At 34.3% G+C, this 54,039-nt stretch overlaps 6 protein-coding genes across 18 annotated transcripts; 4 read left to right on the top strand and 2 right to left on the bottom strand.

The window, feature by feature from the left end:
- The first annotated feature begins 7,521 nt into the window (after positions 1-7,521).
- LOC102618050 (transcriptional corepressor LEUNIG_HOMOLOG-like) lies at positions 7,522-14,155 on the top strand. 9 transcript variants are annotated; one of them, XM_052436402.1, is made up of 18 exons: positions 7,522-7,712; positions 8,193-8,253; positions 8,394-8,455; positions 8,652-8,761; positions 8,899-9,191; positions 9,298-9,373; positions 9,488-9,599; positions 9,793-9,842; positions 9,936-10,205; positions 10,712-10,798; positions 10,973-11,191; positions 11,511-11,649; positions 11,732-11,841; positions 12,148-12,297; positions 12,489-12,644; positions 12,745-12,861; positions 12,968-13,165; positions 13,728-14,155. In XM_052436402.1, the coding sequence occupies exons 2-18, from the start codon at positions 8,222-8,224 to the stop codon at positions 13,869-13,871; spliced, it is 2,325 nt and encodes a 774-aa protein (XP_052292362.1). In that variant the 5' UTR covers positions 7,522-7,712; positions 8,193-8,221; the 3' UTR covers positions 13,872-14,155. The 9 variants fall into 9 exon arrangements, with proteins under 9 accessions (XP_052292362.1, XP_024953826.2, XP_024953824.2 ...); XM_025098058.2 differs by having other exon boundaries at positions 8,358-8,455; XM_025098056.2 differs by having other exon boundaries at positions 7,522-7,786.
- A 140-nt stretch (positions 14,156-14,295) lies between these two features.
- On the top strand, positions 14,296-18,414 carry LOC102619512 (E3 ubiquitin-protein ligase PRT1). 4 transcript variants are annotated; one of them, XM_006479231.4, is made up of 7 exons: positions 14,296-14,698; positions 14,842-14,870; positions 15,001-15,143; positions 15,548-15,901; positions 16,023-16,208; positions 16,368-16,489; positions 17,609-18,414. In XM_006479231.4, the coding sequence occupies exons 3-7, from the start codon at positions 15,005-15,007 to the stop codon at positions 17,975-17,977; spliced, it is 1,170 nt and encodes a 389-aa protein (XP_006479294.2). In that variant the 5' UTR covers positions 14,296-14,698; positions 14,842-14,870; positions 15,001-15,004; the 3' UTR covers positions 17,978-18,414. The 4 variants fall into 4 exon arrangements, with proteins under 4 accessions (XP_006479294.2, XP_006479293.2, XP_015386152.2 ...); XM_006479230.4 differs by having other exon boundaries at positions 14,964-15,143; XM_015530666.3 differs by having other exon boundaries at positions 14,964-15,143; positions 17,583-17,933.
- A 13,936-nt stretch (positions 18,415-32,350) lies between these two features.
- On the top strand, positions 32,351-34,993 carry LOC102617771 (cyclin-dependent kinase inhibitor 3-like). The gene is made up of 3 exons (XM_006479222.4): positions 32,351-32,956; positions 34,201-34,407; positions 34,522-34,993. The coding sequence occupies exons 1-3, from the start codon at positions 32,577-32,579 to the stop codon at positions 34,589-34,591; spliced, it is 657 nt and encodes a 218-aa protein (XP_006479285.2). The 5' UTR covers positions 32,351-32,576; the 3' UTR covers positions 34,592-34,993.
- Positions 34,994-36,361: 1,368 nt separating this feature from the next.
- LOC102617290 (uncharacterized) lies at positions 36,362-40,474 on the bottom strand. 2 transcript variants are annotated; one of them, XM_006479221.4, is made up of 5 exons: positions 40,234-40,474; positions 39,869-39,984; positions 38,555-38,652; positions 36,738-36,913; positions 36,362-36,566 (listed from the first exon to the last, which is right to left on the bottom strand). In XM_006479221.4, the coding sequence occupies exons 1-4, from the start codon at positions 40,409-40,411 to the stop codon at positions 36,775-36,777; spliced, it is 531 nt and encodes a 176-aa protein (XP_006479284.2). In that variant the 5' UTR covers positions 40,412-40,474; the 3' UTR covers positions 36,362-36,566; positions 36,738-36,774. The 2 variants fall into 2 exon arrangements, with proteins under 2 accessions (XP_006479284.2, XP_006479283.2); XM_006479220.4 differs by having other exon boundaries at positions 36,544-36,913; positions 40,234-40,473.
- Positions 40,475-45,440: 4,966 nt separating this feature from the next.
- Positions 45,441-48,668, top strand: LOC102616983 (BTB/POZ domain-containing protein At5g48800). The gene is made up of 4 exons (XM_006479219.4): positions 45,441-45,738; positions 45,895-45,961; positions 46,396-47,568; positions 47,956-48,668. Exons 1-4 carry the CDS (start codon positions 45,659-45,661, stop codon positions 48,487-48,489), a joined length of 1,854 nt encoding a protein of 617 aa, XP_006479282.2. The 5' UTR covers positions 45,441-45,658; the 3' UTR covers positions 48,490-48,668.
- Positions 48,669-51,472: 2,804 nt separating this feature from the next.
- Positions 51,473-53,768, bottom strand: LOC102616688 (cytochrome b5). The gene is made up of 3 exons (XM_006479218.3): positions 53,531-53,768; positions 52,050-52,116; positions 51,473-51,926 (listed from the first exon to the last, which is right to left on the bottom strand). Exons 1-3 carry the CDS (start codon positions 53,615-53,617, stop codon positions 51,676-51,678), a joined length of 405 nt encoding a protein of 134 aa, XP_006479281.1. The 5' UTR covers positions 53,618-53,768; the 3' UTR covers positions 51,473-51,675.
- Between the last annotated feature and the right edge of the window lie 271 nt (positions 53,769-54,039).

The following is a 54,039-nucleotide window of genomic DNA, read 5'->3' as shown; positions in this document are numbered from 1 at the left end:
AGGCTCTGACGTTCAATGTCCCTAAAGAAGAAGAAGAAGCATTGAAGCAACAAATTAAATGAACACGAGGCCGTACCATGTGAGCTACGATACACATTCACACACGCAAACAAAATCAAATCCAACACCACCAACAACAACTCACCCATGTTTCCAATTTTTTTAATACAATATTTTCAATTATTTATCTTTGAAAATACAATGCTAACACTGTCAACAACAACTCACCCATGTTTCCAATTTTTTTAATACAATGCTAACACTGTCAATCTCAAAATTTCATCATCCACAACATAAAAAAATTAAAAAAAATAAAAAGAAATGCTTACGGATGCAGCAAGCAACAACTACAAGTCTCCAAAGCAGCGACGTCGTAGTAGATCTGGGCTGGGCAATCGTGTCCGTTCTAGATCTGGGGCTGGGCGAGAAAAAAACAAAAGGGCTGGTAACGAACGAAGCCTGCTCAATGGAGGGGTCTGTTCTAGATCTGCGGCTGGGCGAGAAAAAAAAAAGGGCTAGTAACGAACGAAACTTGCTCAATGGAGGGGAGTCTGGTAATGACTCAAACTCAATGGAGGGGGAGTAAAATGAGTAGTTGGGGAGTGTGTGTAAAAGTGGGAGTAAAACGAAGCAAACTCATGTCTGGTAATGAAGCAAACTCAATAGAGGGGGAGTAAAATGAGTGGTTAGGGAGTGTGTGTAAAAGGGGGAGTAAAACGAAGCAAACTCTTTTTTTTTTTATTTCTTGTGGGTCCATGCAATATTAAAAGAAGAAGAAATCAACGCTTGAAACGAGTCAAAACGGCAATTTAAACTTGCATTTCTGTCGTCCATTTGTCTTCGTTGAGTTCGTTTATCATTTTCCTACATTAAAATTTATGAAATACATGCCCAGACGAAATAATCCTCACAAAAAAATGATGTTTCTGCTCCACTTGCATTTAACAAGGGAGAAGAGTTTTATAAATATTTAGCCCTACAATACTTTTGTGGGGGCTTGTCGGCTTGAACAGGAGCCCAACCACTTCGACTAAGAGCCTAGTGACAAATGTATTTAGTAAATATGAGTGAGTTTTATAATGATAACAAAGATATAAATATTTACATGTTGAAGGTTACAACTAAGTTGTAATTTAGGACTGGACATGGGTTGCGTTAGATAGAGTTTCTAAAAATACAATCCAATTAACTATTGAATGAGTTTAGATAAAATTAACCCCTATTATTGAATGTGTTGAAATAAAATCAACTAAACTCAATTAAATAAACGTTTTTACAAATATATCCCATTATTGAATGGGTTGAGATAAAATCAACCCAACTCAATTAGTTAACCAGTCTAACCCAATGCAACCCGACACTTAAATTATCAGTTTGAGTTGGGTTGATCGGGTTGAATGTCAAATTAAAATTAAAAATCAAATAAAGAAAATTTATGAAACTTATTAAAATTAAATATAAATATATTATAACATAAAAATTTCATTCATTGTCTAGTGTTTGATAAAGAAAATTAAAAAAAACAACTATTTTAAAATTAAGAAAATCTCAATAATGAGCTTCTAGACTTTATTCTCAGCTTCTCTCATCTCTTTTTCGAATTTCAAATTCAGACATTTTAGATCATTAATCAGCATCATATTCACTAATAAAATGAAAGTGATATATATATAATTATGTTCTATTAAGTGTTTAATAAAATATAAAGAGAAATTAAAACCAACTTTCATTCAAATTAAACTTATAACATAATAAATTTATTTATATGAGAGTGGTTTTAGTTTTGAGATTAGATTTTTCAGCAGTAGATACGAGAATAAACTCGATCGTCTCTTATACATAAAATAAAAACTAAAAAATAAAAAGAGTTAAAAATTTAAGTTAGCCATTTAGGTTTTTAGGATTTTATAGGTGAGGATTAACATATCATTATTATTATTATTATTTACGTGGGTTAGATTGGATTGAGTTAAATAGGTTTATCATAATTAACACATTCCAACCCAATTATTAATTGGGTCAAAAAAATGACTCAATTAACCCATAATGACCAAATCAAACTATCAAAATTAGATTAGGTTTGCCCACCCCTAAGCTGTAAGATATAAGCGATTAAATTCACATGCCAACTTTTGATAAATGGAGATTAGGTTGAATCATTGCAGCTAATAAAATAAAGGGAAAATGATTGATATACTCCCAACGTTTAGGAAAAGAGACACAAAACCATCCAATGTTTTTAAAAAAGACATTTACAACTCTATTTGTTAACGAAATATATTTTTTAACAGAAATTATATTTTCAAATTGTAATTCCCATTATCACCCTCTAATGTATAAGTCAACATATTGATTTGGACATGTGATAAAAAATTAATTGTTGATTGCGCAATTTGCCCATACATTTTTAATATGATTAAAAACATGCCCTTACTCAGAGATCCAATTTAATTTCCCATTTTTCCAGTTTAACTATTGATTTTTAATCAAATTACAAGAATACCCTTAGTTTCTCCTAAAACCAAATAAATTTAATCCATTATTCAAGAATAATCCTAATTCATTATCTTGTGCATTATTTGTACTAAAAATTTAATCAAACTTCATTTCATTTCATGCTACAAAGATTGTTGATGCCATATCAATAACACAATTCTTTACTGACATGTTAACCATTTAAATTTTCATGATCAAAAGGGGAAAAAAAAGGACTATCAAAACTGATTATAACAACAATCACTAAATCTTAATAGTACTAATTAGCATGAAGTGAAATAAATTACAATTATAACCATAATATTTAAAAAAAGAATCTATTCACAAATTTGAATGACAACTCTGACTACTAGCTTGTTTAGAGCTTCCTCTCATATATAGTTTGTGTGGTTATTGTTGCATTATCGATCATGCATGATTAGTAAATAAATATAACAACCATAAAGAAGACAAAAACACTTTTAGGCTAACCTGATGGGTGTTAAGTGGCATCAACTGGCATATTTTTGCATGCTATTTTGTTGTGGTCGAAAATGATGTTATTACTACATTTTTGCTCGGTGCTAGTGGAGAGGTGTTGTTTGATGGTGGTGGTGTTCGCGAACACATAGTGGAATCCGATGAATGGATAGCGATGATGTCGCACAATTTTTAGTATTTTTCGACGATTTTAGTAGCGAAATGGGGGTGATCTTGGCTGGATTTTGTCGGCTGGCTCCTGTTAACCCCGATGAAGTCTTGATCGACGAAGGAAATAGTGGTGGTCTCAATATGGTGGTCTCGACTAGATTTTGCAGCGATGGTCTCCATTTGACTTGGTGGTGGTTTCACTCTTACAGTAGCGTCGATGAGGCATGAGCAGTGGCACCAGCAGCGTAGGGCGGCAACATAAGGACAAGAGAGTGCTAAGAAATAGTGTGTGTTAAGGGTTTGTGAATTCGTTTTAGGTTCGTGATATTTCAAAAGGGTATAAGGGGGTTTATGTAAATTTACTTGTTATTAGTACGCAATTACAATATTAAGCTTGTAATGGTTTAAAGAAATGGATTATGTTAACAAATGGGGGTGTAAATGTTAAAAAGATTGGCGAGTTTTGTGTTCCTTTGACTAAACATTTAGGGTGTATCAGTCTTTTTTCCTATAATTAAATTTTTAATTATTATATTCAAAGATAAATGATTGTGTTTTCATAAACACAAACAAATATGCATATTCCATTATCTTTTATATTTAGATGAGAAAAAAAAAATAGATTGGCAGTTTCTTCATATAAAATTCAATATATGTTATTTATTTTCCCATTATTTTCATACTATCCAGTTACCCATTTTACCCCTCTTTTCTTTTAAATATTTTGTGCCAAATGAGTTATTCGATATTATGAAAATAGTATGAGAGTAAGAAATATAGATTAATTTTAGTAGCAAGAAGTTTGTAATCTCCCCAAAAAAAAACTAATAAAGAAAACACTCTTGCTAAGAATAACAACTGTAATTTCAGCCTTTAGACTTATAATTATCACATTACTCAGTTATTAATATTTCTCCCACTATTAATGTTGGTATAGTAATTGGAATAATTAGTATTGAATAAACTATTTCATACAAGGAATTTCTTGATTGATTAGATGATTTTCCTCTTTGTCTATAAGAAATGTGAAACTATTTCTACCTAAAAAAGTACTCACGCATATTCTTTTTAAAAATTTTATGTTACTAAAACATCCAAGTTAAATTTACAAAAAATGACAAACAATCTCATATTTAACTCTAAGAATTGTGAATATTTTGGTCAGCAGCAAACCATCTTTATTAGTTTGGTCAGCATTTCCTTACTTAACTCTAAGGTTGGGGGGGGGGAGTCTCTCGAAGAATTGTGAATATTTTCTTTAATTTCTTAAACTGGACTTCAGATGTATACTTGAGACATTAGAGTTTAATTTTATATTTATATTATGTTAGATATATTTATTTATACTATATTTGACTTTGGTTGTATTGTATAAAGAATTGATAGAGTACAAATTTATGTGCAAACTTCCTTTATACGAATTAATATAACATAATTTATTGGTTGGATAAAAATATAAAATAATAAAAATAAATTAAGTACATTAAAAGGTACTTAATTCAATCAATTGAATTATTTCACGTCAATTTATATAATAATTTGTAGCTATATTTTTTTCTCTTGTGTAAATTTTTTTTTTTTAAGATACTATTACCATCAGACACCAAAAAGATGCCTAGCTGCATTGAAAACTTTTAATTATGAGATAAATTGAACGCACGAGATGCTAACAGAGGGTTGCATTAAGAAGTTGAAAAATTGGGAATAAAACTAGAGACATGATGGAGACATTTATGCGAATCAACGACCATCTTTGCCTCCCCCAAGAAATCTTAGTCATATAGAGTAAAAAAGCTTGATAAGTTTATGAAGCATAACCACCAATTCACATGTTAGAGAAGTTAGGCAGTAACGATGACTTTACTTGTTTTAATTGGAAAAGTTAGCCACTTGCTCAAAAGGTCAAGTGGTGAACTACTACCTTTAAAATTATGATTCTGAAAGTAGTGTTTTGAGTCCACGTATGGCTACGAGAGTGATGCTTTGAATTCACATACATTCAACCTTTCTCTTTCTCAATTAAGTATAATTGTGTGGAGTTTATTTGTAAGTTTTTCTTTCTTACGAAATACAAGTGGAACAGAGACATTACTCGTCTGTGAAAATTATTTGCCTGAGTATGTACTTCATAAAATTTAATGTAATAATATAAGTCTCAGTTATATATATGATTATAAATATCAGTGTCATTATATGTTGTTATAATATTTGTAAATATATGTGTAATACAATAATATAATGTGTAATCAGTATTTAAAAAGAAAAAAAAAGTTAGGTTTGACAATTTTTGCGGAAAGCGCCTTTCCAATAACATTTTATAGGCAGATCAGATTATTTTAACTTTAATTAGTTATTTGGGAATAAAATTGATTTTTCTGAGCATAGCGAGAAAATAAATATATTATGAAAATGGGGCTTAATTAATGATTTCATTTTGCTTTTTTTATGGGAGGAAATTGTAAAGTGAGTTGAGGAAAAGTTTGTTTTCAGTTTCATTTTCATATATTATTATGCCGAAAGTTTTATTGTATTTTTCTATCAAGCCTATCCAAACAATTTGTAATATAGTCGCCAATCTGGCAATCTCAAGAGAAAAAAAAGGTAACGAATAAAGGTAAAGAAAGCGGTGGGCGATATTTTTTAAAATTTGATTGGGATATATTAAACAAGTTCTGTTTGGCAAATGCGTCAAAGCATTAAACAGGCCCACGCAACGACACAACAGTGCCTTATCCGGTAATTCCTAATTTCCTATCACTTCCGCCTAGAGATGGCAATTTAACCCAATCTGGATGAGATTTTGCCAACCCGGACGTCTTCGGGTCCGATTCCAGGTTCGCATAAACCCGCATATGCGAAACCCGGACCGGATGTCCTTATTTTAGCATTATATTTAAATTATTTTTTTAATATAAAAAGGGGAGATAAAGTCAATGCCCTAGTTCACACTTTCACTTCACAGCCGCCCAATTCATTCTTCTCCTATCTCTTCATCGTTTCTCTTCTCTTCTCTTCTCTTCATCAAATCATCCTTTTCGTCTCTCTTCAGTTCTTCTCTTCATCAAATCATCATCATTACTTGTCATCACTTCGCAACGCTGTGTTCCCGCTCATCATCATCATCAGCCTTTGTTTGGCAGCCATTTGTCCATCACGATCTTGATTTTGGCTGCCGTTCATCTGCCTTTTACGAATAACGCTTGCAGCTGTGACGTGTTCATCATCATCATATCATCAACAGCCGTTGTTCGTTGCTTTACCAGACGCCGATTGTTGAAGTTTGTGAACTAAATCCCTGAATCGCGGCTGTGACATGAATTGGAGATATGGATTTGTATTTTGTGAATGTTATATCATAGATCTATGGTTTATTGCTTTGAAATTTAAAATTTGTAAATTTAAAATGGTTTGTTGCTTTGTATTTGATTTGGGTAGAATCTGGATTTGTAAATTTATGAAGTGAATTTGATTTTTTTTTTATTTGTATGTGATCCGGGTTGAAAACCCGCAATCCAGAAACCTGGATTATTCCGGGTTTAACCCGTACCGGACCCGGTGTCATAAAAACTGGGTTTAAATCCGGATCCGGTACAATATTTTAGTGTCTGGGTCCGGAACCGGGAAGGCCAAACCCGGACCCGGATCCAATTTTTGCCATCCCTACTTCCACCCATCTTGATGAATTGTCTTAATTAATATTTCATGCACAATTGAAAATTTCGAATCAAATTAGTCCCTAGAAGTTGTAAAATGCAGCAATGCACCCATAAGCTATCCATTAACATTAATAATTATGTCATGCAGTGTGCACTTTTGTCAAATTGAATACAGTAAGGATGGTAGATCTATAAATTCTTTATACAAATTAATTAATGTAGTATAATAATAATAATAATATTGGTTGTTTATAAGAATTAAAATAAAAAATAAATCATCGAGGAGTGGACAACGCTTAGAACTGTTTGGGTGGATTTGGATACCTTTGTTTGATTGGACCTCTAATTAAAATATCGGAAAATTATAATTGCCGCAAAAAAAAAAAAAAAAAAAAGTAACTTACGACGTTGAGGTTGAATTGAACTCGACTAATCCCTCGACTTTGTCGTGCCTGTCAGTTCCGCGACACAAACAATACCCACCGAAGTTCCCAAATTTTACAATCACAGCCACTTGTTAAGCATCTAACACGTCTCTCATAACCTCCACTCCACGTCAGCGTCCGCTTTCCACGAGGCTCGAGCATGTGCATGACACTAAACCTTATGTACGAGCAAAGCTGCTCGACATATAAGCCCACGACCGAACCACATCGCAATCAGTAAACGGCTGTCGCTTTCACAGCGAACCGAGCTCCGAACCAGCCACCTATTTAATCACAGCTCGAGTACGACTCATCCCGGACCGCAGGTTTGGTCCACCGTGACTAGCTTTTCGTCAATAAGAAAATATATGCAATGAGAGAAAAGAAAAGTCCTCCTCGCTGCCGATTCTGCTCCATGCTTTTCATTTAGTTTCTCTTTCTTTCAGTGTTGGAAGTTCTACTTCAGTGACACTGTCAACAGAGCCGCAACAATTTTAACTGAATTGTAATTCACCAAGTGACATTAACGCTTCATGCGTGGCCATACATCACAATCACTCTACGGATTAATAGTTTCATGTTGTTTTTTGTTGTTCCATTTCTTTTTTGTTCTTTTTTTTTTCATTTCCTTTTTAATTTGGTTTGATAGAGAGTCTTGGAGATCTTATGTGTCAGTTTTGCAAGCATTGACTTTCAATTTTGAAATTTGAATTCCGATGGAAACGGTTGAATTGCATGGTTTTTGTTTGAAGTTTAGTCTGTTTGGTCGCCGAGAAATCCGAGGAAAATGAGGAAGGAAATAATTTAAAAGTTTTAGTTGTCAAGAGAGTCAGAAACTTGTTACAGTTTAAACACACTTTATGAGTTACTTGTGTTTCTTTTTTCGACACAGAGGCAACACTGTTAGTTGCAAGTGAGTTCATAATTTAGTCAAAATTGAGTTTTTACCCGTGAGAGATCTGAAGTAATGATGGTTTTGTCGCAGATAAGAACGGCAATCGATCAGTTTTAGTGATGGCGCAGGGTAATTGGGAAGCTGATAAGATGTAAGCACAGCAGTAATTTACATATATGCGTGCGTGTGTGTGTTTTTTCTTTCGTTTCTTGAATTTTTATTATTTCACGGTGTATGATCATAACTTAATTACAGGCTTGATGTTTATATTCACGATTATTTTTTGAAAAGAAAATTGCATGCTTCTGCAAAAGCTTTTATGACTGAAGGGAAGGTTGCCACAGACCCAGTAGGTAATGTTGTTTTTATTTTTTATTTATTTATTAATTTATCTTGATAAAACTTTAAATTTAATTGTTTGCCTTCTTTGTTAGTAGACATGTGTTCATTGTAAAATTTGTTGCTCCGGTTTTTCTCCCATAAATGGTTTAATTAATTAATTAGTTAGAATAATTATAGGTAGAGTGTAATTATGGTTTGCTTGTGCAGCAATTGATGCACCTGGAGGATTTCTCTTTGAATGGTGGTCTGTCTTCTGGGACATATTTATTTCAAGGACGAATGACAAACATTCCGAGAATGCAGCGGCTTACATAGAGGTATCTCCACCTGCCATGATTAGATTCAATCCCTAAGGTGTCTTTGTTCGTATTATGTTAATTGTCGTTTACTTTGTTTGTTTTTTAGTGGTTTGTCCATCCTTTTACATGAAATGGTTTGTTTTCATGAAAATTAGACGCAGCAGATTAAAACAAGGGAGCAACAACAGCTACAAATGCAGCAGCTGCAATTCATGCAACACCGTAATGCTCAACTGCAACGGAGGGATCCTAATCATCCTTCTCTTGGTGGTTCTGTGAGTGCATTAAATTCTGAAGGAATGATGGGGCAACCATCAGCCAGCGTCTTGGCCATGAAAATGTATGAAGAACGTACAAAACACCCTCATTCCATGGATTTAGATACATCACCTGCTCTAATGGATGCCAATAAGATGGCTCTTCTCAAAGCAACTACCAATCCTCAAGGGTAAAATTTACTTGGCTCTATCTGAACTTGTGCTTCAGTTTCCTATTTAACCTGGTTGGAGACAAGTGTAAATTATTCACTTCTGTGGTTCATATTGTTAATTCAGCCAGTTGGCACAAGGTAGTTCTGGGAACATTTCTGCAGCTATGCAGCGAATCCAAGGACGGACAACTTTAACCTCTGTAATTACTTGCCCTAAATGCGCAGCTTATTTTTCCACTTACTATTTTTGTTTTCCCAATATTTAGTGCTTCTTCCTTAGTTATGCTTAAATGAAGAATGTTTTGAGTTTGTAGGATATCAAAAGTGAAGCTAACTTGGGAGCAACACAAAAAAGTTTGCCTATGGATCCTTCATCTATGTATGGACAGGCAATGTTCCAGCCGAAATCTGTACTAGGCAGTTCAGGTAAAATGACACGACCCTACGGTTGGAATCAGAACCAGTGCTTTGTTTTTGGGTAAATACATGGTTCATTTTCCGGTCATTGACTCATTTCTTTGGTATTCATTTTAGAAACAGTTATTGTTAAATGCTGTCTAATTATTTATGAAACATTTATTGTTTTTGCTGTTAAAATTGTTAAATGCTCTCCTGTCAGGATTGAATCAAGGTGTCGCTGGTCTTCCTTTGAAGGGTTGGCCTCTAATTGTAAGTTGTACATCACTTGCACCATCTTTAATATTGATTCTTATATTTGGCTTCTTGTGAGTGCTTGACTACGGATTTTACCCAATTGTATAGGGACCTGATCAGTTAAGACCAGGATTGGGTATGCAAGTACAGAAACCTAATATGCAGATGCATAATCAATTTCTTCTAGCATCACAACAGCCACAGCAGGTCTTGGCACAGGGACAACCACAAAATAACCTTCGAAATTCTACTAGCTATGGAGATATGGATCCTCGTAATTTTTGCCAGTTGACTAGGGGAAACATGAACGTGAAAGATGGTCAATCTACCAGAAATGATGGATCAATATGCTCCCCAGTCCAATCAAGTTCACCGAAGGTTTGGATGTTATATTAGCCCACAATCTCACAAAGAATAGTTGTTCTACATATAGAACACACACTTAATATGGTTGATGCCAAAGGTTTAAGACTCTTGGTAAACTAGGGGTTCGGAAAATGAAGGCTGAAATTTGAAGTAATAGTATATTGAAACAGCTAAAAAGATAGCGGAGAAAGAGGTTTGGAAAGGAAAACCTAACCTTACACCGAATTCGCTAATATGCTCATGCCTTTGCATGCTTGTATACTGCTACCCCAACTTTTGTATGGACCTGCTCAACTGCTGGAATGACCTTTTATAACTTGTGTGTAAATGTGTCCTCGGATCCCTGCTTTATTTTTCCTAATGGTGTCTTTTATGAATTTGAGTCCAGCATCAATTATTATTGTTGTCATGTTGCTCGGGGCGTCTCCTGTCTTTCTGTGCAACTAGTGATTGGGGATTTACTAATCTTTTACTGGTTGAAACCTTTACCTCTTACTTTTTGTTGGTTGTTAAAACAGATGAAGGTGGCTCAGATGCAACATTCTTCCTCTCAACACCAGGATCAATTGCAGCAACAGCAGCCGCAACAACTGCCACAAGTTGTAGTTATTAACAATTTAATTACTTTTAGCTGAAATGCAAGCTGCTTAAGGGCAAACTGCTTTTACTATTGTAGAACTGTTATTGCCATCATTTTTTATTTTATACTTAAAAGTAAGTATACTATTTTGGACATTTGGGATTGAACTAATCAACTTAAATGATTGCTTGTGCTGCAGGGTAACAGAAAAAGAAAAAACTCTTCTTCAGGAGCTGCCAATAGTACTGGCACTGGAAATACAGTGGGTCCTTCACCTAATTCTCCTCCATCAACACACACTCCAGGCGATGGAATAACTACTCCAACCAGCATGCAGCATGTTAACAACATGCACAAAACCATGATGATGAATGGTTCAGAGGGAACAGGAAGTCTTGCGTCAGCTTCCAATCTGTTGGTGCGCCTTTTAGATTTTATATTTGGCCTAGTTTCATACCCTTTATTTATTCATGTAGAAAGTGTGGAAAAATATTGATTAAGTGCCCAAATATGAAATTAAGGGATATAATTTTCAATCTTTTATTAAAGTATACGACCTTTTTAATGTATATGCTAATAGTATTCATAGTTGTGGTAAAGAGCTTACCTTTTCATTGAGTTATCAGTTAAAAGGACATGTTTGAGTTATTAAATTTGTCAAAATATATTTGTTTGTTGTTACTTCAAAGTAGAACTTACAAAACTAAGATTCTAACAATGTCAATTTTTTGTGCCAGGAAGACATAGACCGATTTGCAGATGTGGGTTCTATAGATGAAAATATGGAATCTTTACTCTCACATGATGGAGGTGATGGGAGAGAATTGTATGGAACACTAAAACACAGTCCTGAGCACCAAAAGCAGCCCTCTAAAGGTGCCATAATAGCATTGTAATTGGGCGGAGTTGATATGACTGTTTGCATAATATTGTAGCTAGATCATTTTCTCTTTTCCAGGTTTTACTTTTTGTGAGGTGGGCTGCATACGGTCGAGAAATAGCAAGGTTACTTGCTGTCATTTTTCTTCAGATGGAAAGTTGCTGGCCAGTTCTGGACATGACAGGAAGGTAAAGTGTCATAAAGATTATACACCATGCCTCAGGAAAATATCACAGCAAGGTGAACATGATGGATGATGGATCCTCCTTCCCGTCATTCTGTTCCCTTTTGGTTTTACATGATACATACACTGCTTTTACCTTCTCCCCCCCCCCCCCCCCCCCCCAAAATCAAACATGTGAACTAGCATGATCGGCTGTTGCTTCTTACTTCTGGTTCTCTTCTTTTTCTCAAACCAGAACTGGAATTGAATTTAAGTTAGATTATAGCCACCCGTACCTAAGATGATTTTGACTTGCTCCTTTACGCTATAGGTTGTCCTTTGGAACATGGATACATTGCAAACAGAGAGCACTCCTGAAGACCATAAATCAGTTGTCACAGATGTTCGCTTTAGGCCGAATTCATCTCAGCTGGCAACAGCTTCAGTTGATAAATCTGTACGACTTTGGGACGCAGCCAATGTAAGTTTCTTTGCCTCCTCCTGCTAGAAGCTTTTGTCTTTCTTAGCTATTTGTACTGTAGACCAGAGTAATGATCTTTTCAGCTAACATGTTTCATTGGCAGTTGTTTGTCCATTATATGATATTACTTCATGCTGTATTTGTTCTTTCTGTACTGCTATGTGGTGAAGTCATAAAGTGTGTTTTGGCAGCCGAACTTTTGTTCGCAAGCATATACGGGGCACAGTTCGCCAATTATGTCCCTTGACTTCCACCCTAAGAAAACCGATCTTTTTTGTTTTTGCGATAATGACAATGAAATTCAATACTGGAGTATCAACCCATTCTTGTGCACTCATATCACCAAGGTTGGCTACACTATTTTTTTTTTCCTTCCCTAACTGTCTAAGCTAAGCTGGATGGATTTTCTTTAAATAAAAACTATCAACCCCGCATTGATCGATCCAGGGAGGCACTGCTCAAGTGAGGTTTCAACCAAGAATTGGACAATTGTTGGCAGCAGCATCAGATAAAGTAGTTTCCATCTTTGATATTGAAACTGACAGGCAAACACACTCATTGCAGGTATCGGTTGTTTTAAATAGTAATTTGGTCATGATTGTGTGATAAGATAAAGCAATACCATTGTATTTGATAGTTTTCTTCATTAAAACTGTCTACTTATTTTCAGGGACACGCTGAATTGGTAAACTACATATGCTGGGATACAAATGGAGATTATTTGGCATCTGTCAGTCAAAACTTGGTAAAAGTTTGGTCAATGGCCTCAGGGGAGTGCATTCAAGAGCTCAGCTCGAATGGGAACCAGTTTCATTCTTGTGTTTTTCACCCAAGTTATTCTACTCTTTTGGTTGTTGGAGGAATCTCGGTAAATCTTTAAAGTCTTCTTGGGTTATTTTGCTAGTATAGAGTTATAGACGTTGCCATAAAAGCAGGGATGTTTTTAGTGGTGATTGTCTTTTTCCCCAAAATGTTTTTCACAATCGCATCCATTGCTGAGAACACATTAGTTTGTTTAGATGCATTGTTAGTATATGCATGGTAGTGGTAACCATTCATATTTCTGCTTCACATTCACTTGGCTATCAAATGGAAGGTTTTCAGTCTCTTTTCGAATATGAAAGCATTCATATGAACTTCACAGAAAACTTGTTTACCACATGCTTTAGAATCACTCTTATCCCAGTATGTTGGAACTTAATCAATGGAACCTTTTAGTTCTGTCAGCATAGTATGTGAACTGAGGTTGTATCAGCGAGTCCATTTGTTATCCTAGAGGATAGTGGGTTTCATTAGGTTGTTATGCCAGTCTTTTCAAGTATATAATATTTCTTAGGTTGTTATGCGAGTCATTTCAAGTATATAATATTTCATAAGTTACGTCGGATATATTACTAATTCCTTCATTGTTTCTTTAACCGTTTGAGCAGTCTTTGGAGCTGTGGAACATGGCCGAGAATAAGAGTATGACAATCGCAGCTCATGAGAATATAATCTCAGCGCTCGCGCAGTCACCTGTCACGGGAATGGTGGCCTCTGCAAGTCATGACAGCTCCGTTAAGCTATGGAAATAAGTCCAAGTCATACGGTGGTAAATAATACCCTATTTTGTTGGAGCTTCCTGCTAATTTGCATAAATTTGTGAAGCAGGAAGAGCAAAATGAGGGTGGTCTAATAAAGTACTTCCTAAGTATGAGAATTAGAAATGTTTTACAGTATCAAATGGACGCTTTGAAATTTTCCCTTCCCTTAGTGTAGTTGAAGAGGTTGGAGGTTGTCTGCTGTGGAGGTAAAAGAGTGTGTAGCTAGCATATTTTGCATTGGCTAATGGCCATATGGCTATATGGTTCATGGTTTACTATTAGCTGTGTTGGGTTTGCTTCTTAGTCACGCAAATCGTATTTGATTCAACCAGCAACTGTATAGATAGATAATGAAGCGTTCCCCTTTTCCAAAATTACGTTTTAGTTAAAAATGAGCGAACGGTGATTGGTTCAAACAAAATTTATCCATTAAACCCAATCAGATAAGGTGAGTTGAATACGAATTACGTTTCCTGTTTCCAACATTAAAGATTCCATCCCCATATCAACAATTTCATTTCATCAAGACGATAAAGGCTGTCTCTGTCAATTGCTCATCCGCTAACGAGACAAGAGTAAACACCGTCAAATCCGTTGTCTGATATCCTAAAGTACACGTGTACGACTGCACTTGCACCGCACCGAACCGTTCGTCATCCACCCGACGGGATTCTCTCATTTGTCTCTTCCTCTATTTCTGCTGATCGATAGTACTCCGTTGAAGCACTTTAAAAAATGGAGGATCAGACCGTCCTCACCGTTAAGTCTAATGCCGAACCGGAGAAAATCTCCTACTCATTCCGTTGTTGTATTTGTTTGTAAGTTGTTTCAGAAACTATTACTTATTTTAATTATTAAAAGATGTTATGAGCTGCGATGGATATGATTTGCTCTTGCACATTAATTACTTAATAACTGTTAATATGGTTTTTTTTTTTTTTTTTTTTACTTGTATTTGCAGGGATCTTCTGTACAAACCGATAGTGCTATGTAAGTTAATTGTTAGTTTCTGTGAAGACAAGTGAGATATTCAAATTTTTGTTTTCTTTGAACTTTTAATTTGTCTCTTCTCTTTGGTGGCAGCTTGTGGTCACATTTCATGTTTCTGGTGTGTCCATAGATCGATGAATATGCTACGTGAGTCACACTGTCCAATTTGTAGGCGCCCATATAATCACTTCCCAAGCATTTGTGTGATGCTTCATCGGTTGCTTTTGAAGATGTATCCGATTGCTTATAAGATGAGGGAAATAGAGATCCAAGGTAAAAGTTCACATTTTTCTCATGTATATTATGACTTGCATACAAATTTCAATGCATGCACTATTACACATTATGAAAACATTCTTTACATATATCTGTCTCGTATGTGGTCTCTTTAACTCTTTTCTTGGACATTAGATTCTGTGTAGACGGTTTGCAAATAAATTTATGGTGCCCATCACTTGTGAATGCAATCCCCAGGCCCCAATAGTATCTAATCACCTGGTGTTTCAATTGAAATTTTTGCCTTGGCAAGTCACTGATAAAAAATATCCAGACTGCTATAGATGACTTAGGCTTACTAATTGCCATTTGAAAGCTTATGGCTGTACCAGTTAGCCTCTAGTAAGGCAATTGAATCCATTAAATTGTTTCACTAATCGTTTTGCGTCTTAATGTTCCAGAGGATGAAAGGAGATATGACTTCTTCTCACCACAGCTTGATAACCATGCATGTGGACCACTTGTTGATAACGAATGTCATCATCTGAATGATTCCATGCAATTCTCTAGAATATTTTGTGGATCCTCTAGTAAAACGGGGAGTCATGAAAATATGGAGCAATTGGAGTCTGTTTCAGTGGCTATGAATAATGGCACAAGTGAACAATCCTCTATTGAGGGTATTACGGTTGCGGGAAAAAAATTGCCTCCAAATGAGCTCAATCATAACTGTAAGCAGATCTCGATTGTTGATGTACTATGTACTGCATGCAAGCAACTGCTTATTCATCCTGTGGTTCTCAACTGTGGCCATGGTATGGTTGTACACCTTACTTAAATTAGCCCACTTATTACATTTCCATTATCTTCCTGGGAAATGAAATTAACTTTTTATGATTACTCATTGATTGTATTTCTCTTTTTTTGTTTTTTTAGTTTATTGCGAAACTTGTATCATCACACCAACTGTTCAGCAGCTTAAGTGTGAAGTTTGTCGATGTCTGAATCCTAATGGATTTCCAAAAGTATGTTTGGAGCTTGATCAGTTTCTGGAGGAACAATTTTCTAAAGAATATGCCTTGAGAAGAGATGTTATATTGAATCATGAATTTGCAACTATGTGTATGTCTCAATGCACAGTAAATTCGTTATACTTGTACCAGTGTGTGTATTCATTAAATTTATCTATGATGTTGTAAAAGTAGATGTTATTCAGAGTTAATTGGCCCTACCATTCAGCATATATTAGGACTTGTTAGTTACGCTGGTATGTGTTTTCAGGTTCCATGGGAGCTGGAAAATCAGGTTTCATCTCTTCCTCTGGAGCCAAAGGAGAGCATTCATCATGGTTGGCCGACCCTCATTCAAAAGTTCGTGTTGGAATTGGTTGTGATTCCTGTGGGGTAAATTTTCTAGCCCTCTTATTTCTAATGCGCATACCAATTCTGTTTTTTTATCAGTATGAACCTATGAGTATCAACTGCCATGAAGCTTCTTTTGTTTGCCATACCAGTTTTGGGTAGTATCTACGAAAAACAGTGTTCCTGCTGAAATGCTAGCACATGAATGCAGTTAATGCTTAATGACAATTACTTAGATATTATAATAGTGTCCATCTATTTGTGCTTGAATCTAGATCCCTTGGAAAATTCTTTCTAGCGTTTTAAATGTTGGAGAAACAGAGATAATATGTTTATAATTATTTTGTTGCTATTAGACCTTTTCATGACTAGTAACAGAACTCTATATACTTCTGCTTACATATCTAAAATGAAAAATGTTAATAACATGATTATGAATTTCCTGTGCGTAAATGTCACTGAGGGTTGCTGTGATTGACAAATCGTATTAATGTTCAACGCTGATGTAATTATTTGATCAATTGGTAGATTCCGCTCTGACGCTTCAGCTGCCGGTGAATCATGTGCATTGTCCTTTGAGTGCCTTCATATGCTTGATATTGAGAAATATTTGCAGTTATTTACAGTTTTATGCACTGGTTCCTGCTTTTTTCATTTGGGCGGGGGGCATTGAGAAGTCCTTTGTTCCATTTTCTGCTCCCCTTTGTAGTGGCCTCTCTCTTCTTTTACCTGGATCACAGTCCTGCATAACTTTATGGACAAGGATCCTCTCCTTTTCTTTTTTATTTTCTCCTTGCCTATCCTTGTATAAGGAGCTGCTAAGAGTGAGTTTTGTATTTGTTTTTTCACTTTATTTACAATTAAAAAAAAAAAAAAAACTAGATAATGAAGGTAAGGAGAGGCAAGGAGAAGAAAGGAGAGGGTCTTAATCCAACCCCCTTTTTTTTTTTTTTGACCTTTCCCTTGCTGGTTCTTAAACATGTAATTTATGGTTTTGCACTGAGTGGGAATTGTCTAGCATGCTGCATGTCGTCAGGTGACTAGTAGACAAATGTAAACGATGGTTGACGGATAATCTTTTTTGAGTCAGTTGTCTCAAAATATTCCATATTTTGACTCAAAATACTTGCAGCAGAGTCACATTCAATTCTTTATCCACAGATGTATCCAATATTTGGGGATAGATACCGATGCAAAGATTGTAAGGAAGCCAGTGGCTTCGATCTTTGCAGGGATTGCTACATTACTCGCTCTAAGCTTCCAGGACGATTCAATCAACAGCATACCCCAGAACACAGGTTGGAGCTTGTGGAATCAAGCATTTTCTTTGATATGATGATGAGATATGTGACCGGACGAAGAGAGGATAGATCTGCTGCTGTTGTTCTAGCTGATGATGTTTTTGAAGAAAATGGATCTCCCTCCACTTTACCTGATAATGCTCAGGAGAGCGCCAGCGGTGCTTTAACAACTCCCACAACCAATTCTGATAACTTGACTGATCAGAATAACACGGATTCCGCCAGTTAAACATTGAAACACAGAGTACTCCAAAGGGCATTCTTTGGCTGGAGAGATGGGCTTGGACAATATTTGCTCCCTGATACTGCAAAACCAGGCAGGGATATTGAAGGTACACATAAATCCGTCTTGCGTAGTCTCCACTGCAATTCCTATTGGTTCGAGCTTTTGGAGGGCCTTTGTGGTCACTCTTGTCTTTGTATAGATCTTTGGCAACAGGCAAGTTGTCAATTGTAGCATGCTTTGAACCATGTGAAAGGCTTTACTTCTGCCTGGATTATTTATACAACTACGGCTCACGCCGGAGCCTCTAGTCTTGTTACTGTTGTACAGCTTCAAGCACTTGGGTTAATTATTGCACTCATGGAGGTATGTGGGGATCAATCTTAGGAAGCAAGTGAACAGACCAATGTATTTTGGGAATGAAAGTAAAAAGTTATTAATAATCGCTTTCGACCTCAAAAAGCCAGATGTCGTTTAGACTTAATTGAATGTTTGGGGCCCATCTTCCAGTTCAATTCGTTCAAGGGATGGTTATTCTTAGAATATAGTCTTTTTCGATCATTCCTTCAAGGTATTCATGGATATTTCCTCTGGCACATCCTAAATAAAAATTACATACGCACTATTTGTTCTGATGGTGACAAAGCCAAGGAGTATCAGGGCTTAAAAAATTACGGTTGCAGCCATTGCTGCTATTCAGCACTGATTTTTTCCACTATACACCCCACAACGTATTGCTTGTAAGCATGTTGAGCTACGTATCTCGCCAACCTGACTTCTACGTCAATATTTAATTAATAAAGAGTGAAGTGGTGGTATAATGTTTATATTTTAAAAAATATTTTAAAACATTTTTTTTATTAAATATGTTACGATCTTATCCTTACTTATATTTTGTTTATATAATAATATCTTTATGATCTTAATGTATCAAATCAGCCTTAAAAAAAAATAAAAAATTTTAAAAAAATTGTTATACTTTTATGTTAGGATTAATTTTGTAAATTAATTTATTTATAAATAATTAATTAATGAGATTGTTGTAAGGATACGGGAAATACCAAATTCTTTAGATTGATATTAATTATTTAATTTACTAATAAATAATTATAAATTAATTTGTTAATTAGCTTTTTCAATGGATAAATTAATTGTTTCCAAAATCAATTCTCACCTACCAAATCAATCCCAATATCATTAAATCCTAACAATATATTATTATTATTATTATTATTATTATTATTATATATATATATATATATATATATATATATATATATATATATATATATATATATATTACCGTAACAGATATTCCGCTGCCTGCCACTGCTGACTAATTTACCATCCCACGTTGTGCATGATTCAGTTGATTCTTCTCCACCACCACACCACGTGTCCAATCCGGGTCAACGCCCTCTTCGTCCAACTCACCTTTCAATTTTGATACTCTGCATGCACATTGTTGGCAATTATTCATTAGCTCTGGATCTCTCATTGTTTGGCCCGAACGTCTCTTGCTCTCTCTGCGTCATATTTTTGGAACATGGGCATATTTTCAACCTCTCACTTACAGTTTCACCAAAAATTTCTCGGAAAAGATTTGGTGTTTCTGAAGCACTATTTTTTACCATTCATTGCTTTATCACGCGTACACTTAAATTAATTACGATAATTTGCATACATATATATGATAAGAAGTGAATAATTAGAGTCCAAGATCACTAAAGACATTCTAATTCAAATGGGATCTTACTTCAATATTAAAGAGTGGCTTCTTTTTATTCCGATAATATTATAATTTTTTATATCATTATTATTGAAGAGAGAAAAAAATATTAAAACATTACCAAAACACTCTTCTAAAAGTATCACAAAAAGACTTTTAAAATAAAATTTTATTTATTATTTAAAGAGTCTTTTAGAGCATTCAATCTAGTATTTTATTATTTTTATCTTATCATTCTTGAAGGGAGAGATATATTATAATTCTTATTATTTTGGTGGAAGAAAAAACTTAATTAAAACAATATAAACTTATTTTTATTAGAGTCTTTTGGCAGGAGCTTATTTTTCTCCACTTCTATTTCCCACATAAGTAAAATATATAAAGAAAAAAAATAAGAGTTTCATAAAATCACCAAAAGACTCTTTATTTAAGATTTTATTACTTATTTGAATAGTCACATTAACAAAAAAGGGCTCTAAAGACTTTTCAAATGAGATTATTTAAATAAAATTATCTTGAGATTACTTAAATAAAATTATCTTTCTCTCTCTTCAATATTTAATTGTATTGTTGAAAAAGTAGAGGATGTATATATTAAGAAAAAGCTAATCTTTTCATTTTTCCATTTGCCACGTAGATAAGTAAATAAGCATTTGAAAAGTAAAATTATATATATGAGTCTTTTAGTGCTGATCTGAACTTCTTAAGTCAAAAGGAAAAATATATATTCATTTTTTTAGTATGTGTTTATTTATATTTACAATTAATTTAAGTCTAATAATTTTTCAATCAAAGATGAGCTAAAAGACCAAAAAGAAAAAGAACATAGACTTCAATATAGTGTATTTTATCGTATAGCATTTGAAATCTTTGTTTTTTTTTTTAATTTTTTAGATTGTCCCTGGCTTTAATATGGTTTGGGATTTCTTATTTGAGGCTCAACTTAATTTAAATGAGTCCATACAAATAATTTTTTAAATTAGGGATCTCTAGTTATATTAAAGTCAGGAATGAGTTAAAAGACAAAAAATATAAGCTAATACATTGTATTTTTGTCATCTAGTGTGTTAAAATATGTATTTTTTATATTTTAATTTATCCATGATTTTAATATAATTAGATATCTCTAATGAAAAGGCATATTATTATTATTATTATTATTATTATTATTATTATTATTATTATTATTATTATTATTATTATTATTATTATTATTATTATTATATACCCAAGTGTGTTTATACATGGACGTTGTATTAATACAGTTCCAGTCCACACAACAGAATTCAAATCGAAATAATGGCTCTTATTCTAATTATGATCATCCTATTTTCTTTTCCCATCATCTTTCTATTGCTTCTTCTCCAAAAACAAAGAAGTGTCGTTCGTTTGCCACGATGCCCTTCTGGAATCCCTATAATTGGTAACATCCGCCAATTTTGATACCTCAAACCGTGCACTTCATTTATATAATCTTTCTAAACAACATGATCCCATCATGTCCCTACGTCTTAGTTCTATACAAACCCTAGTCATTTCTTCCGCAAAAGTTGCTAAAGAGGCCTTTAAAAACTCACGATCTTAATTTTTCAGACAGGCCAATTTTGCTTGGCCCTCAAGCTTTATCTTACAATTACTTGGATGTTGCTCTACGCCGCTTATCGGTTACTGGACAGAGATGAGGACAAGATTTGTCACCCATCATTGTTAACTCCAATGATGAGATTTCCCACATGCGCTTGAAAAGATATCAAATTCATCTTCTCTTTCAAAACCCATCAACGTAAGTGAAATAACGATGATGCTTGTACGTAACATTATTTTCAGCGTTGATTTTAGCCAGAGGTTCGAAGATGACGAAGGTATGGCAGGTAAAAGCAGCAGGTTCGATTCTTTAATTGTGGAAACTCAGGCCATGCATGGCGGGGAGCATGTTTCTCAAAGATTGTTTGCCGTCCAAGAGTTGGCTCGATAAACTCACAGGGATGAAACGTCGCCTCACGAAGAATTTCAATGACTGTGATATACATTTTATCGACAACTCATCAACCAGCATTTGGATCCAAACGACGTTCAAAACTTGATGATGATGATCGTGAGCAAGAAGCGGACTTCATTGATGTTTGACTTGTTGAGATGAAAATTGATCCAACCATGGATCAGATCAAAGCACTCATCGTGGTACTACTTAATCTTTCTATTTTTATTTCTCAGAAATTATTCAAAGGCCCCTGTCATCTCACCAGGCGGCGGTGGAACTACTTGTCCAAGTCGAAATTTAAAAAAGAAAAAAGGATGAATTGAAAGTTTACTCATTTTATGTTTGGCCGCGCCGAGCTACCCTTGCTAGAACTTATAGTCTTCTGAATTTTATAATTTATCCGTGATATATCCATTATGCGGTTTGCCTCTTCAGTTTTACAAATTTTACACTGTAGTCTAGATAAGTTTATTATTATTATTATTATTATTATTATTATTATTATTAGTAGTAGTAGTAGTAGTAGTAGTAGTATTAGTAGTTTTATCATGGTCTCCTACCAAACTAAAATGCTAGTTACACCTCTAGTGGTTATTTATTCTATAACTATTGGGTTTGCTTTTCAAGGAAAAATAATATTGTTGTCCAACTTAAAATTCAAATAGGTCAAACATAGAGTAGTCAAAATACAGAAAATTATAAGATAGATTTGAACAAAAATAGATATATAATAGAAACTTTTTTGTTAATTTTTAAAAATTTAAGAAATAACTGGTTAATAGGCTCAAATGATAACGATTTATATAATCATTCTCTAGTGAGGACATTGAGGATGCACACTAAAATATAAAATAATATATATATTTCAATAATTTGGAGACTGTATCTTTTAATCTGTTAGTATATTAAAATTTATACTTATTACCTGTTAGTGACATCCTTAATTTTAACGTGCATGGGTGTAGGGCATATTTGTTGGTGCCGACACTAGTGAAGTAAACCTCAGATGGTCAATGACCAACCTAATGAAGAATCTAAAAGCCAAGAAGAAGGCTGAAGAAGAAGTTAAAAGTGTCGTAAAAAAGAAAGGGTTTGTAGATGAAGAACATCTTCCAAGATTACAGCATCTTAAAGCTGTAGTGAAAGAGACAATGAGATTTCAACCAATGGCTGAAATAATCTCAAGAGAGACAACAGAAAAGTGCATAATTAATGGTTATGAAATACCTGCTGAGACACCGGTGTTTGTGAATATGTGGAAAATAAGAAGGGACACACCCAAGTTTGGGATTTGAATAAATTCCCAAGAGATTTTATGAATCCTAGTAGCAATGTTGAATTGGGAAGACAAAACTTTGAACTCTTACCATTTGGTGCCCGGAGAAGAATTTGTCCTTATAGCATTGCCCACTGTTGAGCTTGCACTTGCCAATCTTCTTTACAACTTTAATTGGGAAATGCCGACTGAGGACTTGGATTTTGATGTTGTACCTGGTCTTACCCAGCACAAGAAGAATGCTGTCATGCTTATGGCTGCCAAATTTATATGATCATATGGGTCGATGATATAAATAAATTTTCACGAGATTGTTGCATCGCTTGTGTTTCTTTTTTTAAGTCTCTCTTGATTGTTGTTTCTTTCGATGCCTTTTGATCTTCTAATAAATTTAAGTGTAAGTGGGTGAATTCCAAAGGAACATTGAAACTTGTTTTGGGAATTGAGGTTCCTCTTACACAATTACTTGCATGAGTATGTCAAATTCATAATCAATTGGGTTCTAATTGCAATTGAATTAGTGTTTGATTTTGTTTACATATTAATTGGACAGATTAAAAACTTGAAATAGAACAATTTTTTTTTGGGTCCATATGTGTACACAATAAATTGTTTGTGTTTATAAGATATGCCTTTGTCTCTAATTATAATTTGAATTAAGGTTAAAATTGTAAACTTATTAGAGGGGGTGTTATCGGACTTTTCTAGGGTGTGAAAAGCACCACTCAATCATAAGTTTACTTAGGGACGGGGTTTGAAAATCTTATAAGAGTGGAGCTATTGGCACCCCTACATTATTCTTATAAAACCCCACTTTAAATAAAATTACAATTAAGGACAATTGAAAATTAAACACATATAGATTTTTTTCCAACAAATTACTTAATTCATAATCAATCCTTTTTTTTTAAAAAAAAAAGTCTATATATTACTTCCCATCTAACTAAAATAAATTGGACACAATTTATGCCCGGCTTTCTCTTTTTCCTTGAATTTTTTTGCCCAGCTGCCGCTGGCTCACCATTCTTTCTAATTTGACAAAAAAACAAGGTCACTGGATCGAAGGTTTTGCGGCAATAGTGAAGGATTTAGAGAGTATTCATGCATAATCCAACAACCATTGTATGGAGACTTGTCCTTCTCATATTGAAACCTTTTCTTGGAACCAATTTTCTTTCTAGAGTTGCGGGACACAACCGCCTTGCCGACATCTTCTCCTTGCAACGTACCAGTACCGACTCTGCGATCAATCATGGGAACTGTTAACACTCTTCTTCTTCAAGCTAGTGAAAAAGTAAAGATCTTCACCATCTTCTAAATCGAGTCCTCCAAATTGCCTCTAAATCTGCCACGGTTCCTTGGAACCGTAAAGATTTTCAGTTCTCACGAAATCATCAAGAAAATGGACTAGAGTTCCAGAAATCTTGTTGAATAATCTATTGTTCTCTTTTGATTTCTTATTGATTAAATATTTTTATACTTAAAATTACTTTGAAATTATAATTTGAAATATGTGTTATTTCAACCAATGATTAACACTAAAAAATTTATCACCCATATAACTTTTTAATTTGTGTGTAGGGTAATACTAAAATTGGAAATAATTAAAAAAAATAGTACAATAATACTTTGAGTTTTAAAAATAAAATAAATCAAATGAAAATTGAGAACTTAGAAAAGTGTACCTAAAAAAAGGGTCATTTTTGGCAAATAAAATGAATATAACTAAAAGGGGTTTTTATGAGGAGATAAGAGGGGTGCCAATAGTCTAACTCATCTTATAAATCAATTGGTCCCAAGAGTAAAAAACCCAGCAGTTAGAAAGTCCAAAATTGAACCATCGGCAACTAACTTAAAAAAGAAAACACAAAAAAAAAGACAAAAGCAAATCAACAACAACAACATTCGATGTATTTTTCCATAAACTTGATGGAAATAGTTTGCAATTCTTTCATTTTCAATAAAATTACAGTGTAATTTCTTATGTAATTTCTTTAAAATTACTAAGGTTTCGGATTTTGAGACTATGCGAAACAACTTTGTAATGTAGAAGAATCCAAGAAAATCCAATGAATCCCACTTGAAGAGAAAATAAATAAAAAGTAAATTTCTTTTACTTTTGTAAGGTTCAAGTAGGGAAGGCAATAGGGAAATGAGAGGAAGGAACCACCATTCTTGCACTCATCTTTGATATTCTGCATATATCCATGTACTCTCCTCGTCATTACTTGAATTGTACTCGAATTGTTAAAGGGGAGGGAATAAGATCCTGAAATAATAATAGGGGATTGTTGAGAGTCCCTAATCCTGAATAATTGATATATTTTTAGTTTCTAAACTTCATGTAATCATACTAATTGAAAAATATATAAAATAAAAAGTAAATGACAGTGAATTAGTCTATTTTATTATACTCCATCAAAATTTTGATATATATAATATTCAAATAATGTTTTTCAAAACAAAATTCAAAAAACGTCATTTTTATACAATATTGACATGAATGTTATCCATAAGCATTGATATCTCTTACCCACCAACTATGGTGCAACGAACATTGCGAGTCGGGCTACTGGTTGACAATGTGACAAGTTGGCTGCTCGATTACTGATGACAGAATGTGCTACTGGGCTTTAGTGAGATGAGGACAAGCTGGATGCTGGTTGTGGCACGAATAATTCATAAAGAATGAGTGAGACTGTGAGAGAGTGGTTTAAGATTTTTTTTTTAATACTCTTATGTAGGACTGTTACTAATATTACATCCACAATTAATATTTACAAACAAATTATACAACTGAGACCTTAATCGTGGCATGTGCTCCTCTAAAGTGTTGCCTAGATATATTATTTAAATCCTCTCTAATATTCTAAGGGTGTCCACTCCACTCATATTTTGTGAGGGAGAGACTATCTCCACTTAATTATTTGATAATTGAAGAAGGATTGAAACTAATCCCCATAATACTTTTATGGAGGCTCGAACCATTTCTCTTAACATTGTAAGTGTAATGACTCTCCCACTAAATCAAATGCCCATTGGTCGAGTGGCTTAAGATTTGATTTGTGGATTATGAGCTTTAGTTGTGATTAAGTCTAAATTACGTTAAAATATTTGTGTTAACTAATATTTGTATTATTTGTATAAATATTTTGATATTTGTTATTTACACTAATATTTAATATTTTATAATTTAAATTTTATTATTTATTGAATAATAATTTTAGAAAATAAAATTAATGTTAAAATTTTAAATAAGGAAATAGAAAAATGGGGAGGTAATGGAATTCTATTTCATCTCCGCCTCTTCCTAAATAAGAGGTTGAGTGAAAAATTGTGTCCGTCGATTTTTTGAATAAAGAATTAGACATTAAATCATCTCAATACCCTCTCCGAATGGAGAAAATCACACAATATCTCCATTCTTGTGGGGATTTTGTCATCCCCGCATTCCGGTGGGGCGTTTTTGAAAAAAAAGTAAAAGCTAATTTTTTTTTTTCCTTGTTCGACTTTTATAGGGTCCAAGCGAGGGTTATTAGTGAGATTTGTATGATTGTTCAAAATTTAATTAGTATTTCAAGCGGTATTTATCAATTTTATCAATTGAGTTGTACGAGTGATAAATAATTTTTGAAAATTATGAAATTCACCAACAATAAATCATTGCACATCAACATTTAGGATAAAATATTGAAATAATACTGAAAAGCATAGTAATACTTTTTTAAAACAGTATTGTTCTTCTTATTTCACGTAATTTCCAGGATTAAAAAAAAAACGTCATATCGTTATTGCACAATTAACTGAAAATTCAGTGGCAAATCAGAAAATTCGTTTTAAATTTTGCGCAGGAAAATATCAAAAAATAAAGTTGCATAGTGAGAAGAGCGAGGGATATTATATTATATAATAGACAAGGTACTCCTCAAACTACGTGCAAAGTCACGCTCTCCGTGATTGGTTAGAAGTGATAACGTACGTGAACCTGCAGGTTGTCAGCGAGTGAATGCTCTCAATCTGTCAACTCTGGCACTGCAATGCAATTTGCTGCCGTCTTGCAATGCAAAACCCAAGCACGGTTATCTTTTCTCGTGACACTATTGGACTGTGACAAACACGCTCTCGAGAAGCGTGTAGCTTGAGATTGTTAGAAAAACGCGGGAGGACGTGAAAAATCGATTGTATTGGAGTTGATAAAAAAATAAAATAAAAATTTCGAGATCTTTTCACTCGAACCCTTGAAGGAGGAGGAGTTAGATATGATGATCTGAGCAGGGCGATGATTGGCTCTGCAATCACACGTTTGCCATTTGTACGGCTCTCACTGCCCTTGGGAAAGTTGAAGCAAATAAAAATAATTAGCCGAAGGTTAAAAATGAGGACTCTGAAATTTGTGTCAATGACATTGCGATAAGAATTAAAATATTTATAGTAATTTTGGGGGGTGAGTTTAGGCTTATTTAGAGTCCCTAGGAATCTAGGATAGGATTAGGGTTTTCAGGAGATTCCCTTGAAAGTTTGTAAAGTTGGTTTCTTGAAAACGGGTGATCGTCCCATATATATTATATAATGCTGGCACCTTCCCTCTTATTTAAGTGTTTTTTTTTTTAATCTCAATCATAATATAAATTTACGATAATATAAATGTTTCAGATATACGCATTTCCAAAGTCACACTCGATATAATTGAAGCACTCCTAACTCGTGAAATCTTTTTTTTGTTTTACGTTATCATATGATATATTATGCATGGTACCAATAAATTTATAAGTCAATAGTAAAAAATTTGAGTTTCCAATCAAGAGTATAGAGCATTGTACCAAACGGCGGCAGTTGTACTGTAAATTTACCAATATCTCATAACTTTACAATAAAATGCGTTTGTAAATGAAGTTTCTATATAACGTAACATTTTTGGAGTGACCATTAATTTTACACCATTTTTATCCACCAAATAATGAGATAACTTTATTTATTTATTTGTTTGTTTATTATTATATTTATGCTAATAAGTCCTAGCTTTGTTAATGTCAAATGAATTTGAGCAATTCGTAACTTACTAAGATGAGTTTTGTCACAAAAGAACATAATATCAATTATTAGTCACTTCTTCATTTTCATGTTACAAATTCATTGAATTGAATTGGCTGTTATAATAATTAAATAACATATATTGAATTCGAAAATTCAATACAAAGTAGCTGTTACATCCTCACATGAGTATAAAAAGACACCTCCTCTTCTGTTTTTACAGACACTGAATCTAGCACAAAGAGTACTTGTCATTTTTCTTCCCTCCTTCTTTCGTCTGTTTTTGTGATCGAGTTTGCCGCAGTTGTGGTTCGCCTGAATTATCAGTCTGTGATTGACGGATAGTTCATACCCGTTGTATCCTCGGAAACAGTTACCAGCAAACCTAAAGCATAACAATATTTGGTAAATCTATTTTAAGGAAACTGTCCTATGCAGACCTCTGGTTTATTTTTTTGTTTCACTTTCCTTTCTCTTCTAGTCTTTTCATGTTCTTCATTTGTCATTTCCAGTTGCTGGTTTACGTTGTTGTTTAATTAGCTACTGTATAAATTGTTATCTCACTGTGTTTATTTTTCTTACAAGTACATGGGATTAACATAGGCCCAGTTGGACGATACATAGGCTTATGTATGGCATTTAAAGTTGCTTGGCTCCGTGTACCTTATTCTGTATTTACTAAATAGGAATGAAAATTAGAATTAATAAATTGTTTAATTGTTAAATTGAAGTTAGGAATAAGAATAAGCTGCGTGGAACCCATACAACAGCTGTTGTTGCTATCATCATTATCATCGTTGTCGTCGTCGTCGTCATCATCGTCGTCGTCATAATAATAATAACAATGATGATAAAAATTAATTAAGATTTTTTAGTAATTTATAATAGTCTAGCTCGTTATGATTCCGATTTTAAAATAAAGTAGAGACATTAATGATAATACAACTCATTTCGATTCTAATTCCTATAGTTAAAATAAATAACTTATTTTTATTCTCATTCCACCCATTCTGATTTTCGTTCACCAAACGCACCATTAGATAATTAATGGAGAGTCTTGGGTTTTGGCTGGAAATTAAGCAAAGAAAAGATTCCTTCACAAGTAGTCAAGTACTCTGCTCTCTTTATTTTATTTTTATATGTAAAAAATAAGAATTAATTCAAATTGATGTGATTAGCATTTGGGGAAGTAGATATAATTGTTTCAGCTAAAGCACATTCAACATATAATATAAACTATGATGCATTTTAATTGACCATATAATACAAACAACAAATGTAGTTTAATTGATCACGAAAGCATTTTGCATAGTTCAAATAAAAATAGAGAATAAAGACTAATGTTTAGTGGGTGGAGTTTCTCCTCCTTATTAAAAATTTTTATTTTTTTAAAAATACAATACAATTTTAAAAATATTCAAATAATAATATACAACACTCCAATTATATTATATTATTATTTATTGATAAATTTGTACTAATTATCATTGTCCCTCCCTAGAAGGTTTTTTTGGTTAAAGTTTAAAGCACGATTATCAATGGGAGTCTTCTTTTTTTTTTTTTTTCTATTTATACTAATTCAAATCCTCTTGAATTTGAGGATTCCAAGAAATTAAAAGAAAGTGATTATCATTTAGGCAACAATTTTTAGGAAGCTGGCAACTGCTACAACATTTTCACTCACCTGTCTAGTCTTAACTATTTTCATTTTCATGAATCATACGACCCAGAATCCAATAAATTTTGGTTAAAGTTTTGAAAATGTATTGGAGTTGCGTAATTTTAGTACTTGAACTTTCATGTGATTCGATTGTGAGAGTTCATTCTGACTCGAAAGAAGAACGCCAATCATCATCAAATTCCAAGCCTCGTCAGTGTGGCAGAGCCCTAATGCCCCAAACTGTTGAACCTATTGTATGGCTGGCTGAACCTGTTCCCAATAAAAGTGATGTTATTAATCACTGAATCGATTTAATGAAAATATTACTTTTCTTTTATTATTAATAATAATAATAAATAAATAAAAGGCTAAATGCCCAAAGCGGTGGAATAATGCCCACAACTTCAAGTAAGAGTAGATACATCTTATAAGTGTAGTGTAGGGGTAAATCTTGTGTATAGTGGTGCGTATTTTTGAGTTTTAGTTAGTAGATTTCGTACATCTAATATATCTAAAATTGTAATATCTCTAATTCGTAACAAATTTTAAACAAAATAGTCTTGTGATCTATCTTTTAAACTCTTGTTTCTAATGAGATTACAAGTTACTCGTTTAATTTTATTTGACCATGCAAAAATACAAAACCAAATTGATATTTATGTTTTTTTTTTGAAGTTTTACTTGGTAGATTTCATACTTCTAATATATCCAAAATTGTAATATCTCTAATGCGTAACAAAGTTTAAACAAAAAAGTCTCATGGTCAATGTGTTTTCTACTTTTTAAACACTTGTTTCTAATGAGATTACAAGTCACTCGATTTAATTTTGTTTGGCTATGCAAAAACCCAAAAGCCCATTGATATTTATGCTTCTAATTGAACTTAAACACCTAATATTTATGTAATAATACATATGGTTAAGGCTCTAAAGATATAAAGAGACTGTGGGACTCTAATCGGTTTCGGTATGGCCCTTGACATGATCACATTCTTACTAGAATGTTCCCATTAATTAGAAACCAAAAAAAAAAGTCATTAACAATTTTAATGTTGATTAGTTCATGCCAAATAGCTTTTTTTAGTAATTATGTGCTTAAAGTACTCTCAATTACAACGTATTTAGACTAAAGATTCATAATACAAATATTCGTGTGTTTTTTGTCCCACTCAAAGAGAAAGAAGCCAGGTCTCTTCTGTACTTGCTTTGAAGCACCAAGCCTCCATGATGAGGCCATTGTGTGCTCATTGTCCCAAGTCTGCTATAATTAGATGTGTGCTAATAAATTAAAAAGACGACAACATTTGTCTATTGTATTAGATATTTTTGAATGAACATATATGTGTAGCTCAAACCCCTCACCCCAAAGCTTGTAGAGACAATTTCACCCCGAAACATTTGTCTATTTTATTAGATTTTTTTTGAATTAACTTTAAAACCGCATAACTGTAAAGGCTTTAGATTTTAAACCTTTAAAGTCATGCGGTTTTAAAGCTTTCCCGCATTTTTCCGCACTTTAAAATTTTGGACCAAAATATTTCTATTATGTCTGTATATTTTTTAATTAAAATCAAGTTGATTAAGCAAAGAAAATGTGAAAGTAATGAGTCTCTCTCTATATCGCTACTAACTGACACTTCTCACAACATTTTTTTCTTATTATAGAGACGTACGAATGCTCAGATATATACAGGCCAATTAAGCACACAGTCAAGGTTCCACAAACCTTGAGATACTATTGTTTTTAGTATTGATTAAATATCTAATGAATTGATTTTATTTTAATATGAGCAAACCCATGAATTAAATTAGTGTATACTAAGATTCTACTTACATAACTCAATAGTCAAGGTTTTACAAACCTTTTAGACATCAACTCGATGGCCATTAGGAAGTAAGTAATTTTAATTTCTTTTATCATATTTATCTATTTTTTGGGTTAAAAAAATATTGTCTAGTTAGTGAAAACATAGTTTATATTTAAAATGTCAACGAAAGGTCAGTCTTTATTGTTATTAATAAAGGGAAAAGCGTTTGAAAGAAGGTTTTTGAAAATAGATTTTTATTTTAACAAAAGTACCCAGAACTCAGTAAAATTTTTTGTTGGTTTTCTGGAAACTTTTTTTCATAAGCATATTTTCAGAACTAGTTTTAATAAATTTTAAAAGGTCAGATAAATAAATAAGATAAAAGAAGTTAAAATTAATTGAATGGGCTAAATGAGGGGGAAGCCGAGAAACTTAATTAATGGACGATTCTCTTGTTTAGTTTTGCTTTGGAATCAAAAGATTCTTGGCAAATTACTGAAGAACCGCTAGGGAGTTGGGGGTCATTAGTGTAAGGAGGTGGAAAGGGCGCAGTGGCATTCAATGTTTCATTATGCACTGCAGCAGAAGACTGGAGACTAGAGAGAGAGAGAGAGAGAGAGAGAGAGAGAGAGAGAGAGAGAGAGGGAGAGGGGTTTCAATTAGAAAATGGTAAAGTTCAGTTGTTGGTTAGCTTTTTCAACTGTAAATTGCCGGTAGTTGAGTTGAGTGTAATGGATATTTGGATCGAGCCCAGCGGTGTGCGTTTTAATTAATCAAATAATCACGCTGTTAACTTAGCTAAAATATCTGGTAAAGATATCGAGAGGAGAAAATGCAAAATATCGCGAGAAGAGATGCACAAACTAATGCTCCTTAAACCGGGAACCCTAAAATTAAAACTTAACCCACCAACTCTCTCTCTCACGCTTTCGCCCCAAACCCTCTTACAAATTCCTCCTCCTCCTCCTCTTTCCCTCCTTTGCTCCCCTCTCTCTCTCTCTCTCTATCTCTTTCTGCTGTGAAAAGAAAAGAAAAATAAATAAAAAAACAAAAAGGGCTTGCAGAGGAAGATTAATTTATTTTGGGGTGGTGGGCGGGGTTTTGATTTGAAAAATAAGAGAATGGGGAAGTACATGAAGAAGAAATCAAAGGTGGCAGTGGTGGTGGAAGGTGTCCGGACAAGAGCCAAAACCCTAGCTTTACAGCAGCGGCTTAACAGCGGCCTCGGCGCCGTTGTTGTTGACGAGAGCTCATTCTGTTACCTCCAGCTCAGGAGCCGCCGCCTCGAGAAGTCCTCCCCGCCTCCTTCCAAACAAAAACAACAGCAACACAGAGACAGAGAAAAGACTAGTTGCGGAGAAGGTGACAACAGAAACCAAAGCCAAGACAAGGGCTCAAGTTCTTTGAAGGAGTTGGAGAATGTTGCTTCTAATGAAGTGGGTGCTCCTGAGGCCTCTTCTGGAGACAACATTTACATTGCAGACTTTGAACCCAGAGACAGGTTTTTATTTCTTATTTCACTTCTCTGTTTCTTTAACTTTCAATTTCTGGGTGCAAACTTTCTGTGCCTCATCCGCCCTCTCTCTCTTGATGCTTTTGTTTTTATTTTTACCGAAAACTTTCTTATTCTTGTCAATTTTTTTTTCTTAAAGAAGCGGGAAATCGTTCTGTTCTGTTCTGTTCTGTTTTGTTTTGTTCTTCAAACCCATTAAAAATATATCTCCCTTTTGGTTTCTTTTCGAGGCTCCAGTTCAAGTAAATGTTGCAAAATGTGAGATTTTTTTTCCTTCATGTGTTTTTTGAGTATTCATATTTTCAGTTTATGTGTTTTTTGTCAATCTTTCTTCTTGTTTTTTAAATTCCAGACTCCTATATTTTGAAATTTGAAGTTACAAGGCGTCAATCAAAGTCTCTATCTCTATCTCTGTCTGTCTCTCTTTCTCTCTCTTTTAAATAAGTTTTTTTATCATGTTCTTTTTTCACCTTTTATTCACCAAAAAAAAAATTCCTCCTTCTTTGATAACATGAAAGCTTGTGACTGGTGACCTTTGAGGGACATTTCGATGAATAATACTCAGTTTTTGTTTTTGTTCAGCATAGTAATTGAGTTCAAGATGTTCAAGTTTTATTTCTCCATCACGTGGAAGCTGATATGTTGCATGTTCTGAACACATTAGTTTGTTAATCAATTATTTTGAGACCACTGTTAATTCAATTTTTATCCTGGACCAATGGAACAAATAAATATTGGGTTATATCTGCAAATTGATTTGATCTTCTTGGTATGAATTCATTATAATCTTAGGCCTGCTGTCCTCTTTTCTTCTGATTGGCAAAACAATTGCTGAAACTTTATAGTGTCTTTTTTGGGATATGCGAAAAAAAGATTGTGGATTATTTATTGCCGCGGTGGCATCCATAAGTATTATGCCTCATTTTGTGTTACCATTGAAATGTCATGTTCATGGGGCCTAGTTCTAGACTGATGAAACATGTATGGGATACTTTGATTTGGGACTACTAGTGTGTGTGTGTCAAAGAGTTACAGATTTCTTGCTTTTTATTGTATTTATGCTGCTGCCCAGATTGGAACTTGCCCTTTCAATACATGTCTTCGTTATCGGAATTTCTTCCCACTTTAATGTGAATATAGATGGGTACAGTAGTAGATTTGATGTTCTTGTGGTGAAAATTCAGTTCATGTTCTTGGGTTAATGGTTGTTAATTTGCTGCTGCTATGCACAGGAGTACCAGGGAAAGTACACCATGTAGCTTCATAAGGGGTGGTGACACCATTGGAACCCCCGGCTCCATCACCAGACTGACTGGCTCACCACCTGCAACTAACCAAGGAGTTCAGAATGGCGTGCAGAGAATCATGCCCACAGCAAACGAAATTGAGGAATTCTTTGCCACTGCAGAGAAACAACAACAGAGATTGTTTATTGAGAAGTATGCGACTTTCATTTCTAAATTGTTTGCTTTGAAGCTTTCTGTGTTGCATTTTATATATTCAACTGTGCTAGAAAAGTTTATCGTCTTCTCATTACTTGGTTTATTTTGCAGGTACAACTTTGACATTGTGAATGATTTGCCCCTCCCAGGACGCTACGGATGGGTGCAAGTGGTGCCATAAGAAGGGCTAATTTCATCTGTGTTAATTGTTTCCTTCAGCTCAGCATGATTTGAAGGAATTGACTGGGATTGGCTGGTGCTGTGTAATTCCATCACCGGTCTATTTTCATGTAAAGAATGATTTGAACTAAGATGTGTAATTTAAGGATCTGTCACAGTGTCACGTATCAGAGCTGATGAATTGCACGCTAACCAAATGTTCAAGGGGAAGAAGAAATAATGTTTAGTTTAGGGTCTTTGATAGTTTCATCATTTGTAATTTTTAGGGTTTAAATCTAATTACTAGCTATTGCTTCCTGTCTTTTTCCCTCGAAAATTTAACTTTTGTCTATAGCAGAAACTAGGGATGAAGATGAACCGTGGATGCTCTTTGGAAATAAATGCTACTCAGTTGTCATTTTAATGCTTTTGTCTTTACCTTCGGTTTTCTTTTTTCCCCCACCGTCAATCTCTCAATACCTGTTATCAGATAAAACACAAGCTGCACTTCAATTTTTAGCTATGATAGTGATGTATGTCATTTTGCAAATCTACAATTTGATTGTTTTGGCCTGTTGTGAGAATTGGATTTGTGGTGATATTGGTTGGTCAATGTCATTAATCAAGGACACAATCAACGTATTCTTATCAGTATTAGATAAGAATACGTTGCAAGGAATGCATGCAAGTAAATCTTGACTGGTAAATATTGGTTATAGATACAAACTCAGTACCAGATACTTTTAAAATTCGGTACAATTCACAATAGGCACCACATTCTTCCCTTACCCCAAACCTCGGCCCAAATATTTTCATTAATGTTTTTGAACGCGGTAGATTAATTTGGCCTTCTTTACACATTTTTCATGTTGCTATCTGCGGTTTAATGATGATGATGGATTAAGGACTGGGATTTTACCCAAGCAGTCTGGGGTTGCTCAGTGGTATCTTAGTTGAGGATGAGGAGGATCTTTCTGACAGCGGGCATTTATATTGATTGATTTTTGCTCTTCATTTTAACTTTACTTGAAACCTGTGGTGGAAAAAGCTGTGCAGTTTTTGTCAAGTGGGCATTCACATTCACAGAATCACATTCATCCAAACCATCCTTGTTTGAAGCAATTCTGCCGCATTATTATTCTTCACATGGGGACCTCGTACGGATTCTGGAGCAGATTTATGCATCACATGTTGCATTTGCATTTTTGCGGCATCTTCATCATGAATTCGGTGATGTATCCTACTATGCTTTGATCCCTTCTATTCTTTTCTAAATATCAGGTAGTTGTGACTTGTGCGTGAAGATAGCATAGCGAAATGGAAACTCACCTCAGAGCTTTTGTGAATTTCTTTGATGTTTTACCAGGATCTTGCTCCCCAATACCAATAGATCCCTGCTCTACACTTACATATAATACGTCGCCATGTGTGTGCGCTCTTACATAATGTATAACTTCACATAAGCATTCTAATTTTATGCAGTCTCTGGTCTGCAAGCTTGTTCATTTGCTGGAATGATCAAGTTGTTTTTTAGGCCATCAACGGCTCTGAGACAATTAAAAATTGATTGTTAAGGCAACCTTTTGCTCCGGCCACTTTGGTCGTTCCATACTTCCACATACGAACTGGGCAGTATGAAACTTGTTTCCAGTAGCTGATCAATATTGTAATTTTTTAAAAATTAATAAATAAAAACTTAAATATTCTTTATTAATAAAAATCATAATTTAATAATTCAATCTGAGTTACTATTTAAGAGAGAGAGAGTCATGGTCAAAGAACAAAGAAAATGTGATGGGCATCAGATTCTAAGCCATTAGTTAAATTTGAAATTTGCTAATGACATTACAACTACAAAGAATGGATAACACAATCGGCAACCACTATGGCCCCAAAAAAAAAAAAAAAAAAATCTCAGATTCTTTCTAGGTTCAAATCTGATGGTTCTGCATTTCTCATCTTCAAACCATCCCATTGAGTTACTATCATATGATTTACTGCCAGGCCAAAATAACAGTGTGAGTTCACAAGAAATGACAAAGAAGACTAGCAAATCCAAAATACATGATTTCCACTAGTAAAGCACTTAGTGCATGGTTAATTCAGCAGAAACACTGTACCAATAATGATTATGAAGCTGTTTTTTACAAGCAAAAACAGACAGATACCTGCTCAATCCCCAAATCGAATATCCAAATCGTGATTTCATGGTGTTGAAGGAGATAAAACAGCTGCTTGCTTTGTTTCTGCCATTTCGACTTCATATGCACTGGCATTTGGCTTTTCTTCATTTTCCATAGCCATGCTTTTGATTTTAGCTCGTTGTATAGCACGTATCTCATATCTGTTAACATGTACAAGAAATCACATCTTCAGTGTAGGGCAAACAAGTTAGTTTAATGACACTGCGTGAACAGAGACACAAAAGAGCAATTCTAGCTTGAGTTACCAAACACACCTTTATTTATTTAGTAATTTTTGCATACAAGTCACACTCTTAACCTTGGCATGAGCAAAACTCGAAGAACTAAATGCTCAGCTAGTATCAGCTATGATGAACTGCAACTGCTAATTCACATTTCTAAACAATGCCTCCAAAAATTAATTAAACTATTTTCATCCTTCATAGGCTCCATAACATAATCTATCTAATATCTGAATGAAGGCTTTTCCAAAGTCCACAACAGAATTATCAGAATGTCAGCATATAAAACTTCCTTTTCTAGGTCCGCAACATACACTAACAAATACCTGAGCTTATGCTTTGTTGTCAAGGTTCATAAAAAAAAAAAAAGTTTAGGGAGAATGCCATCATGTGGAACTTTACATCAATTGTAACAGATTCACACACTCTTAAGTCTTAACATACACAAACTGATTTCTAATATGAGCTCTTTAACAAAACACAGCCAGATTAATAATCCAATAATTCTAATCTCATTTTCATATCCATGCAAAATCACACCATTCAACATTTATGTAGAACTTTCAATACTTCATCACCATAAAATTTCATGGACAAAAGTTATAAGTGTATTTCTTTCTGTCAATTAGTAGTTTACTTAGGTTTTAATTTTTACCTCCTTCAAATGTACATTTCTAAGCCTTAAAAGGGAAGTATACCTTTCTTCCTCTATTTTGCTAATCCTGCACAAAAATAGACCTACGTTTCAAGTGCTCCAAAAGCCTTCATTCTAGTAGCATCCCTTAACCATGACAAAAATATCTACTTCAATTGTGACTAAATAAATTCTTTGCAGCCCCATAGGATAGTCATAAGCCCTTAATTATCATCACAATAGTCAAGCATGCACACAATGAAAACACGGTGACTTGAGAAGAACATGAAGATGTATTGCAAGCAGCAAATATGCCATTTTAGGTTTTTCAGCTTTTTTCCGTGGATTTAGTCAATCACCAAAGGGAAAGTAGGGCATAAATTCTCCACGAAGTACAAGGATTCTTGTTACGAACACGAAACCAAAGACAATTCCATTGAACTCCCTATAACACTTAGGGCCTACTCAAAGGGAAGCAAATTGGAAGACTTATACTATTCAAGTGAGCCTAACAATTAAACCAAGGAAAATAGTTAATTTAAATCATAGGATTGTACTTCTAAGAAGTAAAATGAAGGTGCTATTTTAATAATAGGATCATAATACAATGAAAAAAATAGGCCACAAGGCACTCTTTAAACACCATACCATTTTTACAAAAAACATAGATGTACAAACACCAAAACAACTTTTCGTCCTCTTGATTTGATAAGTAAGATAGAATTTGCTTTAATAAGAGGAAGACAGTTGCAACACTTCACCCAAAAGAAAATCGAAGAAACACAGGACCCAACTGAAAAGTGAAAAGTATACCATATGCATAGATTTTGGAACAACAAGTTCTACTTATCATGTGAGAATAACTGAAAACTCATCAACTTACTCAGCCACATCATGTGAGAATAACTGAAAACTCATCTACTTACTCAGACACATAGTCACGGACAAGCATGAAGTAGATCCTCCAAAATTGTTGTTCCTTCAAGTGGGCAGGGCACAGCCTAAATCTAAGATGAGAAAGTTCCTGGCAAAAAGCAAACATAAAGTTGATAAGCAGAATCAATTCAGATACCAATTAGTACGAGTTAGACAGATCAATTGCCTAAGCTATCAATCTAACAATTAAAGAACAGTACATAATATTCAGTTTACCAGATATAATTGACAAGCACTAAAATTTTTGTATCACTGAAAAGATACACTTCATTGAATTTACTAGGCACAATCTAATACAATTCATAGAATTTAATGGGCACAATCAAACAATACTCCATCAGGTATATCACAACACTTTCAAAGTGTAAAGTTCAAAGAAAAACCTCTAATCAAAGCAGCAAAGATAGGGTACAGAGATGTTTAGCCAAGTTGCCAACAGATATAACCACATTCTTACTCTTAACATTTAGTTTCCATTCAAAGTTTCAAAACTATGACAGGGTTGTTAATACTATTTGTGTGCATGTTATATCTTTGGCGGTATGGTATCTTAGCATGCCAATAAGAATTGAATGGCTGATCACTATTTTCCAAATGAGAATCTCATAGAAACACAGTTTAAGGTTCAGTTATGTGACATCATAATAGAGATACCTAAATTATCCAACCTAGTTTCTAACATCATAAATTCCTACAATCTGTGCTTAATAAATTATAGCATAACAATGGCAGATCTTAAAAAAAAAAAAAAATTCCCTGTTTGTGATGACAGTCTAAACTTGATTTCAAGTCCACGTGAGACTGAAGGCTTTCTTTACATTTATTCCTACTTAGAGCTTGCCGAATAAAAAAAATGCTTGATTACAGGTCTCGTATTTCTGACTGGCATTATCCAATCTGACTCATCCTTTTTTTTCTGAAACCAAGATTAGTTACTAGAAGAACCGTTAGGGCTAGTATGTAATATCGAGTTTATTAACCATGTAATTTCATAGTTTTGACTTTCTAGTTTCATAATATGTCCCGGAAATAGAAGTCTACTCCTCCTATCACTTCAAAAATGCATTAACTTCTACTACAAAGTGCATCACAGCAGTACATGATCACTTCAATCAATACAAAGAATTAGTACTAGCCTCATATATACAAGAAACTGCATTTATAATGCAAGCTGACAAGCTAATCTACAGCAGAAGTTTCAACTCAAATTGCCAAAATTGAAAAAAGAAACATAATGTGACTAACCACCCTACTTCCTAAATGAATTTCACACAAAGTGACCAAAAAGAGTAAGAAATTGAAACCTTAGATTTTGAAAGCACAAGAAAAGCATGGCGTTCCTGCCACTCAGAGAGATCCTTCCGTACATTCCCTGAAGAATTTGTTGCAGCTTCCACGTCATAAGCAGCTTCATCATCATCTGCACCAAATTCAACCAATACGCAGCGTTTTAATCCAACAGATAGATATAAAAAATTCGAACTTGCATCAGATTCCTCTAAAGTAAGCTAAATTTAAGCAACCCTTTAGTTCATCACCAACAAAACTTGTGTTTAATCACAAGGGGAAAAAAAAAAAAAACTCTATTCGGTAAACACACGGAAAAAAGAAAAGAAAGAAAAAAGCACTCCATTCAGTAAATACACACAAAAAAGAAAGAAAAAAGAACCTTTAAATGGGAAATTCTTGAATGTATCTAAAGTGAAGGTCTTGAGATGATCGAGTAATTGATCAGTGACTCCAAGAAGTTCTTCTTCATATTCTTGCAGCTGATTTGATTTTGTTGGTTGATTTTGGTTTTTGGGTTTTTTACCGCTACTGCGCCGAAACCATGAAGTAAAGTCCATGCTCGACTTGGAAGGGCCTGATGATGCCGCTAATTATTAATATTATTTATCGCGCTATTTTTTTCTTTCTTTTTTGGTCTTCTTGGTGGGCATGTTTATTTTATGGTATCATTATAAATAGAAATGGGTCTCACTGTAATTTTTTTTACTGCATTAATAATGTAATAAATATATAATATTAAAGATAATTAATGTTACACATTATCTTTATTAATAAAATTTTTAATTATTTTAAAAATAAATAGCTAATTAACAAATTGATTAAAGGGTGATTTTAAATTTAAAAAGAAAAATAATAAGAGATACAATAAAATACAATATCTCAAGTACTTTTATTTAAATTGAATTCTTGACAAGTTTTTTTTTTATTTTAAATTGAATTCTTGACACATTAATCACATAAGTCTAATTGCTTAATGCTTTTGCATGCATCTTCTTTTTGATAAAGATGCTATATTCAAATATAATTGAAATATAAAATAGTTTCTGAAAGTTAGAGTTTACAATTAAACTGTGATTATTCATGTGCCCCACTTGGACAACAAGAGATCTATTCTAGCAATCAAAGAGGAAGATGGATTCAAATCCACTGTGCAAAAAATATTTTGTGTCAATGTCATTGTCATAGAATGTTAGTATTTTCTCTCTCAATTGTTGAAGTTTAAGTAATTTACTTAGTATTATTCTAAATGCATAGTTAGATATTGATTGGATGTAATTAGTTAGTTTTCGTTGGATTAATAATATTTATATTGGCATCTTTTTGGCAAAATTTGTTATTTATTTGGGTCACTCCTTAGTGCTCGGATATGTCAAGCTTCTAGAATTGGGCCTCTCCAATAGCCCAAAGAGCAACAATATTATCCCGCCATATATGCAAAATTCCCATGATCAAGCAACAAGTGCATAGTTTTCAATTTAATTAATTTTTCCAGTATAAATATAAATATTCTTTAGTGAGAGCATCCAGACCTCACTTTATTAAAGTTAGAATACTACTAATAAATATAAAAAAAAAATAGACTTTAATATATTGGCAACTATACTTTTTTATTTGTTAGTATATTGGAATCTATATTTTTATATTTTATTGACATCCTCATTTTGACAAATTGAGGATGTCGTCACCACGAAGTAAGGATGCAAATAAAATACAAAAATAAATAAATTTCCATATATTAAAGATTGTATTTTTTGTTTGTTAATGACATTCTCACTTTGTTAAAATGAGAATGTCATTACTAGATAATTATACCTTCCATGTCGGTAGTATAAACCAAATACGACAATAATTATGATATGGTCTCTGGTTAGAATTCTGCATGTCTTTGTACATGTATCATCTCATCTAGGTTTTGCAAATCCGATAAGGTTTTCCTTTAAAAGACCAATGTTACAAAGTAAGATGTTCTGGTTTTGAAACACAAAAGATTAGAAGTTTTCTCTTCTCTTTGGCTTTTTTTTTTTCTCTCTCTCTCTCTCTTTAAGCACCCTCAAGATTTTCTTGTTTTGCACGTCATAACATCCCGGTTTAAGAGTCAAGCCGCATTAGCATGAGAAAAATCTTTATGTTTGACTTTAACAAACATATCGTCAATTCAAAATTTAGGGGGTGTGTAAGTGTGTGTATTAGTGCATATATTCAGTTTGATTCATAAAAATAATTTTCAATTTAATTCATTAGTGCACACAGACTGCAGCAACTACTATAAGAAAGAAACACTTAATTTAGCATATCGTTTTGACACATGCATATTCTTATTTTTAGAATTTGGATAAGGGTAAATATATCTTTTGAGTAAATAATAGATAAATAAATAAATGAAATTACTTTTTTTTTCTCTCTCTCTCTCTCTCTCTTTTTCCCCTAATATGAAGGGTAAAGGTCTTGACATCTAAATTATGTTTGATAAACTTTTTATGTTGAATTATGAATATATGAATTCATGCTTGTGACAATTCTTGTGAGCCCCTATCTCATTATAAAAATTTTCTGGTAACACGCGGCAATATTCCACGCCCGGATAAAGCCACAATGGTGAATGATGACACGTGCCTAGCGTGCAAAATGCACCCTCCGTGACAAGTGACGATACAACATTGGATGCCCCCCTACACATACACAATCAATAAGTAGGCGTGCAAAGCAAATGCAAATACCGACTTATGATGGAAGTGATGTGGGGCAACTGGCAACAGTTATTATTTAGAAGACAAGGCCGACCGGCCGGCCGGCCTTCAAACAAATAAAATTATAACGATAGGAGTTACCTTAGCTAGCCTACATATTTGATGTAACACCCAGAGAATTACAATATCTTTCTCTTTTGTTCGATTCATTTTAACTTCAAAAGCCCTGCTGCAATGCAAACAAAACTAACAATCACATGACATGAATCGAAAGGGCCCTACACTCCATGCATTGCGTGATATTTGTCCGTGACCAAATTTATAAATGCCCAATTAACCATGCATCCCAAATTTACAAATGCCGATGATAGGGTTCCATGACTTTTGACTTAGAAAGTAAAATACTGAAACATCTATTTTTTGTTCCTACCTGTTCATAATTGTATTCTTTAATGTGTTAATGAAAAGGATAGATCGATCGATCGATCGATCGATGAATGAACGATGGATGGTGATGCTGGAGGTATCAACATCACGCAATATGACAGTATCATATCATATCAAATTATTGCGCTATAAGGTAATTATATCTGGGGTGGAGCCCATTGGGCCCGTTTTTAATAAAACCCCAAAGTGGACCCATCGTGGCGGTGGTGGGTAAAGGAATCATATAAAATTATCGAAAGTGGCCGCACCCCCACTATTCTCTTTCGAGTGTTTCTTTCTCCCTTTTTGACGCAGGGGAAGCGACGGATCAATTTTTGCCGAGCCAATAAAGCCGTAAAGGTTATTTTTATCCCTTGGAAGTTTCAATTATAGCTTAAGCCTAATTACAATATTACATGTACGCCACTTTACTTTTTCTTTTTTATTCAACCATCTCTTGGTTGGTGAAAATTGATCAAAATCCCTTTCTTATTTGGTAAAATTAATCATTCATCTATCGCTTAAAATTTACTAAAATTACATCATTATGATATACAACTTTTAGAGGATAATTGAAATTTTTTGTAATGAAGAAATTTACAATTGAAAAATGAATGGACTCTAAGAATAATTTTGGAATAGAATACGTGACAATTAACAAAATATTATTAACTTCCACGAAATCTCATCTCATGAGCTTTGAAACATGTGAGGAAAATAATCAATTTCGCAATAAAAAAGAGAAACTTTTTGAAATTTCATGGCTGTAATAAGTTTATATATTTCTAAGTTCTTAATGCTGCCTACAAATTAGGCTTTATTAATTTACAGGATTATCCTAATGCTAGGTTTATAATTGATTGAGATATGCTTTTAAAGCAGTGCTTGAAAATAATAAAGTTGCCCTTTACTGAAAACATACATCTAAGTGCGTTTAAACAACATTTCTTCCTTCTTTATCGATTGTGGGCAACCCCATTAATCTTAAGGCATAGCCGCTTACATTTTTAAAGCCCAAATTTTCAACAGCTAAAATCAAGTCAAACTCAATTGATTTCCTTGACTACTGATATGGGAGGCTGTCGATTTCACCGTAAAAAAAACTAATGCATTTTTTTTTATTCTCTTATTATTTTCATCGATAACTCTATGACAATATAATTTTATAATATTATTCTTATTTATAAATACATTTTTATTCATATTTTAAAAAATTATATAGATTTTTTTTTCAAAATTTTTGTGTTTGTTCTTAGATTAGTAGGGGATAAATGGCATTGATTTGAGATCATAATTATCTCCTGCTCTGATCGTGTTATGAACAAATAACTCAGTTATTAATTAGGTATTAATAAATAAAAAAAGTAAAGATGTTAAATCTTATCCATATACTCTCATTAAAAGACACATGATAAAATATCATTAAAAATTCTGTAATGCTCGGATCAGGAGAGGATGCTGTTACATTGATTTGAGTAGGAGAAAAATCTCTCTCACTTACGCAAAGTTTACGGATGAGTAGACAAATGTCAACTAAAGAATCGTTGATGTATGTATTACAAAAAGCAAATAATGCCTTTCAATTTCAACAAAAGGATATTATTTTTTTGTTTGTTTGGAAGGTGTGTCTGCACTAGAAATTTCCTGCCCGTGAGCAAATCCTGGGAGCCGATTGCTCCATTAACATTGATTGCGTCCATTAAAGTCGCTGGTGGATGCCTTCCAATTATTTTCGAAGTGATAAATTAATGTGACGAACTTGTAATGCGTCTCTTTGTTCTCTTATTGGAACAAACTTTCGACGGTGGTTATAGATAGAATTATTAGAATTATTAGAATTATTAGAATTTATTATTTCTAAGTAGTTTTATTTATCTTAATAACAACTTTTCTCAACAGTCATCCGAATTTTAGTAATAATAAGAGGTAAGGATTGCTCTTTTACTGTGTGAAATTTTTATTCTCCAATCACTTACAAATAAGAATTTGTCAAATATATTTTTGCATCAAAACATTGCTAAAAAGATTTCACAATTATTTTGGGGTGAATATGTAAATACAGAAAAACCGAAGGAACACTAGTAATTTATTAAGAATACTAAAAGGACAAATGTTGTAGGTGTGGGGTCAAAAGAAGTTTTTTTTTTTTACTGACAAGGGGGACAAAAAGTAAAATGTGTCAAAAATGTCCAAAATAACAACTACTTTTGTTCCCGCCTTTTCTCTTTTTTTGTTCTCCTTTATCTCTCTTCTCTGTTACTAATTGGCAATGAGTTTGAGAGCTCTGAGTTCTGACTTCTCACCTGCGAACTAAAGTTAAAAACTACTGCTTTTGCGCCCCTTAACCTGCTTTTAAACAAGACAAATCGCTACTTCACGTATAAAGACAGCGATCTAAATAGTTTTAAATTTTATAAATATCAAATCATTTTTGGAAAAAAATTATACAAAAGAAAGAAAGGGGGGCAAAAGATAAAGCATGACCCACAAGAGGAGAGGGCCATGGCATTGGACATGTGCAATCTATGCTTTGAGTACCACCATTTTGACAAAAATGGTAGAAGAAGAGATTAACAAACAGCAACATCTCCAACACCAACTGGGTCTTTGCCTTTCTCTCATTTTCACTCTCTTAACCCCACCTCACTATCTTCTTCTTTACTCTTTCTTAACACAGTGTCTCTTACTTTCATGGACAACAAGCATCAGCATCCGCAGCCTCAGCCCCAGCTTTCCTTGGCCAAGTCTTCGCGCCAGCGATGCAATGAATGGTTTGTAGTTGTGTTTTTCGTTTGATATATATGGAATCATTTCAGTGATATCATAAGCTTTTGAGTCATCTTTGAGTTCTGTAATTGGTTTGTTGTCATCCTGTTTACTGGTTGCAAGCTTCCTTTGGTTAGTGATTGGCTGTCATCTTATTGTAGGATTTTTCGGGATGTTCCAAGTGATATAACAATTGATGTAAACGGAGGGACGTTTGCATTACATAAGGTGAGTTATTTTGCTGTGATTTATTCTGAATTTGTTCAACAGGTGATGTATATAGTTATGAATCTTGCATCTTGCAGTGCATGGAACTTTTTTTTTTTTTCCAAATGAGCTCACATTTTATTTCACTTCTTGATGTAATCTTACCAATCAAAGCTTAAGAATGAGTAGAATATGCACTAGTGTCAAAGCCATCTAAATATTCTTTTTTCCTTTAATTGGTTATTCTTGAGAAGCAGTGCTACCTGTCAAAATTTTGTGTCTGACCAGATTGGAATTAATTTTCAAATCACTCCTAGTTCCAACCCAACCAGACTAACCAGATCTGATTAGATGAGTTTCTTTACTTCTGTATTTTGTACCACTCTCTGTGAAGCATATTTCTCATTATTAAATACTTAAGAGTGATCTTAATTGTTGATGAATGGTGAATGCAGTTCCCACTTGTCTCTCGAAGTGGGCGTATCCGGAAGTTAGTCGCGGAACATAGGGATTCTGATATCTCAAGGATCGAGCTTCTTAATCTACCAGGAGGTGCCGAAACATTTGAATTGGCAGCAAAGTTCTGTTATGGCATTAACTTTGAAATTACGTCAGCAAACGTGGCTCAGCTATGTTGCGTTTCTGATTATCTCGAAATGACTGAGGATTTTTCGAAAGATAATCTTGGCTCTCGAGCTGAAGAGTACATTGATTGTATCGTCTGCAAGAACCTCGAAATGTGTGTTGAAGTCCTCCAACAGTGCGAGAGCCTACTCCCTCTTGCCGACGAGTTAAAGATAGTCAGTCGTTGCATAGATGCCGTAGCCTCTAAGGCTTGCGCAGAGCAAATTGCTTCGAGTTTCTCGCGCCTGGAGTACAGCAGCTCAGGGAGGCTTCACATGAACAGGCATACCAAATGTGAGGGAGACTGGTGGATAGAAGATCTTTCTGTTCTTCGGTTTGACTTGTACCAAAGAGTCATGACAGCCATGAAGTGTCGAGGGGTCCGCCCCGAGAGTATCGGTGCATCTCTAATGAATTATGCGCAGAAGGAGTTGACGAAGAAATCCAGCCTATGGAATCCAACAACCCAGGCTAAGGTTGATTTGGTTTCAGTTCCAAGTGGCCATGAAAGACAAGTGGTGGAGACAATCATCGGCCTTTTGCCCGTCGAGAAGCTCGCTGTTCCCATCAATTTCCTATTTGGGCTTCTGCGAAGCGCAGTGATGCTTGATTGCACAGTCGCTTGTAGGCTTGATTTGGAGAGAAGGATTGCATCCCAGCTGGATATTGCTGCTCTTGATGACCTTTTAATCCCGTCCTTCCGGCATGCAGGCGATACCTTATTCGATGTTGACACAGTTCACAGGATTTTGGTAAATTTTGCACAGCAAGATGATAGTGAAGATGAAATGGATGATGCATCTGTTTTTGAGTCTGACAGTCCTCATTCACCATCCCAAACTGCTTTGTTGAAAGTCGCAAAATTGATGGACAATTACCTTGCTGAAATTGCCCCCGATGCAAATCTTAAGCTTGCCAAGTTCATGGTCATCGCAGAGACTTTACCGTCACATGCACGCACTGTTCACGATGGGCTGTATCGTGCCATTGATATTTACTTGAAGGTTCGTTACTGAATTTTCTCATTATGATTTCTGGATAAAACTAGTCCTGTTATTTGCTTCAGAAGTAATATAAGAGGGAGTGTATCTGATGAATTAATGATATGAACAAATTTGATAGTTAATCCTTGAGGCATAAAGCAGGTTCTTGTTGATTCTTTTGACATTGACAACTTGCTCCACTGCTCCCTTCTCAGAACAATAAAATTGAAAAATTGAGCTTTTTGCTTCTAATATTTCTGTTCCCTTCTAACTGTGACTGATTTATTAGAAGTCAAGTAGGTTTCCTTTTTGCGATGAGATGAAGGAAGATAGGCTTCCTGTATGACCAGTCATAAGATATCTGTAATCTATATCTCCCTGATTTGTTTTCCCTGAATCTCTATTTAGGCTCATCAGAATTTATCAGATTCCGACAAGAAGAGGCTGTGTAAAATGATTGATTTTCAAAAGCTCTCACAAGAAGCAGGTGCACATGCGGCACAAAATGAGCGCCTCCCTCTCCAATCTATTGTTCAAGTGCTCTACTTTGAGCAGTTAAGGCTCCGTAATGCCTTGTCCTGCTCTTACGGTGATGAAGAACACAAGCCAGTGCACCAGTCTTGGCGGATCAGCAGTGGTGCTCTCAGTGCAGCAATGTCTCCGCGAGACAACTATGCATCATTGAGGCGAGAAAACAGAGAGCTAAAACTAGAGTTAGCTCGTTTAAGGATGAGATTAAATGATCTGGAGAAAGAACATGTATGTATGAAGAGGGATATGGTGAAATCTCATTCTCGTAAATTTATGAGTTCTTTCTCAAGGAAAATTGGTAAGCTGAGCTTCTTCGGACACAGTTCCTCACGGGGTTCAAGTTCCCCCTCAAAGAATTCCTACAGAACCGATTCTAAGGTGATTGAGAGAACATGTGCCAGCACGGATTAGGCAATTCACACCAGCAATCTTTTCTCTGTAATTGCCGAGGAGCTGCAAGCCTTGCTCTGTGACCTCTTTGTTCTAGTTAATTTCCATCTTGGCTTCTCTCTGTATATGAGTTGTGATGCTTTGACTTAGCAACGTCCGCACTCCTCTTGAATGCAAATTGTGTTTTTTTCGCAGTGCGACTTCGACAATGTCTGCATTTTTTATTCATCTTAAAAACAATTTCATGTAAACTTGTGCAAAATGCTTATTATAGATATTTTGATTAACAAAGCCACTCAAACAAGAATTCTGACCTTGCCAACCTTTCCAATGTGCTCGAATAACCTCAATTTGTTTTATTCTACAAGCATAGAAAGCATTATGTGGAACAATATCTCCATGACATATTAAATTTTTAATCTAATTTATTCTCAAATCAAAGATGATTTTGGAATAAACTGCTTTCTTGAAGCCCCAACAGATTTAGTAATTGGTCTTGACAGGACTTCTTTTGTGAACTTTTCATTGGATAAACACCTTCATGGATTTTAATTTGTTAAAAGTTTATAGCACATGCTGATTCCAAGGGCCTTATTTTGGAAGTAATTATTCTTTCTTGTTGTCGGTTTCTCAGTGTCAAAAACTCTTAACAGATGTTACTTAGCTATCATTTTAACCTTAATTAATGTTTGGACAACATTAGATCCCAAATTATGGAATGTTACGAATGTAGCGTGCACTAAACTTTGAACTTATACCCTTTATGTTTGATAAAAACAATGCATAATTTGAAGTCGAAGCACCTTTAGCACAGCCACACACAATAACATTCAGGGGAAAAATCAAGTTATGGTCTGATGATTTATCTTAATTAAATAGCTATGAACAAATTGAACAGTCTGGAAATCCCGTTTCAGATTCTGTGTCTCTTTTCTGTGGTTCCTCATCTTCCGCTGGCAAGACAAAAGAAACCTTGAGATGGCGGGACTTACGGACACTGTCCTGTTTCCTTAAGCAAGATTTCAATACAGTAACCTGTTTAGTTTGCTCAGATTCTGTATCTTTATCTTCTCTTTCAGAAAATGTTGGACTTATGTTACTGTAGTATTCTTTAGCATTGAAAAATCCGATCCGGGTTGCATAATTCTCTTCATATTCTAAATCTAAGCTGGTTTTTTCGTAGTTGACAGTCACCTCAGGCCAAGACTCAACATTGTATTCTTTCCTGAATCTCCTGCCATATTCTTGCTCCTGAGGTCTAGTCTCATACGACGACATTGCTTGCATTAACTGCTCGAGGAACTGGATATTTTCTTGGTGCTTCGGTGTCATTCCAGCATATGCCTTGAGTGGTGAAGTTCCTCTAGGAGAAGGAGACTGGCTTTGCCTAGAAAGTTGATCAGGTAACCCCCTGGCTTTTAGCAAATGATAGATTGTGCGATTAGGCACAATGAAAAAAACTCTCCCCAGATTCAATACTGATTCTGGTTTAACCACAATCCATGGATACTTGAAAATATCAGGCCGGGTAATACAGTGCCTAGGATTCTTATCCATAACTTCGGCGGCAGTTATCGGTGCTCTGCGAATCTCAACATACCGACCTGGATGAACAAGTTTCAATACACCTTTCTCAGATGCTACAGCTCCCATTCTTAGCTGCATAAACGTGAGGAAGAAGGACTATGAAGGTACGCACGGCTCATTCTTATAACGTCTCATTGCATGCTTGGTGACAAAAAAAATGGCGTGTACTTCAAGAAACTGATCTTTGGAGGAATGAGTATGGACATATGGTGGTTCTATGAAGTGGTTATAATCAGATTATCTTCATAAGATAAACAGAATGATGTGGAATCCTATTAAAAAAATATTTATGCCTTATCTTATTGGTGTTGTTAGCATTGGCTCTATTCTTTACCGTTGGCTTGCTAATGGTTTTATTGAAAAATTTATCTTAAAATAAATAAGAATGTCGCAAATTAACAATGTTAACAAGAAATTAGCTGTAATGAATAGCCTAACGAATAACTGGATTAGTACTTTGTAAATGTGACTCATGCAATTAAATTACGTCTTTTTACTGAATACATGCCAAATCTGAGCTATGATACTTGCATTTACAAAACCAATATTTTTAAGGTTCAATCAACCTGCATGAAAATCTAGCCCTAAATCATCAGGTGGGTAGTTTGCAAAAACTACCTCTGCTTACAGAAATGAGTGGTTCAATGAAAAGACTTGTCATTCAGCAGCTAACAATCCTCCAGTGAGACTAATGAGATGATAATACATACATTTCCTGATTAAGTTAATTCTAAATCGTTAGCAGTTATTTAAAACAGAATTTCAATAATCCTGACCCGTAGTCAAAATACAACCGTACAAGGAACGTACACAAATAAAAGAGCGAATAAGACTTATACATAAACTTTCACGGAAATTGCATGCAAGAATAAAAGTGTGAATAAGTTCTAGGGTTACTAGTTACTATGTATATTTATATGGTGCATTTACTTCGCGACAGTCGTATTTAGGTGGAATCGGAATAAAAAATGAGAATTATAATAAATTGTTTATTTAAGCTCCTTGAAACATAATAGACTATATTCTTCTATAATTTTACTGGTTACTAAATCATCCTTAATTATTATTATCATTATATATGTGTGGGGCATGAAGAAACGAATCGGTTCAACTTCATCTTCAATTATTAGTCCATTTTCACCCAGCTTAGGTCGGTTTGGTTTAAAATAATGTGCTGTTTCTGATATTGTTAAAAAAAAAAAGAAAATAAATGCGTTTATAATTTATCTTTCTAGGACATCCCTTTGAGTGCTTGCTTTGAACTTCAACAAACATAAGCAACTTGCACTTAATTAAGGAAATTTAAATAATGTACGAGAAAGGAAGCCCAAAGGCCATTTGGACAATTGGTGCTTTCCCCCCTTTATTTTAGATGAAGATGCATAAGAATAAAAATGAAAGCAAAGCCAAAACGAGGAACTGCAAATAGATCATTGCATTCCAAGTCATGCGGGCAGTGAATGGTCACTTATCAAACACAAGCACATGACATCAAAAAAGATAAAGAACCCTACATTTTCTGGTGATAATAGTTCCAAACAACTAGTAAAAACAAGGTGCAATGCAACGGATATAGATTTATTGTAAATGTTTCTCCAATTTTTATCTTGCAAGGTATCATTAAGCGGATTTGGTATAGAAGCGGATGCCAACAGCCAATCCTAAGATTAGCAGAGGAACTAGGAACTGGAGGAGCTTTATAATAAACTCGGGTGTCTTGTCTTGGTTGTAGTGAGGCTGCTTGGGAGGGGTGTACTTGGTCTTGGTGGGAACGGTTGATGAATCAATGTCACCCACATAGAATTCATCCATCATCGCTTTTGCACTGCTACTGTGACCAACATCCTCAAAGTCGTCAGTCGCATCCTTTCCTGCAAAATATAAATCACAACAGAGTGATCAATGGTTATATGGAAGCACTCCACAAAGATTAGAGCCGAAATGAAAATATGCAAAGTACATATCAAGCATTATTAAAGTAGTTTCTACAATACCTGTGGCAGACAACAATACCTCGTCTCCACCAGGATGGTCATCCAAGAATTTTGTCACATCATATACCTGTTTGGAGAGGGTTAATATGTAGGATCCAAGGATATTGCAAGACAATCATCAGAAGCCAAATCAAAGTTCATTCAAGTGGTCTGAAGACTGAGTCTCATGTTATCTGAGTTTAATTCACAAACAGCATTAATAAAATAAAAAGAGATCTAGCCGTAGGTTTCCTTCCTCCGACAGAGTACAAGAGGGTGGAGAAATATGCTTTGTACTTCTAGAACGACACTTCTTTAGGCCAGCATATACATCACAATGCAGCGTAGAACAATTAACCGACCATAATATTTTTTGCAGCAAGAAATGATCAAAAAGAACTTGAGCGCATCATGTTAGAATCAAATGTGGTTTTCACCGACTTTTTCATAGCAATAAGCCAATTACCATAAGCATTACACTCCAAGCAAATTAAAGAGTCTAAAGCTGTGGAGACATTCAAATCATCAAGACCATTGTTAGCCTTATGGGGGCCAGCAATCATGCGCCTTGATCCTACAAGCACAATCTTCTTGCAGTCCCATTACAATCCAAAATATACTAATAAATTAATACCTGCTTATAATAATTTATTGAACAATTATAAACTTGAGATTTTCTTTTTCTTTTAGTTATAGACTAATGGCAACCCAATTTCCTCCCACCCCTGTGAGTGGGGGCGTGAACACCATACCTCTTATTTCCACTTAAGAGGTTTTACCAACGGAACTAACTGGCATCCACAAAATTGAGTATTTATTACATGTAATATGTCAACATTTTCAGAGCAATGTACATACAATCAAAACAGCTGGGTCAATCAAAAACAAGTCAATCCATTAAGGTAGGATACAAAAAACACACAAACAAACAAACACAAACATTACATTTATTCAAACATGGTTTCAGCTAGCAACAGTAGAAAAACATGAATATTTGAACCTCATACTTCCAATTGTGTCTGTAATTGACGCAAATTATGTATTTGAAGTAATGCAGGGTCACCAATAGATGAAGGTGGATTATTTCCAAATCTTTCAATTAAACAAACCAATTCTATGTCCTGATCTCTGGTAAATTCTATGAATATAAACGGATCCCATTCATAACTTGCTCCAGACATTTAAAAAGAAAATTCTCAATAGCATACGCATCAATTACAGGAACCACAGCGAAAGGGGAAATAAACTGATCTATCATGTTGGAAAATCAATCGCACCATCAAAAATCACCTAGATGCAAATCAAATAGTGATCTTGGTAATGGATTAAAACTTTTTTCCCATCAAAAGATACAAACAGCCACACAAGCAAGAACATATATGGGAATCAGAAATCGATTCATCAAAAATATTAAATACAAACGATGTTTAACAACCCAGCAGCAAAATATTTCAAAACAATAATCTACCAAGAACGCATCAGCTCAATTACGATAATGATACCTTGCCCTCAATGATAAGCCAACAGTCCTTGCGGTCGTTGTGCCCAGAGACCTCAGCCAAAGTGTATACCTTGCCCTCTCCGCCCATTTGTAAAAAAAGGTGAGATTTTTAAGGGAAAAGCTTGAAACTTTTATGCCCAGTAGGTGAGTACCAGGAGGAGCGAATTTAGGAACATAAAGGAAAAGGGTGGTTGGTAAAGTTGAATTGAAATTTTACAATGGTGGGCTGTTGTGGTGGGAGGTTGGTGGGAGCCGGGAGGTGGGCTGGTTTTGTCATCAACCACCTGTACTTTTCAAAATTTTGTGTTTTTGCTCCTCTGCTTTTACCTTATTTCTATTTTTGCCTCGTAACTTTTGACACCTTTTAATTTAAGTGTCAAAGTCTGAAATCTTCATTCGTATCTTTGCTAGAGTTTACTTTACCATACAAATAATTCTACTTTTTCAAATTTTCAATGGACGATTTTCTTCCAAAAAAAATTTAATATTTAAGGATCTTTAAATTTAAAT

The sequence above is a fragment of the Citrus sinensis genome, chromosome 3, assembly GCF_022201045.2.
Source record: "Citrus sinensis cultivar Valencia sweet orange chromosome 3, DVS_A1.0, whole genome shotgun sequence".
NCBI lineage: Eukaryota > Viridiplantae > Streptophyta > Magnoliopsida > Sapindales > Rutaceae > Citrus > Citrus sinensis.
Note: the sequence above shows the minus strand (reverse complement) of the source record. Positions and strands in the feature narration are given on the sequence as shown.

Excerpts from the sequence above, each read along its gene's own strand:
- LOC102617290 (XM_006479221.4), bottom strand. The coding sequence starts at position 40,411 with ATGGACTTTACTTCATGGTTTCGGCGCAGTAGCGGTAAAAAACCCAAA. Across the intron at positions 39,985-40,233 it reads CAAGAATTTCCCATTTAAAG|ATGATGATGAAGCTGCTTAT; the intron begins GTTCTTTTTTCT and ends AATTTGGTGCAG. Across the intron at positions 36,914-38,554 it reads GTCCGTGACTATGTGTCTGA|ATATGAGATACGTGCTATAC; the intron begins GTAAGTAGATGA and ends ACATGTTAACAG.
- LOC102616983 (XM_006479219.4), top strand. The coding sequence starts at position 45,659 with ATGGACAACAAGCATCAGCATCCGCAGCCTCAGCCCCAGCTTTCCTTG. Across the intron at positions 45,739-45,894 it reads CGCCAGCGATGCAATGAATG|GATTTTTCGGGATGTTCCAA; the intron begins GTTTGTAGTTGT and ends ATCTTATTGTAG. Across the intron at positions 45,962-46,395 it reads GGACGTTTGCATTACATAAG|TTCCCACTTGTCTCTCGAAG; the intron begins GTGAGTTATTTT and ends TGGTGAATGCAG.
- LOC102619512 (XM_006479230.4), top strand. The coding sequence starts at position 14,616 with ATGGAGGATCAGACCGTCCTCACCGTTAAGTCTAATGCCGAACCGGAG. Across the intron at positions 14,871-14,963 it reads GTACAAACCGATAGTGCTAT|CTTGTGGTCACATTTCATGT; the intron begins GTAAGTTAATTG and ends CTTTGGTGGCAG. Across the intron at positions 15,902-16,022 it reads GGTTCTCAACTGTGGCCATG|TTTATTGCGAAACTTGTATC; the intron begins GTATGGTTGTAC and ends TTGTTTTTTTAG.
- LOC102617771 (XM_006479222.4), top strand. The coding sequence starts at position 32,577 with ATGGGGAAGTACATGAAGAAGAAATCAAAGGTGGCAGTGGTGGTGGAA. Across the intron at positions 32,957-34,200 it reads GACTTTGAACCCAGAGACAG|GAGTACCAGGGAAAGTACAC; the intron begins GTTTTTATTTCT and ends TGCTATGCACAG. Across the intron at positions 34,408-34,521 it reads CAGAGATTGTTTATTGAGAA|GTACAACTTTGACATTGTGA; the intron begins GTATGCGACTTT and ends TTTATTTTGCAG.
- LOC102616688 (XM_006479218.3), bottom strand. The coding sequence starts at position 53,617 with ATGGGCGGAGAGGGCAAGGTATACACTTTGGCTGAGGTCTCTGGGCAC. Across the intron at positions 52,117-53,530 it reads GGCTTATCATTGAGGGCAAG|GTATATGATGTGACAAAATT; the intron begins GTATCATTATCG and ends CTCTCCAAACAG. Across the intron at positions 51,927-52,049 it reads GGTATTGTTGTCTGCCACAG|GAAAGGATGCGACTGACGAC; the intron begins GTATTGTAGAAA and ends TATATTTTGCAG.
- LOC102618050 (XM_025098054.2), top strand. The coding sequence starts at position 7,741 with ATGCGTGGCCATACATCACAATCACTCTACGGATTAATAGTTTCAT. Across the intron at positions 8,762-8,898 it reads ATGCAGCGGCTTACATAGAG|ACGCAGCAGATTAAAACAAG; the intron begins GTATCTCCACCT and ends CATGAAAATTAG. Across the intron at positions 11,650-11,731 it reads CCAAAAGCAGCCCTCTAAAG|GTTTTACTTTTTGTGAGGTG; the intron begins GTGCCATAATAG and ends TCTCTTTTCCAG.